This window comes from Ranitomeya imitator, chromosome 4 (genome assembly GCF_032444005.1).
Source record: "Ranitomeya imitator isolate aRanImi1 chromosome 4, aRanImi1.pri, whole genome shotgun sequence".
Lineage (NCBI taxonomy): Eukaryota > Metazoa > Chordata > Amphibia > Anura > Dendrobatidae > Ranitomeya > Ranitomeya imitator.
Window position 1 is genome coordinate 490,859,969 of NC_091285.1, and position 72,089 is coordinate 490,932,057.

The window sequence follows — 72,089 nt, forward strand, 5'->3', positions numbered from 1 at the left end:
AAGCACATGTCCTATAACATCAGCCATGCACTGACCAACGCTGTGACTGGAAAAATCCACTTAATAATCACAGACACCAGGAACCAGGGATGCTACATTTTCCTGATGGCACACTGGGTGGACATTGTAGAAACCGGGACCCAGCCAGACACTAGGATGGAACACATGCTACTGACACTGAGAACTGTGGGGTCTGGTTCAATCAGGATTCCCCCACCTTCTATAGCAGTTCCTTCTCACCCTCCATCTCAGAAATGTCAACATCATTTGCAATCTAGAAGCAGCAGCACTGCTTCTGCCTAGCAGAAAGAAGCCCTGCTGAAACTTATCTGCTTAGGGGACACACCACACACCCCCGAGGAGTTGTTGAAATGTCTAAGAGATCAGACTGATCTGTGGCTAGTGCCCCTTAGCCTACAACCAGGCATGATCATGTGTGACAATAGTCACTACCTGATGGTAGCTCTAAAACATGGCAACCTCACACACATACCATGCCTGGCCCACGTGCTCAACTTAGTGGTTCGGTTGTTTCTCAAACCCTACCCAGATCTGCCTGAGCTACTTGTGAAAGTATGTGTGCCCATTTCCACTAGTTGGCAAGGCTTTGTGAGCAGCAGCGGGCAGTAGTTGAATACCAGCTACACCATGCATGTTGGTATTCTGGGTATTCTCAGGTTAGCATCCTCAATAATCAGAACCTCCCACTCCCGTCTCCAAGACTTTACACGTGCTGCGCCGATTCTTTGGAATGCACTACCTAGGTTAATACGATTAATCCCCAATCCCCACAGTTTTAAGCGTGCCCTAAAAACTCATTTGTTCAGACTGGCCTACCGCCTCAATGCATTAACCTAACGATCCCTGTGTGGCCTATTTATAATAAAAAAAAAAAAAAAAGGTTCCTCGCATCATGTTCTCATACACTTTATGCAGTATTAGCCCTCTGTGTCTGTACTGCTACATACTTAGGCAGGTAACTGGTTCATGCAGCTTTACATGAACACCTGAGCCTTACACTATAGCTGGTCCGAATAACTAAAGCAATTGTTACCATCCACCTCTCGTGTCTCCCCTTTTCCCCATAGTTTGTAAGCTTGCGAGCAGGGCCCTCACTCCTCCTGGTATCTGTTTTGAACTGTATTTCTGTTATGCTGTAATGTCTATTGTCTGTACAAGTCCCCTCTATAATTTGTAAAGCGCTGCGGAATATGTTGGCGCTATATAAATAAAATTATTATTATTATTATTATTATTATAGCCTCCACACATAAGAACGGATGAGTGGACATGGATGTCTGACCTCTGTGCAGTTCTCCAAAAACTTGAGGACTCGACCACAATGGTGAGCGGCGATGATGCTATAATCAGCATCAACATCATGCTTATCTGTCTACTGAAATGCTAACAATTAAAGAGGAGACTTTGCAGGTGTAGCAAGTTGAGATGGAGCAGGAAGCTATACTGGGTGATGCTACATAGCCCTGCCTCATCTCATCTTATCAACACGTATTGGATTCTAATGAGGAGGAGGAGCAGGATGAGGCGCAGGATGAGGAACAGAAGCTTATTACCTGCTCTACAGACGCTAGTACCCACACTACCTTCATCCCGTCTGTTCAGCATTGATGGCCTAAAGATGAGGAGGAAGACAAAGAGGAGAATGAGGAGGACAACATGGATAGTCATAATCTTAGTGGGGACAGGGAAGTCTTGGTTGTTGGCAGTCTGGCACACATGGCCGTCTTTGTTCCTCTGCCTTTCTGGTGACCTATTTTGGCCAACACTAATTACTAGTTGGTCACCCTTCTAGACTTGCGCTACAAGGAGAATTTTATATCTCTCCTTGGAGACGTCTAATAAAATGTTGCAGTACCAGGAGAGCCTAGTTGAAGAATTCTAAAAAAAAATTTCCATCTGACAATGATGGCGGCAGAGGTCACAGTTCCTTGGACAATCAGGGAGTGGAGACTAGAGAGCCACACATCAGATGCAGCAGAGGCAAGGGAATGCTCTCAAGGTCTGGGATAGTTTTCTCCTACCCTCCCAGCACAGATGCCCTAATGCGCGGGGTACTCTGAGAAGGAGGGAAAAGTTTTGGAAGATGCTGAAGGAGTACCTGGCCAACCATACCAGCATCCTCTGTGATTCCTCTGTGCCTTACAATTATTGGGTATCCAAGCTAGACACATAGCATGAACTGTCCTTGGAGGTCCTGCCTTCCCTGCCACTTGCATATTGTCAGAGTGGGTTTTTAGTGCTGCTGAGGGTATTACAACTAATAGGCACATCCGCCTGTCAACTGAAAATGCTGACAGGCTAACTCTTCTCAAAATGAACAAGGGCTGGATTGAGCCACACTTCTATACACCACTGGATAACAGCAGCAGAGCATAAACTCAAATCCAGTGTTTCTGTGCTCAAATCCAGTGTGTTTCTCTGGATTCACCTTCTAGGTGAGGAAAAACTTTTTGAAATCCAAAGAGCCGATGGATTCTCTTAGTATATGATCCAGTGCCTTGTTATGGCCTGTCTGGTAGTCCTCACATAGGGAGTTCTCATACTGCATACAGGATTTCACAGCCAGGACAAGATAGTTTGTAAAATAAATACAGAAGATCCTGTTATTCTCCATATCTGTCTGATTAGATGCAAAATGCTACACTATATTCCCAGCAGGGTTGATAAAATAACAGTCCTTGATGCTGCTACATTAAACTAATCACTTTTTTTCCAGGCTAATTCAAATAGATTCTATTCTGTCATAATAATACCATTCTTATCTGCAGTTCGTGTAGAGTGTGGTGTGACAGTAGGGTTAGTGTATGACAGGCATCTAGTCAGGGATTATTGACTTATAAATTGTAAGCCTTGCTGCTGTTTTTTTCTATGCATGCATTTACCGATTCATGATTTATACGATCATCTGTACTTAGAAATTCATCAAAGCTGACAGTATTACTTGCGTTACTCCACAGTTTGTTGCTGCGATGTACAAGAAAAATAAATTCAGGGACAAGTTAAATCCCTTCTATATTTTACAATAATACCACTGTTATCTGCAAGTCACCAACAGTGAGGTGTGGCAGTAGGAATAGTGTATGTCAGGCATCTAGTCAGGGATTATTGCCTGATTAATTGTAAGCCTTGCTGCTTTTTTTTCCATGCATTCATTGACCAATTCATGTTTTTTATGGTCATCTATACTCAGGAATTCATCACAGCTGGCAGTGTTACTTGCTTTACGCCACAGTTTGTTGCTGCTACCTGCAATTAAAAAAAAATTTCAAGGTTGATTCACATACCATCTATTTTCTACAATATTACTGCTCTTATCTACAATTCGTCTATGGCGAGGTGTGCCAGTAGGAATAGCATGTGACAGGCATCTAGTCAGGGATTATTGCCTTATAAATTGTAAGCCTTGCTGTTTTTTTCCATGCACTCTTTGACCAATTCATGTTTTTTACATTCATCTGTAGTCAGAAAGTCATCAAAGCTGGCAGAATTATTTGCATTACTTCACAGTTTGTTGCTGCCGCGTAAAGGCAAAAAAATTTCAGGGCTGGTTCAAATCCTTTTTATAGTCTACAATAATACCGCTCTTATTTGCAATTCATCAACAGTGAGGTGTGGCAGTAGAAATAGTGTATGACAGGCATCTAGTCAGGGATTTTTGTTTTACACATTCTAAGCCTTGTTGATGTTTTTTCTCCATGCACTTATTGATGGATTCATGTTCTTTACGGTGTTCTGTACTCAGAGAATCATGAAAGCAGGCAAAATTAATTGATTTATTGTGTCCATTCACAGTTTCCTTGTAGCATCTGTATGTTAGAGGAGGTGGTGGGAGACTTTACGGTATTGGAGCTGGAATTACCACTTCTAAACTCTCCAGTGCTTTGTCTCCATCTATTTCTGAGTGGTTCTTTAAGTATGTTTGGGGTCATTGTCCAGCTGGAAGACCCATGTCCTACCATGATGCAAACCCAGCTGTCTGGCCCCGGGCACTACATTGCGACCCAAAATCCTTTCAGAATCTTCACATTTCAAGGCACCCAGGGCCACAGGCAGCAAAACAACCCCAAAATATATTTGAACCTCCACCATATTGGACTGTAACTACTGTGTTCTTTTATTTGTAGGCCTCATTCCATTTACACTAAACAGTAGAATTATATACTTTACCAAAAAACACTATCTTGGTTTCATCTGTCCACAAGATACCTGCTAGCCCTATAACAAAAGAAAGTGTCGCCTGATAGCCCTCTACAAATAGTGATGGCCGGCTGATGGCCCTGTAAAAAAAATTGTCACTTTCAATGTGTCTAATACATCACATGGCCAGATAAGGTATTAACATGATAAAATTACATTTCTTTTGGAATGTTTTTTTCACCATTGAAAGCATTGCAAACGTGCAAAAATGCAGCAAAACACAGCGTGTGAACTTAGCCCGAGGTGTGAAGAGCAGTTTTTTTACTTAATTATTTTGCCTCATATACAATTCATTACCCTGGGAAGAATGTGTCTAACATCTTTTCCAATCAAATCAATTTTAAGTGCGTTGTTGTATGTTTTAATGTCAGTGCGTTACAGTGGCATAATACTCTGACAACATTTTTCTCAGCATCGACCTGGGATTCAGAGATGCTTCCAGGGGTCTTCCCTATGCTGTTCCCATGCCATTTCAGCTCTTTTAAATCATTTTCAGCAACTTTTAGACCCCCTCCAGACCTCCTGCGAGAGCACCAGAAAAATGCTCGAGTTTATCATTGACATCCATTATTTTCATTACTCGAGTCGAGCAACCAAGTATTACAGTTTGCTAGACTTGAGTAATGAGTACCTGAGCATTTTAGTACTACCTTGGTGAGACAACATACTGTACTGCAGTAGCAGCTGTGGAGGGTTGGGGGATCCCACTCTCCATGCCAGCATTCCACAACCCAGAAATTCTAGGAAAGTCAGGCCTTCTAGGGGACTTTTGTTACTACATAAGATTTAGAAAAATCATCAGTGTGGGACTGCCTTTTATTTTGTTAAATAAAAAAGGCAAACCCAGAGTGGTGATAGTTCTGTTTAAGGCAGTTCCCATAGACAGCAAATAGAGCATAGGTTGAGCCTGTGCATCGCAACTCCATTCAAGACTAAGTCTCAGCTGCGATCAGGCCCTCCGTGATAAGTAAAAGAAAAACTCAAGGCAAGGGATACGAAAATTCCTAATACTCTCAGTATAATGGTAGGTATAAACTATGCAATTTGCATGTATGATATTATGTATATCCCATGATGGACAAAATAAAGGACAAATCGGAAGGAAACATATACGAAAGAAAAAGAACACAAAAAACCGAACTAATGCCCAAATGATAAATATAAGTAAATTTATTTTGGAATAAGTACACCAAATGGTAAGGGGGAAGGAAACCAAAAAGAAGGCACAATACCAAGAAGACGGGGCGATAAATAATCCTACTGTAATAATGGACACATAGTACAATTATGTTTATATATATCCCTGCAGCACTAAAAAAAATATGTACACACAAAAAAAAAAATAGGAATAAATTGCACAAAATACAAAGAAGCAAGTTATAATATATTATGCATGGCCGTGCACCTTTAAAAATGGCCTGGGATACTAAATAGGCTAAGGTGCATTATAAAGGAATAACAAATGCCATAAAAAAAATATATATATATATATATGTGTGATTTTACACTGGCATAAAGTGCAACTAGTGCTTATCAGGTGCAGCCAAGATATAAATATATATGAATATAAAGTGCTGGTGTGCGGCCACCGATAATTGTGTTGATAACATAGATAACATAGATAGAGACAGGTACCTGCTGAGTAAGCACAGGCCACTAGAATTACCATATAATTATAATAATCTCTATGAGAAAATAGTAATGGGCCGGGAGCAGGTATTACCTGTGGTGCTGCCGCCTCTTGGATGTGCCCCTCCCCGGCACGCGTTTCGGCATAAGCCTTCGTCAGGAGGCGAAGGCTTACGCCGAAACGCGCGTCGGGGAGCGGCACATCCAAGAGACGGCAGCACCACAGGTAATACCTGCTCCCGGCCCATTACTATTTTCTCATAGAGATTGTTATAATTATATGTTAATTCTAGTGGCCTGTGCTTACTCAGCAGGTACCTGTCTATCTATGTTATCTATGTTATCAACACAATTATCGGTGGCCGCACACCAGCACTTTATATTCATATATATTTATATCTTGGCTGCACCTGTTAAGCACTAGTTGCACTTTATGCCAGTGTAAAATCACACATATATATATATATATATATATATATATATATATATATATATATATATATATATATTTTATGGCATTTGTTATTCCTTTATAATGCACCTTAGCCTATTTAGTATCCCAGGCCATTTTTAAAGGTGCACGGCCATGCATGATATATTATAACTTGCTTCTTTGTATTTTGTGCAATTTATTCCTTCTTTTTTTTTTTTGTGTATGTGACGCCCAAGAGACCGGGGTACCCAGCACCGGACCAATGGGGTCTGTCTCTTGAGGGGGTGTCACGGGTGGCTTGACCCGGTGCTGTGGCCTCAGGCAATGCACAGTGTAAAGGGTATCGTGAGGGAACAGGCACTTACTTGATCAGCAGCAGGTTCTCCCAGCGGTGATGATCCCAATCCTGGATAGATGGCTATTGTCCAAATGAAAGACTGAGGCACTGAAACGTTTAACCAGTTTACTTTAACAAAAAAGGATTTACAACCAGTCCTGTCACCGGAGTCTGTATGGGAACTCTGAGTTACTTTGACCCTGCCGGGGTCTTCGCCTCTTATTGTACGCAATATCTGTGTGGCCCTGCTGCTGTATGTGAACTGGCTGCCGGCCCAATCTGTCCCCTCCGGGTCCTGGTTCGACGGGCAACCCGAGTCCTTTTATCGGCTTACCCCCTCCAGGAGTACCGCTGAACTCTGTGTCTGTTGCTGCGTCCGACCCTAGTGAAGCTGATATCACCTCACGTTTTTCCGGTTGCTGTATTATATGTAATGAATACAGCCACGGATCCGGTATCCGTCTTTGCGCCTGTTCTGGGTAGTGATTAATGCTACCCGGTTCTCACAATGTCCTTTTTCTCTATCCCTCTTCTCCTCAGGCCGGTGATTTAGGCCTGGTAACAGTCACAGGGCTGTTAGAGATTCAACTGTATGACCTCTCACTATCAGCTCCTTGGCCCAACTGCCATTTCTTCTCTCAGACCAGAATGGATCAAGGGGAGTCTCTGGAGCTCCCCCTTCTGGCCGGAGGTGGTAGTGCAGTCTTGCTATTTTAGTATTTGTACTTACTGTCAGTAACTATTTTTGTGGCAAATACCCCTAGGGGTGCCACATTCCCCCTTAGTTAAGAACAGTACTCCGGGACTGTGGGACAATAACATTTTGAAATAACAATTAATATGTACAAAGTCTTAAAAATGAAAAGTTACAAAAACCACTCAAGGAAACAAAAATAGAGTTCTGTAAAAAGTCACTTCAAATACATAGTAACATAGTAACATAGTTAGTAAGGCCGAAAAAAGACATTTGTCCATCCAGTTCAGCCTATATTCCATCATAATAAATCCCCAGATCTACGTCCTTCTACAGAACCTAATAATTGTATGATACAATATTGTTCTGCTCCAGGAAGACATCCAGGCCTCTCTTGAACCCCTCGACTGAGTTCGCCATCACCACCTCCTCAGGCAAGCGTCCATTAATACAGTTCTATCCTTAAAGGTATTAGGAACGGCACTGTACTTAGTGTCCAGGAATTTAGTTCCATTTTTCCAACGGAGTTATCAATATAAAGTCTAAAGAAAGTTCAAAAAGAGCAAAAAGGAAAGTTCAAAAAGCAGTCTTTCCGGAGCTTTGATTTAGTGCCTCCGGGCTGATAAAAAGTTCAAGAATATGCAATAAGTTCATACAGACAAGTCTCTGTAGGCACTGGGCTTAAACGTTGCAGACTGATAGCAATGACTATACTACATTTTCTGTTTAACTATATACGGCATAACATATATACAATTCACATTATGAGCTTTATAGTTGGTAATCTGCATACCTGGCCGGTAATTGACCCTGGGTACTACGCTGTGATCTACGTAATAGCGGTGTCTCTTCATGTGGTGTACTACTGTCTACTGCGGATGTAGTATCTGCCCGCTCTGCTAAAGATAATTCCACGACTATGGAGTTGGCAAGTCCACCGTGAATGGGATTACTCTGACCAGGAATCTGTTCTTCCTGGCCTGGAACCTCCTGTAGTACGGGGTCAGCCTCTTCCTGTCTTGGGACTTCTGGTATTGGGTTCGGTGTTGGGTAAAAGGCCACCATGGGAACCACTACTGCACCATGGTATGTTAGTAGGGTTTTGGGAAAGTCTCCTATACAGGTGTGATACACTTCCTCTTCTTTTTCCTTTACTGGTTGAACCTGTATGGGTTGAATAACTTCTGGTTCTGGCTGGACAACGTCTGGCTCTTTCAATGCTTCCGGACATAATTTAAGATTGTCTCTTGACACTAGTACAGATGTTAAGCCTCCGTTTTTGCTAATGAGACACATTTTAGGATTATCCACTCTTGTTGGTAAAACTGTGTAGGGTACGGCTTCCCACTGATTGTCCAGTTTATTGGTTCGACGATTTCTCTTGAGCACTTGGTCACCTGGTCTTAATGGGGTCGCTAGAGCATTCTGGTTGAAAGTTCGCTCTTGTCTTTCTCTAGTTTGCTGAAGGCTTCTTTCCACACTCTCTTGCACTTGGCGATACTGCTTTTGCCGTATGATATCCCAATTGGAGTCTTGGACTTCTGCGTCTGGTTTCAGAATTCCCATTTCTAGATCGATTGGTAATTGGCCGGGTCTTGCACGCATAAGGTAAGCTGGGGTGCAATTGGTGGAACTCACCGGGACATGATTATACAGATCCACCAAGTCAGGCAATTTCTCTGGCCATTGATTCCTTTCTGCCTCAGGTAAAGTCTTTCGTAGTTCTATTACAATATGGTTCATCTTCTCGCATAAGCCGTTTGTTTGTGGATGATAGGCCGTCGTCCGGATCTTTTTGCAACCATACATATTACAGAATTCTCTGAAGATCTCTGATTCAAAGGCTGTACCTTGGTCGGTGAGAACCTGTTCCGGATATCCATGGGGTCTACAAAAGTACGTTTGGAACGCTTTGGCTGCTGTTTTTGCTGTCAGATCTTTTACGGGTACTACTACCAAGAAGCGTGAATAATGGTCCACGATGGTCAAGGCATAGACATAGCCAGACCGGCTTGGTGTCAACTTCACGTGGTCCATGGCTACAAGTTCAAGTGGTTGTTTGGTGATTATGGGCTGCAGTGGTGCTCTTTGGTTCTTTTGATCGTTTCTTCTGAGGTTGCACGGGCCACAATTTCTGCACCACTGTTCGATTGATTTTCTCATCCCGACCCAATAAAATCTTTCTCTTAGAAGTACTTCTAACTTTTTCCAACCGAAGTGACCAGCACCATTATGGTAAGCTTCGAGGACCATCTTGACATCTTGTTTAGGCACGATAATCTGCCAAACCAATTCATGTGTTTTCGGATTGGTGTACCTTCTACAGAGCTTCCCTTGATACAGGAACATTTTGCCTCTCTCTTTCCAGAGTTGATGCGTCTCTTCTGGGGCATCCTCATCGGGATATGCACTTTGCTCAGTTAACAGTTCCTTCACCAACTTCACAGCCGGATTGCTGTCTTGGGTGTCAGCCCATCTATGGTGTGCTAACGGATTTAAATTCACCTATTGTTGTTTCTGATAGGTACTTGACTGATGATGTTTTGCCTTGGGATGATGGAAGGCTGGTAGTTCAATTTCTTCAAGCTCCCCCATTTCTTCTTCTACATCTCTCAAGTGTGGCATCCGGGATAGGGCATCGGCATTTCCATTCTTGCGACCTGCTCGATACTTGATCTTGAAGTTGTAATTAGATAACCGGGCTATCCATCGCTGTTCTAACGCACCTAATTTGGCTGTGTCCAGGTGGGTCAACGGATTGTTGTCAGTATAGACAATAAATTCTGCAGCGGCCAGATAGTGTTTGAAACGTTCAGTCACAGCCCAAACTACTGCCAGTAGTTCCAATTTGAAGGAGCTGTAATTTTCTGAATTTCTTTCAGTAGGCCGGAGCTTTCTACTTGCAAAGGCGATGACTTTCTCCCGACCTTCTTGCTTTTGTGACAGCACCGCTCCTAGTCCCACATTACTGGCATCGGTGTAGAGGATGAAAGGTTGATGGTAATCTGGGTATGCCAGAACCTCTTCTCCGGTTAGTGCCTTCTTTAGTTGTTCAAAGGAGTCTTCCCTTTCGTCGTTCCACTGAAAAGGAGGGTTTCGGTTTGAAGGTTTCTTCGTCTGCCCTACCAAGGTGTCTTGCAAGGGTGCTGCCAACTTGGTAAATCCTTTTATAAATCTGCGATAGTAACCCACCAATCCCAGGAATTGTCTCACTTCTTTTGCGCTGGTAGGTCTTGGCCAATCCCTTATGGCGCTTATTTTCTCGGGATCTGGTGCTACTCCCTCCGAACTCACGATGTGTCCCAGGTACTGTACCTTTGGCTTGAGAAGGTGACATTTGGATGGCTTGACTTTCATGCCATACCTGGATAAGGCTTCGAACACTTCTGCCAGGTCTATTAAGTGTTGTTCGTAAGTCTTTGAGTAGACGATCACATCATCTAGGTACAGGAGGACGGTCTCGAAGTTCTTGTGTCCGAGGCAGCATTCCATCAGCCGCTGGAAGGTACCGGATGCGTTGCAGAGTCCAAACGGCATGCGATTAAATTCACGTAGACCCATTGGTGTGGTGAATGCCGTCTTTTCCTTATCTCTCTCAGCCACAGGGACTTGCCAATACCCGCTTGTTAAGTCTAAGGTGGAAAAATAATTAGCAGATTTCAAAGCAGTTAAGGACTCTTCTATCCTAGGCAAGGGGTAGGCGTCTTTATGGGTGATGTTATTAATCTTCCGGTAGTCTACGCACATTCTCATGGTTCCGTCCTTTTTTTTGACAATCACTAGAGGGGCCGCCCAGGGGCTACAGCTGTCTCTTATTACCCCGGCCTGTTTCATCTCCCTCAGCATATCTTTTGCACATTGATAGTGAGCGGGCGGTATGGGTCTATATCTTTCTTTTATTGGGGGATGGTCACTGGTGGGGATTGTGTGTTCTACCCCTTCTATCCGTCCGAAGTCCAATGGGTGTTTACTGAAGACTTGTTCATATTCCGTCACTAGCCTATACACCCCTTGTTTTTGATGGGTAGGTGTTGAATTTATGCCCACGTGTAGCTGTTGGCACCAATCCTCCATTTCTCCATCTGAGCCATTGCCTTCCACCTGACAGGTTGGTTCTAAGGGCTCAATGGTTGTGATGGCATTGTTGTCAACAGTATATAGCTTTGCCATTGTAGCATACCTTGGCAAAGTGACCTCTTCCTCTCCACAGTTCAAAAGTCGTACCGGCACTCGTCCCCGGTGTACCTCGACTATCCCTCGTGCTGTAAGTATAGTGGGCCTGCTGTCGGTGTACACTGGTTCTATTAAGGCTTGATAATCTCGTCCCTTAGTACCAATGGCTGCTCTACACCATACCAGCATTTCTGTTTTTGGTGGGATTACAATAGATGTTGGATCACTTACCCTCACACTGCCGATTTCTCCACCTGCAACTTCTACCTGTTGCCTTAACATCAATACTTTTATTTCCCTCCGGAGAACTCTCTGCTGGCAGGATTGGGCAGTTTCAGCAATTTGCTGTAAGACAGAAATGACTTCGGAAAAGCAGTTCTCTAACACATTCATTCCTATCAATACAGTTGGTTCACAGTTCCGCCGGTCAACATCAACAACAATTATACCCTGTTTCTTCAATTCTACTTTACCAATCTTTATGGTCATCTCCCTGAATCCTAGTTTCGGTACCAACTTACCATTACTGGCCCATATATCTAGTTCAACATCAGAGGGCCCTTTATCAATATCTGCATCAGCCCAGGACCTCTTATAAAGGATATACGGTATAGATGAAATCTGGGAACCTGTGTCCAGCAAAGCGTTGAGGGGCATTCCGTCCAGCACGATAGGGATAATGGGTCGTCCTCCGATGTACCTGTCGTGCCAGGGTGTTGGGCCTTGAAAGTTCATTCCTGCGAAGCGGCCCGCATTCCCAGGGGATTCCCGTTTAAATCACAATCTCGTGCAAAGTGGCCTGGCTGCTGGCAACGGCGGCAAATGGGCTGTCCATCCGGTTGGTAGCGGTCGCGGGGTCGTCCTCTCCATGTCGGGTATCTCCGGGGTCTCATCCATGGAACACCTTCTCTACGGTTTGACAACTCCATCTTGGGTCCTCTCATCTCCTGCATGGTTTTAGCCATTGAAGCAACAACATCAGTTAAAGAGTCAAGCTTTTGTTGAAGAGCCTCATTAGTACTGGGCCCCAGGGGCTTAGCAATGGCCCCGGACATAGCTGATGTCACTGGTACTCCATGTTGTTGAGGAGCCTCTGCCATGAGTTGCGCAGGATCCTGATCCCGAGGTGCCTCTGCCAGCTGGAGACGTATAACGCTCTCCTTTAATTGGGCAAATGTCAATTCAGGGTTCTTAAAAACAAGCATGCTCACATGCCCCCGGTGAGAAGGGGTGTAGAGTCCCTCAATAAATTGATCTCTTAGCAGTTTATCCGCTCCGGTGTTAAAAATGGGTTCAGCCAGTGTAAGTGATTTAAGGGTTTCCTGCAGGTTTAAGGCAAAGTCTCTCACGCCCTCATTAACTTTTTGTTTGCAATTAAAGAATCGTACTTTAGCTTTGCTGTTGGCAGTGGTTTCAAATGTAGCTTTTAATCCAGCAAATATGCGTTCAACAGTGCCTTTTAGATCAGCTGCCCATGCTGTGACTTCTCGCTTAGCATGGCCACTTAACTGCATCATCAGGAGACTAACACGCTGAACTTCACCCACAGGGAACATGTCAAAATGGGCCAGCATCTTTTCTCTGAAATCGTCAAGGGTATTAGGCTCACCTTCATACATTGGAAGCCATGGGCCACCCGGGGTATATGGCATCAGCACCGGCATGATGGGCGCCACTCCTTGCACCGCTGCGCTACCGGACTCTCTATCGACACTCTGTCTTTCAGCTGCATTAGCGTCGCCGGGTGCTGCGGCACCTCCTTGCTGCGACATACTGTGCCCCCTTAGTTAATCCGGACCCTTCCGGTCCTCCGCTTCCGTCGGGATAGTGTAGATTCGTTCCGCTGTGCAGCAGGATCGATTTTCCCCTTGCTCTGATGTCAGAGCGCTCAGCTTGGTGCCGCCCACAATGACACGCCCCCTGCTGCTCCCACCCACCGCGCTCTGTAATGGCGGATTCTGAAGTTTTTCAGTTAGACTGGGGCTCAGGTGATGGCGTAGCTCAATTAACAGTCTCGTGCCTAACGGTTATGAAGTGATTACCTCAGGGGATGGCGGCCATCTTTACTCCATTATAACCAATGGAGAAAAGTCACTTTCAATAGTTTCAATGGAGAATGGATTTTTCTTTAATAAAGTCAATTTTCAAGATTTTTCATCCAAGTTTTCACAGTTTTGGGCTCCAATCACGGCACACAATACCCGGTATACGGGCTGGCTAGATCCTGTTCGTGACGCCAATTGTGACGCCCAAGAGACCGGGGTACCCAGCACCGGACCAATGGGGTCTGTCTCTTGAGGGGGGTGTCACGGGTGGCTTGACCCGGTGCTGTGGCCTCAGGCAATGCACAGTGTAAAGGGTATCGTGAGGGAACAGGCACTTACTTGATCAGCAGCAGGTTCTCCCAGCGGTGATGATCCCAATCCTGGATAGATGGCTATTGTCCAAATGAAAGACTGAGGCACTGAAACGTTTAACCAGTTTACTTTAACAAAAAAGGATTTACAACCAGTCCTGTCACCGGAGTCTGTATGGGAACTCTGAGTTACTTTGACCCTGCCGGGGTCTTCGCCTCTTATTGTACGCAATATCTGTGTGGCCCTGCTGCTGTATGTGAACTGGCTGCCGGCCCAATCTGTCCCCTCCGGGTCCTGGTTCGACGGGCAACCCGAGTCCTTTTATCGGCTTACCCCCTCCAGGAGTACCGCTGAACTCTGTGTCTGTTGCTGCGTCCGACCCTAGTGAAGCTGATATCACCTCACGTTTTTCCGGTTGCTGTATTATATGTAATGAATACAGCCACGGATCCGGTATCCGTCTTTGCGCCTGTTCTGGGTAGTGATTAATGCTACCCGGTTCTCACAATGTCCTTTTTCTCTATCCCTCTTCTCCTCAGGCCGGTGATTTAGGCCTGGTAACAGTCACAGGGCTGTTAGAGATTCAACTGTATGACCTCTCACTATCAGCTCCTTGGCCCAACTGCCATTTCTTCTCTCAGACCAGAATGGATCAAGGGGAGTCTCTGGAGCTCCCCCTTCTGGCCGGAGGTGGTAGTGCAGTCTTGCTATTTTAGTATTTGTACTTACTGTCAGTAACTATTTTTGTGGCAAATACCCCTAGGGGTGCCACATGTACATATTTTTTTAGTGCTGCAGGGCTATATATAAACATAATTGTACTATGTGTCCATTATTACAGTAGGATTATTTATCGCCCCGTCTTCTTGGTATTGTGCCTTCTTTTTGGTTTCCTTCCCCCCTACCATTTGGTGTACTTATTCCAAAATAAATGTACTTATATTTATCATTTGGGCATTAGTTCGTTTTTTTGTGTTCTTTTTCTTTCGCCTCCGTGATAAGTAGGTTACCCCCTATCCTATGTACATACCTCCAATCCTTTATAGTTATATTTAGAATTTTTCCCACACTTCCATTTCCTGGTAAACTCTCAATGAGGTTTGCCATTTCTTAGCTACTTAGCTGCTCACCATATAAATATAGGATTAAACTATATATTTATATGGTGAGCAGCTAAGTATGTAATAATGGCATAAAACGTTAGTCTGCATCTATTTCCATTCTATAGTTCATGGATGCAAACATGATGTAATGGGAGATTGACAGCACAGGTAAGTCTAACATTTCTCATCTAAATTTTGTCTCATTCACCTCTGACAAGATGCAGGTCATATCACCACCTCTCCAAAGTTCCTTTGTGGAAGACGGTAAATCATACTTGAGCTCCCAATTCTCGCTTGATCACCCTGTGTGATAAGTGACCAGAAGAACACATTCCTCAGAAATGTGCTCTCATGACTTCACCATTTGTAAGGATGTTCATTACAATGATGGGTGAGTTTGTCAAAAAACACCCAGCATCAATTATTTAAGGTTCACATCAGCAATCGCTACTTGCAAATATTGTAAGCATTGGATGGGAGGTTCATGTTACTGGAAATGCTTTTAACATTGTCAGTAATGAGAATGGATCTCAGGGCTTGCATTAATTCCCAAACAAGTAAAATGTGCAAAATTATTTAAATTTTGACAGTTGTATGCGGGTGTAATGGGATTTCTCTTCTAGCTTTGCGCTGTTAATATTATTGGTTGGATCTTGGCTATATGAAGCCTTGTATGGTTTTGACTATAGTTTATGGTAAGTCAATTCATAATAGATTGTGGATAGACTGATGTTGAGTTTTGTACTCAGTCCCATTGGATATGTTAATGCTAGGGTTGAGCGACCTTGACCTTTTTAGAGTCGAGCCGTGTTTTGCGAAACCCGACTATCTTAGAAGTCGAGTCGAGTGGAATCTGCCGATTATCGCGAAAAGTCGGGTATCGCCCGAAACACGAAACCCAATGCAAGTCAATGAGGGAGCATAGTCGGCAGTGAGTGGAGGCCAGGAAAACACCTACACTGCCCATTTTAATGGCAAAAACATCCATTCTTGTTAAAGAAGCTTGTCAATCGTAATTTACCTTATAATAATTGGAAGGCATTTGAAATTGGGGGTCATTTGGCTAAAGTTGTGGGGGGTAGGGCTGGTTCAAGTAATTAGTGGGCCCAGTAAATCTGGACCACGTCACGGCAGTGGAGCAGGGAGAGGTAAGTATTTCAACTTTGCAAGTGCTGTGATCCTGAGCAAGCAGGGGGGGCCCACTCGTTGGCATTGGCACTGGCACAGGGCCCCTCAAAGTACAGCGGTGTGTTTGCATGGCGGGGGCGCCTCCCACCGGCAGCAACACTTTTGCGTACTATGAGAGGCCCTGTGCCAGTGACGTCGCCAACTAGTATTCCTCCCCCCACCTGATGAAGGAACCTGCACTTTCATCTGCACCTTCCTCTTTGTCCCCGTGTAAGGTGGTATGGTATGCGGGAAGAGGAACCTGACTTTCAGCAGGGTCACAATCTTGCTGTGTAGCGCGCACGGGGAATTTTGCGTTATGGGTCAATGTACCAGCAGACTCATCTATCACTGGCTGGGCAATGGGCAGGATGAGGAGGAAACACAGATATAGGCCCAAAGAATAAAGTTGGCTAAATGCAGTTCAAAATTGGTAACACAGGACTAACCAGGGGGCATTGCAGTGGAGGACAACTGGAATGAGAGGCTGACACAGAGAGTAGGCCCAAATCAGTAAGTAGTCGAAATGCAGTTCAAAATTGGCAACCGTAGTAAACAGGCGGCACAGCTTTGTTCAGTGGAGGAGAACAGCAAGGAGTGGCAGACACCGATAGTAGGCCCCAACCCAACTAGTAGGCCAAATGCAGTCTAACATTAACAACTACTTAACGAGAGCCTGAAAATGGAATTTCAGGACAGGAAACCAGGAGAACAGCAAGGAGTGGCAGACACCGATAGTAGGCCCCAAACCAACTAGTACGCCAAATGCAGTTGTTCCGTTTAACCACAATTTAATGAGAGCCTGAAGATAGAAGTTCAGGAAAGGCAACCTGGAGAACACCTTGGAGTGTAACACACCATCTCTCTACACCCCATACCCAATTTGTAGGCCTAATGCAGCGTAGTTTCCAACAACTACTAAACGAGAGCCGGAAGATCGAAGCTCAGGAAAGGCAACCTGGAGAACACCTTGGAGTGGAACACACCATCTCTCTACACCCCATACCCAATTTGTAGGCCTAATGCAGTGTAGTTTCCAACAACTACTAAACGAGAGCATGAAGATCGAAGCATTGGCGAGGAAACCTGGGGAACACCTTGGAGTGGAACACACCATCTCTCTACACCCCATACCCAATTTGTAGGCCTAATGCAGCGTAGTTTCCAACAACTACTAAACGAGAGCTGGAAGATCGAAGCTCAGGAAAGGCAACCTGGAGAACACCTTGGAGTGGAACACACCATCTCTCTACACCCCATACCCAATTTGTAGGCCTAATGCAGTGTAGTTTCCAAGAACTACTAAACGAGAGCCGGAAGATCGAAGCTCAGAAAAGGCAACCTGGAGAACACCTTGGAGTGGAACACACCATCTCTCTACACCCCATACCCAATTTGTAGGCCTAATGCAGTGTAGTTTCCAAGAACTACTAAACGAGAGCCGGAAGATCGAAGCTCAGGAAAGGCAACCTGGAGAACACCTTGGAGTGGAACACACCATCTCTCTACACCCCATACCCAATTTGTAGGCCTAATGCAGTGTAGTTTCCAACAACTACTAAACGAGAGCATGAAGATCAAAGCATTGGCGAGGAAACCTGGGGAACACCTTGGAGTGGAACACACCATCTCTCTACACCCCATACCCAATTTGTAGGCCTAATGCAGCGTAGTTTCCAACAACTACTAAACGAGAGCCGGAAGATCGAAGCTCAGGAAAGGCAACCTGGAGAACACCTTGGAGTGGAACACACCATCTCTCTACACCCCATACCCAATTTGAAGGCCTAATGCAGTGTAGTTTCCAACAACTACTAAACGAGAGCCGGAAGATCGAAGCTCAGGAAAGGCAACCTGGAGAACACCTTGGAGTGGAACACACCATCTCTCTACACCCCATACCCAATTTGTAGGCCTAATGCAGTGTAGTTTCCAAGAACTACTAAACGAGAGCCGGAAGATCGAAGCTCAGGAAAGGCAACCTGGAGAACACCTTGGAGTGGAACACACCATCTCTCTACACCCCATACCCAATCTGTAGGCCTAATGCAGCGTAGTTTCCAACAACTACTAAACGAGACCTGGAAGATCGAAGCTCAGGAAAGGCAACCTGGAGAACACCTTGGAGTGGAACACACCATCTCTCTACACCCCATACCCAATTTGTAGGCCTAATGCAGTGTAGTTTCCAACAACTACTAAACGAGAGCATGAAGATCGAAGCATTGGCGAGGAAACCTGGGGAACACCTTGGAGTGGAACACACCATCTCTCTACACCCCATACCCAATTTGTAGGCCTAATGCAGCGTAGTTTCCAACAACTACTAAACAAGAGCCGGAAGATCGAAGCTCAGGAAAGGCAACCTGGAGAACACCTTGGAGTGGAACACACCATCTCTCTACACCCCATACCCAATTTGTAGGCCTAATGCAGTGTAGTTTCCAAGAACTACTAAACGAGAGCCGGAAGATCGAAGCTCAGGAAAGGCAACCTGGAGAACACCTTGGAGTGGAACACACCATCTCTCTACACCCCATACCCAATTTGTAGGCCTAATGCAGTGTAGTTTCCAAGAACTACTAAACGAGAGCCGGAAGATCGGAGCTCAGGAAAGGTAACCTGGAGAACACCTTGGAGTGGAACACACCATCTCTCTACACCCCATACCCAATTTGTAGGCCTAATGCAGCGTAGTTTCCAACAACTACTAAACGAGAGCCGGAAGATCGAAGCTCAGGAAAGGCAACCTGGAGAACACCTTGGAGTGGAACACACCATCTCTCTACACCCCATACCCAATTTGTAGGCCTAATGCAGTGTAGTTTCCAACAACTACTAAACGAGAGCATTAAGATCGAAGCAATGGCGAGGAAACCTGGGGCACACCTTGGGGAGGCAGACACCGTTAGTAGGCCCTACCAAAGTTGTACCCCCAATGCAGTTTTAAAATTCCTAGAGGCTGAAAACAAGACTATTGACGCTCAGCTTTTTTCAAAGGAACACAGCTGAATTGAGTGGCGCAGACAGACACAGGTAGTAGGACTTAACCCAAAAATGTGGCTCACTGCAGCTTAAAAAAGTTACAGGGGTACACAAGCAGCAGTGCTCTGGGCAGTGGAGGACAATTTCAATAGTGGACCGCAGACAGACTTTGTACGCCTACTATTAAAAAAAGGATGCTCTATGCAATTAAAAATAGGTTCCAGGGGTCCACGGGCAGCAGTGGTGTGGTCAGTGGACGAGTATTGGAAGGAGGGACAGCAGACAGGCGTAGTAGGCCTAACATAACAAAATTAGGCTGTAGACACTGTAAAATTGGTTCCAGGGGTACACGGGCAGCAGTGGTGTGGTCAGCGGAGGAAAATTGGAATTAGGGACTGCAGACAGACTTTGTAGGCTGTCCCCTGTGGACCATGCATCCAACACATTAACCCAGTGCACCGTAATGGACACGTAACTTTTTGTGGACATGCCTACTGGTCCATGCGTCTCTTGTCAGGTGCACCTTTCTACTGTTTGATTGCCTGAGTGCTATGACAATGCAGACTTTTTCATGCCGGTGGAGGGCTGGGATGGCATTTCTCGCAAAAGAAATGTCGACTGGGTAGCTTGAACCGTTGCACAGCGTAGTTCATCTGGGCTTTCTAAATATAAAACAAAGAAAAAAAGGAGGCTACATGCACTTTCAGCTGGGTTCCAGGGGTACACGGCCAGCATTGGTCTGGTCAGTGGAGAACTATTGGAAGGAGTGACCGCAAACAGGCATCGAAGGCCTAACATAATAACACATTGCTGTTGGCAATTTTAAATTGGTTCCAGGGGAACACAGGCAGCAGTGGCCTGGTCAGTGTAGTAGTAGTAGAAAGAACGGACTGCAGACAGGCATCGAAGGCCTAAAATAAAAAAATTGGGCTGGCTGTAGGCAATTTTAAATTGGTTCCAGGGGTATACGGGCAGCAGTGGTGTGGTCAGTGGAGGCCTAGTGGAAGGAGTGACCGCAGACAGGCATCGAAGGCCTAACAATAATAACACATTGCTGTTGGCAATTTTAAATTGGTTCCAGGGGAACACGGGCAGCAGTGGCCTGGTCAGTGTAGTAGTAGTAGAAAGAACGGACCGCAGACAGGCATCGAAGGCCTAAAATAATAACACATGGCTGTAGGCAATTTTAAATTGGTTCCAGGGGTACACGGGCAGCAGTGGTGTGGTCAGTGGAGGCCTAGTGGAAGGAGTGACCGCAGACAGGCATCGAAGGCCTAAAATAAAAAAATTGGGCTGGCTGTAGGCAATTTTAAATTGGTTCCAGGGGTACACGGGCAGCAGTGGTGTGGTCAGTGGAGGCCTAGTGGAAGGAGTGACCGCAGACAGGTATCGAAGGCCTAAAATAATAACACATGGCTGTAGGCAATTTTAAATTGGTTCCAGGGGTACACGGGCAGCAGTGGCCTGGTCAGTGTAGTAGTAGTAGAAAGAACGGACCGCAGACAGGCATCGAAGGCCTAAAATAAAAAAATTGGGCTGGCTGTAGGCAATTTTAAATTGGTTCCAGGGGTACACGGGCAGCAGTGGTGTGGTCAGTGGAGGCATATTGTAAGGAGTGACCGCAGACAGGCATCGAAGGCCTAAAATAATAACACATGGCTGTAGGCAATTTTAAATTGGTTCCAGGGGTACACGGGCAGCAGTGGTGTGGTCAGTGGAGGCCTAGTGGAAGGAGTGACCGCAGACAGGCATCGAAGGCCTAAAATAAAAAAATTGGGCTGGCTGTAGGCAATTTTAAATTGGTTCCAGGGGTACACGGGCAGCAGTGGTGTGGTCAGTGGAGGCATATTGTAAGGAGTGACCGCAGACAGGCATCGAAGGCCTAAAATAATAACACATGGCTGTAGGCAATTTTAAATTGGTTCCAGGGGTACACGGGCAGCAGTGGTGTGGTCAGTGGAGGCCTAGTGGAAGGAGTGACCGCAGACAGGCATCGAAGGCCTAAAATAATAACACATGGCTGTAGGCAATTTTAAATTGGTTCCAGGGGTACACGGGCAGCAGTGGTGTGGTCAGTGGAGGCATATTGTAAGGAGTGACCGCAGACAGGCATCGAAGGCCTAAAATAATAACACATGGCTGTGGGCAATTTTAAATTGGTTCCAGGGGTACACGGGCAGCAGTGGCCTGGTCAGTGTAGTAGTAGTAGAAAGAACGGACCGCAGACAGGCATCGAAGGCCTAAAATAAAAAAATTGGGCTGGCTGTAGGCAATTTTAAATTGGTTCCAGGGGTACACGGGCAGCAGTGGTGTGGTCAGTGGAGGCATATTGTAAGGAGTGACCGCAGACAGGCATCGAAGGCCTAAAATAATAACACATGGCTGTAGGCAATTTTAAATTGGTTCCAGGGGTACACGGGCAGCAGTGGCCTGGTCAGTGTAGTAGTAGTAGAAAGAACGGACCGCAGACAGGCATCGAAGGCCTAAAATAAAAAAATTGGGCTGGCTGTAGGCAATTTTAAATTGGTTCCAGGGGTACACGGGCAGCAGTGGTGTGGTCAGTGGAGGCATATTGTAAGGAGTGACCGCAGACAGGCATCGAAGGCCTAAAATAATAACACATGGCTGTAGGCAATTTTAAATTGGTTCCAGGGGTACACGGGCAGCAGTGGTGTGGTCAGTGGAGGCATATTGTAAGGAGTGACCGCAGACAGGCATCGAAGGCCTAAAATAATAACACATGGCTGTAGGCAATTTTAAATTGGTTCCAGGGGTACACGGGCAACAGTGGTGTGGTCAGTGGAGGCCTAGTGGAAGGAGTGACCGCAGACAGGCATCGAAGGTCTAAAATAATAACACATGGCGGTAGGCAATTTTAAATTGGTTCCAGGAGTACACGGGCAGCAGTGGTGTGGTCAGTGGAGGCATAGTGGAAGGAGTGACCGCAGACAGGCTTCGAAGGCCTAACATAACAAAAATGTCAATACAATGGTATTGTCAGTGGCAGGCATTGAAGGATGTCAGCGCATAGACTAATCATTGGTGGAGCTGTGAGATAATTTTGCAAGTGGTAGAGCACTGTTTGAGCTGGGGGGGGAACTGTCTTGTGGCCGGCGGTACAGGCCCAGGGCCCCTCATATTACAACGGTGTGTCTGACGTTGGGTGCGCACCACCACCGCCAGAGACACTTTATTGTACTAGGAGGGACCCAGTGGCAGTGCCGTCGACCAAAAGCGGGCACACCCACCTATTCAGACAAACAGCACTCTCACGGGTGCTGTCGCCAAGTGTCGATACCACGGCCCCGTGTGGGGAGTTTGGCCATTTAGTGAGGTGTAAACATGTCGTATGCTGGACAATCAGGTGCAGAAAATTACGAGATTGGAAAAGGCATTCAGAATAGTCCACAGGCAAGACCTTTTCATAGGAAAGCTAGGTGTCAGCCGGGCAAGGTGGGGCAAAAGATTTCGAAATCCAGTTGTGGTTCATTTTAATGAAGGTTAGATCATCTACATTTTGGGTAGCCAGACGAGTCCTTTTTTCTGTTAGTATTGAACCTGCAGCACTGAATACTCTTTCTGATAGGACACTAGCTGCCGGGCAAGCAAGCTCCTGCAATGCATATTCTGCCAATTCTGGCCAGGTGTCTAATTTGGATGCCCAGTAATCAAATGGGAATGACGGTTGAGGGAGAACATCGATAAGGGATGAAAAATAGTTTGTAACCATACTGGACAAATGTTGTCTCCTGTCACTTTGAATTGATGCTGCAGTACCTGTCCTGTCTGCGGTCATAGCAAAATCACTCCACAACCTGGTCAGAAAACCCCTCTGGCCAACGCCACTTCTGATTTCTGCCCCTCTAACTCCTCTGGTCTGCTGGCCCCTGCAGCTCGTGTGAGAACGATCACGGGCGCTGTGTGCAGGGAATGCCAGAAGCAAACGGTCAACAAGAGTTAATTGTTTGGTTGCTAATATTAGTTCCAAGTTCTCATGTGGCATTATATTTTGCAATTTGCCTTTATAGCGAGGATCAAGGAGGCAGGCCAACCAGTAATCGTCATCGTTCATCATTTTAGTTATGCGTGTGTCCCTTTTGAGGATACGTAAGGCATAATCCGCCATGTGGGCCAAAGTTCCAGTTCTCAAATCTGCGGTTGTGCTTGGTTGAGGGGCAGTTTCAGGCAAATCCACGTCACTTGTGTCCCTCCAAAAACCAGAACCCGGCCTTGCCGCTCCACCAATTTCCAGTGGCCCCGGAAAAGCTTCCTCATTAAAAATATAATCATCCCCATCATCCTCCTCGTCCTCCTCCTCCTCTTCGCCCGCTAACTCGTCCTGTACACTGCCCTGGCCAGACAATGGCTGACTGTCATCAAGGCTTTCCTCTTCCTCAGCTGCAGACGCCTGATCCTTTATGTGCGTCAAACTTTGCATCAGCAGACGCATTAGGGGGATGCTCATGCTTATTATGGCGTTGTCTGCACTAACCAGCCATGTGCATTCCTCAAAACACTGAAGGACTTGACACATGTCTTGAATCTTCGACCACTGCACACCTGACAACTCCATGTCTGCCATCCTACTGCCTGCCCGTGTATGTGTATCCTCCCACAAAAACATAACAGCCCACCTCTGTTCGCACAGTCTCTGAAGCATGTGCAGTGTTGAGTTCCACCTTGTTGCAACGTCTATGATTAGGCGATGCTGGGGAAGGTTCAAAGAACGCTGATAGGTCTGCATACGGCTGGAGTGTACGGGCGAACGGCGGATATGTGAGCAAAGTCCACGCACTTTGAGGAGCAGGTCGGATAACCCCGGATAACTTTTCAGGAAGCACTGCACCACCAGGTTTAAGGTGTGAGCCAGGCAAGGAATGTGTTTCAGTTGGGAAAGGGAGATGGCAGTCATGAAATTCCTTCCGTTATCACTCACTACCTTGCCTGCCTCAAGATCTACAGTGCCCAGCCATGACTGCGTTTCTTTCTGCAAGAACTCGGACAGAACTTCCGCGGTGTGTCTGTTGTCGCCCAAACACTTCATAGCCAATACAGCCTGCTGACATTTGCCAGTAGCTGCCCCATAATGGGAGACCTGGTGTGCAACAGTGGCAGCTGCGGATGGAGTGGTTGTGCGACTGCGGTCTGTGGACGAGCTCTCGCTTCTGCAGGAGGACGAAGAGGAGGAGGAGGGGGTGCGAACGGCTACAGCCAACTGTTTCCTAGACCGTGGGCTAGGCAGAACTGTCCCAAACTTGCTGTCCCCTGTGGACCCTGCATCCACAACATTCACCCAGTGTGCCGTGATGGACACGTAACGTCCCTGGCCATGCCTACTGGTCCATGCATCTGTTGTCAGGTGCACCTTTGTGCTCACAGATTGCCTGAGTGCATGGACGATGCGCTCTTTAACATGCTGGTGGAGGGCTGGGATGGCTTTTCTGGAAAAAAAGTGTCGACTGGGTAGCTCGTAGCGTGGTACAGCGTAGTCCATCAGGGCTTTGAAAGCTTCGCTTTCAACTAACCGGTAGGGCATCATCTCTAACGAGATTAGTCTAGCTATGTGGGCGTTCAAACCCTGTGTACGCGGATGCGAGGCTAAGTACTTCCTTTTTCTAACCATAGTCTCATGTAGGGTGAGCTGGAGTGGAGAGCTGGAGATCGTGGAACTAGCGGGGGTGCCGGTGGACATGGCAGACTGAGAGACGGTGGGAGATGGTATTGTTGCCGCCGGTGCCCTAGATGCAGTGTTTCCTACTACGAAACTGGTGATTCCCTGACCCTGACTGCTTTGGCCTGGCAAAGAAACCTACACAGATACTGCAGGTGGTGCGGAAAATGGTGGCCCTACACTGTCGGAAGGGATGTTGCGTTGCTGACTAGCTTCATTGGCCGAGGGTGCTACAACCTTAAGGGACGTTTGGTAGTTAGTCCAGGCTTGCAAATGCATGGTGGTTAAATGTCTATACATGCAACTTGTATTGAGACTTTTCAGATTCTGTCCTCTGCTTAAGGTAGTTGAACATTTTTGACAGATGACTTTGCGCTGATCAATTGGATGTTGTTTAAAAAAATGCCAGACTGCACTCTTTCTAGCATCGGATACCTTTTCAGGCATTGCAGACTGAGCTTTAACCGGATGGCCACGCTGTCCTCCAACAGGTTTTGGCTTTGCCACGCGTTTTGGGCAAGATACGGGCCCGGCAGATGGAACCTGTTGCGATGTTGATGCCTGCTGCGGCCCCTCCTCCTCCGCTTCAGAACTGCTGCCGCCTGCACCCTGTTCCCCCAATGGCTGCCAATCGGGTCAAGAACTGGGTCATCTATTACCTCTTCTTGTAGCTCGTGTGCAACTTCGTCTGTGTCACCGTGTCGGTCGGTGGTATAGCGTTCGTGATGGGGCAACATAGTCTCATCAGGGTCTGATTCTTGATCATTACCCTGCGAGGGCAATGTTGTGGTCTGAGTCAAAGGACCAGCATAGTAGTCTGGCTGTGGCTGTGCATCAGTGCACTCCATGTCAGATTCAACTTGTAATGGGCATGGACTGTTAACTGCTTCACTTTCTAAGCCAGGGACGGTATGTGTAAAGAGCTCCATGGAGTAACCCGTTGTGTCGCCTGCTGCATTCTTCTCTGTTGTTGTTTTTGCTGAAGAGGACAAGGAAGCGACTTGTCCCTGACCGTGAACATCCACTAACGACGCGCTGCTTTGACATTTACCAGTTTCACGAGAGGAGGCAAAAGAGCTAGAGGCTGAGTCAGCAAGATAAGCCAAAACTTGCTCTTGCTGCTCCGGCTTTAAAAGCGGTTTTCCTACTCCCAGAAAAGGGAGCGTTCGAGGCCTTGTGTAGCCAGACGACGAACCTGGCTCCACAGCTCCAGACTTAGGTGCAATATTTTTTTTCCCACGACCAGCTGATGCTCCACCACTACCACTACCCTCATTACCAGCTGACAGTGAACGCCCCCGGCCACGACCTCTTCCACCAGACTTCCTCATTGTTTTAAAAACGTAAACAAACTAACGGTATTTGTTGCTGTCACACAACTTACACGGTGAGCTATAACTTCAGTATGATTTAGCTACCCCTTTACAGGTGAGTGAGACCACAACGAAAATCAGGCACAATGTTACACACTCTGTTGTTGGTGGCAACAAATGAGAGAGATGCCACACACGCAGGACTGTCACTGAAGCACAAATGTAAATATTAATCTCCCACTGATTTGATTTTTTTTTTTTTTTCAGGGAGACTTTAGGAAAAAAAAATAATAGAATAAAATGATTTTTTCAGGAAGAATTTAGAAACCAAATAAAATAAAATGATTTTTTCAGGGAGAATTTAGAAAACAAATAAAACAAAAAAAGGCTTTCTATGGCCCACTGAGTGAGAGATGACGCACACAGGAGTCAGGAGTGGCACACAAGCCCAGAGGCCAATATTTATCTCCCACTGAGTGATGTAGTGATTTTTTCAGGTAGATTTTGGAACCCAAATCAAGCTAAAAAAATAATAGGCTTTCTATGGCCCACAATTGGAGAGAGAGAGAGAGATGGCACACCCAGGAGTCAAGACTGGCACACAAGCAGAAAGGGCAATATTAATCTCCCACTGGTTTTTTTTTTTTTCAGGGAGACTTTAGGAAAAAAAAATAATAGAATAAAATGATTTTTTCAGGAAGAATTTAGAAACCAAATAAAATAAAATGATTTTTTCAGGGAGAATTTAGAAAACAAATAAAACAAAAAAAGGCTTTCTATGGCCCACTGAGTGAAAGATGACGCACACAGGAGTCAGGAGTGGCACACAAGCCCAGAGGCCAATATTTATCTCCCACTGATTGATGTAGTGATTTTTTCAGGTAGATTTTGGAACCCAAATCAAGCTAAAAAAATAATAGGCTCTCTATGGCCCACAATTGGACACACAAGCCCAGAGGCCAATATTTATCTCCCACTGCTTGATTAATTGATTTTTTCAGGTAGAATTTAGAACCCAAATCAACCAAAAACATAAATAGGCTTTCTATGGCCCACTATTTGTGAGAGAGATGGCACGCTCAGGACTGGCACACAAGCCCAGAGGCCAATATTAATCTCCCACTTTTTATTTTTTTTCAGGGAAAATTTATAAACCCAATAAAAAAATAAATAAATAGGCTTTCTATGGCCCACTATCTGAGAGAGAGAGATGGCACGCTTAGGACTGGCACACAAGCCCAAAGGCCAATATTAATCTCCCTTTTTTTTTTCAGGGAGAATTTATAAAACCAAAAAAAATAAAAATAAATAGGCTTTCTATGGCCCACTATTTGTGAGAGAGATGGCACGCTCAGGACTGGCACACAAGCCCAGAGGCCAATATTAATCTCCCACTTTTTTTTTTTTGTTCCAGGGAAAATTTATAAACCCAATAAAAAAAATAATAAATAGGCTTTCTATGGCCCACTATCTGAGAGAGAGAGATGGCACGCTTAGGACTGACACACAAGCCCAAAGGCCAATATTAATCTCCCACTGATTGATTTATTGATTTTTTTCAGGTAGAATTTAGAACCCAAAAAAAGCAAAAAAAAAAAAAAATGGGCTTTCTATGGCCCACTGACTGAGAGATGGCACACACAGGAGTCAACAATGGCACACAAGCCCTGAGGCCAATATTTTTCTCCCACTGATTGATGTAGTGATTTTTTCAGGTAGATTTTATAACCCAAATCAAGCAAAAAAATAAATAGGCTTTCTATGGCCCACTGAGTGAGAGATGGCACACACAGGGATGGCACTCTAGCAGAAATGTCAATCTTAATCTCCCACAAAAAAAAAAAAAACAGGGAGTGTCCAACAATTACTATCTCCCTGCAGTAATCTCAGCCAGGTATGGCAGGCAGCAATAAGGAGTGGACTGATGCACAAATTAAATAAAAAGTGTGGACAAACAAAAAAGATAGCTGTGCAGAAAGGAAGGAACAAGAGGATTTGTGCTTTGAAAAAAGCAGTTGGTTTGCACAGCGGCGTACACACAGCAATGCAGCTATCAGGGAGCCTTCTAGGGCAGCCCAATGAGCTACAGCGCTGAGGGGAAAAAAAAAAATGTAGCTTCCACTGTCCCTGCACACCGAAAGTGGTGTTGGGCAGTGGAAATCGCTACAGCACAAGCGGTTTGGTGGTTAATGGACCCTGCCTAACGCTATCCCTGCTTCTGACGAAGCGGCAGCAACCTCTCCCTAAGCTCAGATCAGCAGCAGTAACATGGCGGTCGGCGGGAACGCCCCTTTATAGCCCCTGTGACGCCACAGACAGCAAGCCAATCACTGCAATGCCTTTCTCTAAGATGGTGGGGACCAGGACCTATGTCATCACGCTGCCCACACTCTGCGTTTACCTTCATTGGCTGAGAAATGGCGCTTTTCGCGTCATTGAAACGCGACTTTGGCGCGAAAGTCGCGTACCGCATGGCCGACCCCGCACAGGGGTCAGATCGGGTTTCATGAAACCCGACTTTGCCAAAAGTCGGCGACTTTTGAAAATGAACGACCCGTTTCGCTCAACCCTAGTTAATGCTACTTGTTATTTTTTCTCCTAATTGATCATTCTTCTCCCTGCCCAAAGCATGTATCACCTATACACCTTTTAAATAATAAATGCTAGACAGGTGGGTCTGTGCCAATCCATTCACATTCAGTGCTTTTTATGTTTATGTTTCTATTTGCTTCCATGCCTGCTGGGTTCACCTCATCAGACTTGCGGCTGCTGAGATTTCTGAGAGAACCTAGCCATTTCTCCACACGTATCTTACTGCATCAACGTCAGAGGTCCGTCTGCCAACCCGGAACTGAGGCTTAGAGGATCCATCTCCCCTGGTAAGCCTTAACCTGCTGTAGTTCTGAGTTTAAGTTTAATAGCATACATGGCAAGTTCTTACTTTTGTTCTACCCATTGTCTGAACCTAGGTAGGTTCCAATACATAGCACCCACTGATCAGCCGCTACCAGCTCCAGTAGAGGAGACTAGTGTATATGGCTATCTGAATTCCACTGGTGCTGCAGCTGTGCACCTTCATCATGAATCATCTTTAGTTTTGAGCGATACCTTCAGATATCGGAAAGTATCGGTATCGGATTGGATCGACCGATATTCAAAAAATATCGGATATCGCCGATACCGATACCAATGCAAGTCAATGGGACGAAAATATCGGAATTAAAATAAACCCTTTCTTTCCTTGTAGGTTGTATTGGGGGAGGTGGCGGAGACATTAAAGGCATAAAGGTTTAGCCCAATCAAATAGAATAGTAGGAATTATTTTTTTTTACGACATTCGGAGTTACAAAGATATTGACTATGTTAAGATTTTTTTTATTTTGTCAGATATTGATGTTTCACTACTTCCACGCCCTTCACCTTTTTTTTTAATTCTCCCACACTTTCTTCTTCATCATCATCAGCATCTTTGACATCAACTTCTTCTTCACCTTATTCATCTTCTTCATCTTCTACCTATTATTTTTTTTTGTTACATTCTTCATATTCTTTTTATTCAACTATACTTCTTCATCATATTCTCATTTGTGACAGGCATTCCCGTAGTGTTTATCTATAAAAGTTTGAAGATTACACCTTCCGTTCTGCCTGTCACTAAAGAGTTACATTTGTCCGCATTCAGTTTGGCCTGCAGCATCAGGCTTTATCCAGGGGCACCACAAGGAGGAACGGACTCATCCCCATACACTGCTTAGTCTTCTTCTGCTTATAATTTAGATAATATATTTTGCTCTGATATTAAGTGTTATGCTTAATGTTCTTCTGCTCTTTGTTCTGCAGCCTCTTGTTCTTCTGCTTCTCGGTCTTCCATGTCGTCGTCTCCAGGGTCGTCGTCTCCGGAGTCGTCGTCGTCATCATTGGGGTGGTCTTCAGGGTCATCGTCTCCAGGGTCGTCGTCATCTCAGTGGTTGTCGTCTCTGGTGTCGTCGTCATCTTAGGGGTGGTCTTCCGGGTCGTCGTCTTTAGGGTCTTGAACTTGGAAATGTAGCAGAATGTACAAGAAGGCTGAGAAAATGCCGAGAACCAGCTAATGGAACTGGAACTCAGATGGCTACCCGAAGGTCCAAGAGCCAATGGAACTACCGAGGACCAGCTGACGTTACTGGAACCCGGTTACTAAGCAGGAGGTACCCGTGCCAGAAAGCACTACCAAGGACCACCTGACGTTGATGGAACTCGGATACCCAGAAGGAGGCACCTAAGCCAAAGGCTCTGCCCGGAATCAGCTGATGGTACTGGACCCAGGATGGGGAGCAGAAGGTACAAGAGCAAAAGACACTGCCGAGAACCAGCTGACGGTACTGGAACCCGGATGGCTACCCGAAGGTAGAAGAGCCAATGGCATGACCGAGGACCAGCTGACGGTGCTGGAACCCGGTTACTAAGCAGGAGGTACCCGTGCTACAAAGCACTACCAAGGACCGCCTGACGTTGGTGGAACTCGGATACCCAGAAGGAGGCACCTAAGCCAAAGGCTCTGCCCGGAACCAGCTGACGGTGCTGGAACCAGGATGTGGAGCAGAAGGTCCACAGGAGAAGAGAGAACAGCTAGGCCGCGAGGCTGCCGCAGTTACCGAACACCAACAGTCCTACAGGGGGAGCTTGGCCTACTGGCACTACAGAACCAGCCTTGATTGCTACTTCCCGCAGCCCACATAGGAAGCTCCTAAACTGGAGGCACCATTGAGTTGGCTAACCCGACCACAACATGACGGGACAACGTATAGGCGTGTAAGTGACCTTGACACTACCCGGAACCAGCTGACAGTGCTGGAACAAGGCTGGGCAGGAGGGAGTACCCGTGACAAAGACACTGCTGAGAACCAGCTGACGGTACTGGAACCCGGATACGTTGCCCAAGTGTGCAAGAGCCAATGGCACGACCGAGGACCAGTGACGGTGCTGGAACCCGGTTACTAAGCAGGAGGTACCCTGTTATGATGAGGTGGCCTTGGAGCAGCATGAACTGACCTTCGCTGGAGCAGTGGTAACTTTACTGACCACAAACCCTGATCCTATCACCGCAACTAGAAGTAGCCGTGGGGTGTGCCTAACCAGACCTAGACACCTCGACACAGCCTAAGGACTAAATATCCCTAAAGATGGAAATAGGAAAACTCTCTTGCCTCAGAGTAGATCCCAAAGGATAGGTAGCCCCCCACAAATAATGACTGTGAGCAGGAGAGGAAAAGACACACGCAGACAGAAAACAGGGATAAGCAAAGGAGGCCACTTCTACCTAGATAGGAAAGGATAGTACAGGATACTATGCGGTCAGCATAAAACACTACAAAATATCCACAGCAGAAAAATACAAAAACTCCACCACCTACCTAAAGATGTGGAGAGTATATCTGCGACGCCAGCGAGTCCAACTAGACTGAGAAAAACATCAGGCATAGTCTAGCAGGAACAAAATAGAAACAAGATAAGCACAGAAAATAAACACACAGCAGTGTGTCTAAAAAAATGAAGAAAACACTTATCTTAGCTGAATTGGCAGCAAGCAGGAGGGGCCAGGCAGAGGACCAACACTTCCAAAGGAACATTGACTACTGGCAAGGACTAATGAGTCCTGCACAGCTAAATACCCCAGTCAGATTTGCAATTAGCAGAAACACCTGTCCAAGACTGCTGCTCAGGAATTACTGCATTACCTTCAACAACCACTGGAGGGAGCCCAAGAGCAGACGCCAGCGAGTCCAACTAGACTGAGAAAAACATCAGGCATAGTCTAGCAGGAACAAAATAGAAACAAGATAAGCACAGAAAATAAACACATAGCAGTGTGTCTAAAAAAATGAAGAAAACACTTATCTTAGCTGAATTGGCAGCAAGCAGGAGGGGCCAGGCAGAGGACCAACACTTCCAAAGGAACATTGACTACTGGCAAGGACTAATGAGTCCTGCACAGCTAAATACCCCAGTCAGATTTGCAATTAGCAGAAGCACCTGTCCAAGACTACTGCTCAGGAATTACTGCATTACCATCAACAACCACTGGAGGGAGCCCAAGAGCAGAATTCACAACAGTACACCCCCCTTCAGGAGGGGTCTCCGAACCCTCACCAGAGCCCCCAGGCCGGTCAGGACGAGCAAGATGAAATGCACGAACCAAATCAGTGGCATGGATATCAGAGGCCGAAACCCAAGAATTATCCCCCTGGCCATAACCCTTCCATTTGACAAGGTACTGAAGCTTCCGCCTCGAAAAACGAGAATCCAAAATCTTCTCAACCACATATTCCAAATCCCCATCGACCAACACAGGGGCTGGAGGATCAACAGAGGGAACAACGGGCTCCACATATTTCCGTAACAAAGATCAATGGAAGACATTATGGATAGCAAAAGAGGCCGGAAGCGCCAGACGAAAAGACACCGGATTAATGATCTCAGAAATCCTATAAGGATCAATAAACCGAGGCTTAAACTTAGGAGAAGAAACCTTCATAGGAATATGACGGGAAGATAACCAAACCAGATCCCCAACTCGAAGCTGGGAACCAACACAGCGACGTCGGTTAGCAAAACGTTGAGCCTCCTCATGAGACAACACCAAATTGTCCACCACCTGAGCCCAAATCTGCTGCAACCTGTCAACCACAGAATCCACACCAGGAATGTCAGAAGACTCAACCTGCCCAGAAGAAAAATGAGGGTGAAAACCAAAATTACAAAAAAAAGGCGAAACCAAAGTAGCCGAACTAGCCCGATTATTAAGGGCAAATTCGGCCAATGGCAAAAAAGCCACCCAATCATCCTGATCAGCAGACACAAAGCATCTCAAATAAGTTTCCAAAGACCTTCGCTGGAGCAGTGGTAACTTTACTGACCGCAAACCCTGAACCTATCATCGCAACTAGAAGTAGCCGTGGGGTGTGCCTAACCAGACCTAGACACCTCGACACAGCCTAAGGACTAAATATCCCTAAAGATGGAAATAGGAAAACTCTCTTGCCTCAGAGTAGATCCCAAAGGATAGGTAGCCCCCCACAAATAATGACTGTGAGCAGGAGAGGAAAAGACACACGCAGACAGAAAACAGGGATAAGCAAAGGAGGCCACTTCTACCTAGATAGGAAAGGAAAGTACAGGATACTATGCGGTCAGCATAAAACACTACAAAATATCCACAGCAGAAAAATACAAAAACTCCACCACCTAACTAAAGATGTGGAGAGTATATCTGCGACTCCAGTGAGTCCAACTAGACTGAGAAAAACATCAGGCACAGTCTAGCAGGAACAAAATAGAAACAAGATAAGCACCGAAAATAAACACACAGCAGTGTGTCTAAAAAATAAAGCAAACACTTATCTTAGCTGAATTGGCAGCAAGCAGGAGAGGCCAAGCAGAGGACCAACACTTCCAAAGGAACATTGACTACTGGCAAGGACTAATGAGTCCTGCACAGCTAAATACCCCAGTCAGAATTGCAATTAGCAGAACCACGTGTCCAAGACTGCTGCTCAGGAATAACTGCATTACCATCAACAACCACCGGAGGGAGCCCAAGAGCAGAATTCACAACACTCGGCCTACACTCTGCTCATCCTGGATTCCCTGGGCTCCCATACCGCCAGTTGGTGCTCGGAAGTGTTGGCTGCACAGAGAAAAGCACTCGTTCATGTGTCAGTGGGGTTCAGTAACGCCAGCTGTTCCCCTGCTGTGTAGCCAGCAACGTGTCCTGCGACCGCCACGCAGACACAACAACAGACATTAAAGTGCCTCCAGTGCAGGCCTCGGCCTACACGCTGCTCTTCCTAGATTCCGTGGGCTCCAATACCGCCAGTTGTTGCTCAGAAGTGCTGGCTGCACAGAGAACAACACTCGCCACTGTGTCAGTGGGGTTCAGTACTGTCAGCTGTTCCCCTGCTGTGTAGCCGGCAATGTGTCCTGCGACCGCCACACAGACACAACAAATATTAAACTGCCTCCAGTGGAGCCCTCGGCCTGCACTCTGCTCCTCCTAGATTCCCTGGGCTCCAATACTGCCAGTTGGTGCTCAGAAGTGCTGGCTAGGGTTGAGCGACCTTTACATTTTCAGGATCGAGTCGGGTTTTGCGAAAACCGACTTTGTCAAAAGTCGGGTCGGGTGAAATCGGCCGATCATTGCGAAAAGTCGGGGGGCCGACTGAAACACGAAACCCAATGCAAGTCAATGGGGAATAAAAGTCGGCAGTGAGTGGAGGACAGAAAAACACCTACAGAGCCCATTTTAATGTCAAAATCATAAATTCTTGTTTCTTAAGCTTGTCAATCTTAATTAACCTTATAATAATAGTTAGGTATTGAAAATTGGGGGTCATTTGGTTAAAGGTGTGGGGGGGAGGGCTGGCTCAATTTTTTCTTGGGCCCAGGAAATGTGGAGTACGTCACGGCGGTGGAGCAGGGAGAGGTAAGTATTTCAACTTTGCAAGTGCTGTGATCCTGAGCAAGCAGGGGGGCCACACTCGTTCGCATTGCCACTGGCACTGGGCCCCTCACAGTACGGCGTTGTGATTGACGGCGGGGGCGCCTCCCACCGGCAGAGACACTTTTGCGTACTATGAGGGGCCCTGTGCCAGTGACGTCACCAACGAGTATGCCCCCCCCACCTGTTGAAGGAACCTGCACTTTCATCTGCACCTTCCTCTTTGTCCCCATGTAAGGTGGTATAGTATGCGGGAAGGGGAACCTGAGTTTCAGCAGGGTCAGATTCAGGCTGTGTAGAGTGCAAGGGGAATGTAGTGGTCTGTGTCAATGTACCAGCAGACTCATCTAGCAGTGGCTGGGCAATGGGCAGGAATGAGGAGGAAACACAGACATAGGCCCAAAATAAAAAAAAAGTAGGCTAAAAGCTGTTAAAAATTGGTAACAGGAGTAAACAGGCGGCATTGGTTTGTTCAGTGGAGGAGAACAACAATCAGCGGCAGACACCGTTAGTAGGCCCAACCAAACAAGTAGGCCAAATGCAGTTTCATATTCTAAATATAGGCCGAAAGCCTGAAGATTGAAGCTCAGCTTTGTGTAGTAGAGGAAAACAAGAGGCAGCAGCAGACAATGTTACTAGGCCCAAACCAAGAACTAGGCCAAATGTAGTTTCATATTGTTGTTACAGGCCAAAAGCCTGAAGCTTCAAGCTCAGCTTTGTTTAGTAGAGGAAAACAAGAGACGGCAGCAGACAACGTTACTAGGCCCAACCCAACAAGTAGGCCAAATGCAGTTTAATATAAAAAATATTTAAACGAAAGCCTGAAGATTGAAGCGCAAGAAAAATAAACCAGGAGAACACCAAGGAGCGGCAGACACCGTTAGTAGACCCCAACCCAACAAGTAGGGCAAATGCAGTTTAATATTTGAAACGGGACAACAGTTGAAGTTCAGCTTTGTTCAGTGAAGGAAAAAAAAGATGCAGCGGCAGACACCGTTATTACGCCCAAATAATAAAGACAGTGGTAGTAGGCGCAAAGTATTAAATGGAGTCCAGGGCCCCTGTATATTTTAACTATCATCTATCATTTCAAATAATTCGTATTGGCTGTGCCATTTCAGGTTTTACCCGCACAGACTACACAGTGGTGGAGCTAGGAGAGGTAGTATTTCAAGTGGTAGAGCCCAGTTCAATCTGGGGGGGGAACACTCTCTCGTGGGCAGTGGTACTGGCACAGGGCCCCTCATATTACGACGGTGTAATATGAGTTGTGGTTCAGTGTCTCCCGCCCAAAAATGAGGAAGTCTGGTTGAAGAGGCCGTGGGCGACGGTTGCCAGCTGGTACTGATGGTGCTGGTGGTGTTGCATCTCGAGGACAGAAAAACACCTACAGAGCCCATTTTAATGTCAAAATCATCAATTCTTGTTACTTAAGCTTGTCAATCTTAATTAACCTTATAATAATAGTTAGGTATTGAAAATTGGGGGTCATTTGGTTAAAGGTGTGGGGGGGAGGGCTGGCTCAATTTTTTCTTGGGCCCAGGAAATGTGGAGTACGTCAGGGCGGTGGAGCAGGGAGAGGTAAGTATTTCAACTTTGCAAGTGCTGTGATCCTGAGCAAGCAGGGGGGCCACACTCGTTCGCATTGCCACTGGCACTGGGCCCCTCACAGTATGGCGTTGTGATTGACGGCGGGGGCGCCTCCCACCAGCAGAGACACTTTTGCGTACTATGAGGGGCCCTGTGCCAGTGACGTCACCAACGAGTATGCCCCCCCCCACCTGTTTAAGGAACCTGCACTTTCATCTGCACCTTCCTCTTTGTCCCCATGTAAGGTGGTATAGTATGCGGGAAGGGGAACCTGAGTTTCAGCAGGGTCAGATTCAGGCTGTGTAGAGTGCAAGGGGAATGTAGTGGTCTGTGTCAATGTACCAGCAGACTCATCTAGCAGTGGCTGGGCAATGGGCAGGAATGAGGAGGAAACACAGATATAGGCCCAAAATAAAAAAAAGTAGGCTAAAAGCTGTTAAAAATTGGTAACAGGAGTAAACAGGCGGCATTGGTTTGTTCAGTGGAGGAGAACAACAATCAGCGGCAGACACCGTTAGTAGGCCCAACCAAACAAGTAGGCCAAATGCAGTTTCATATTCTAAATATAGGCCGAAAGCCTGAAGATTGAAGCTGAGCTTTGTGTAGTAGAGGAAAACAAGAGGCAGCAGCAGACAATGTTACTAGGCCCAAACCAAGAACTAGGCCAAATGTAGTTTCATATTGTTGTTACAGGCCGAAAGCCTGAAGCTTCAAGCTCAGCTTTGTTTAGTAGAGGAAAACAAGAGACGGCAGCAGACAACGTTACTAGGCCCAACCCAACAAGTAGGCCAAATGCAGTTTAATATAAAAAATATTTAAACGAAAGCCTGAAGATTGAAGCGCAAGAAAATAAACCAGGAGAACACCAAGGAGCGGCAGACACCGTTAGTAGACCCCAACCCAACAAGTAGGGCAAATGCAGTTTAATATTTGAAACGGGACAACAGTTGAAGTTCAGCTTTGTTCAGTGAAGGAAAAAAAAGATGCAGCAGCAGACACCGTTATTACGCCCAAATAATAAAGACAGTGGTAGTAGGCGCAAAGTATTAAATGGAGTCCAGGGCCCCTGTATATTTTAACTATCATCTATCATTTCAAATAATTCGTATTGGCTGTGCCATTTCAGGTTTTACCCGCACAGACTACACAGTGGTGGAGCTAGGAGAGGTAGTATTGCAAGTGGTAGAGCCCAGTTCAATCTGGGGGGGAACACTCTCTCGTGGGCAGTGGTACTGGCACAGGGCCCCTCATATTACGACGGTGTAATATGAGTTGTGGTTCAGTGTCTCCCCCCCAAAAATGAGGAAGTCTGGTTGAAGAGGCCGTGGGCGACGGTTGCCAGCTGGTACTGATGGTGCTGGTGGTGTTGCATCTCGAGGACAGAAAAACACCTACAGAGCCCATTTTAATGTCAAAATCATCAATTCTTGTTACTTAAGCTTGTCAATCTTAATTAACCTTATAATAATAGTTAGGTATTGAAAATTGGGGGTCATTTGGTTAAAGGTGTGGGGGGGGAGGGCTGGCTCAATTTTTTCTTGGGCCCAGGAAATGTGGAGTACGTCACGGCGGTGGAGCAGGGAGAGGTAAGTATTTCAACTTTGCAAGTGCTGTGATCCTGAGCAAGCAGGGGGGCCACACTCGTTCGCATTGCCACTGGCACTGGGCCCCTCACAGTACGGCGTTGTGATTGACGGTGGGGGCGCCTCCCACCGGCAGAGACACTTTTGCGTACTATGATGGGCCCTGTGCCAGTGACGTCACCAACGAGTATGCCCCCCCCACCTGTTGAAGGAACCTGCACTTTCATCTGCACCTTCCTCTTTGTCCCCATGTAAGGTGGTATAGTATGCGGGAAGGGGAACCTGAGTTTCAGCAGGGTCAGATTCAGGCTGTGTAGAGTGCAAGGGGAATGTAGTGGTCTGTGTCAATGTACCAGCAGACTCATCTAGCAGTGGCTGGGCAATGGGCAGGAATGAGGAGGAAACACAGATATAGGCCCAAAATAAAAAAAGTAGGCTAAAAGCTGTTAAAAATTGGTAACAGGAGTAAACAGGCGGCATTGGTTTGTTCAGTGGAGGAGAACAACAATCAGCGGCAGACACCGTTAGTAGGCCCAACCAAACAAGTAGGCCAAATGCAGTTTCATATTCTAAATATAGGCCGAAAGCCTGAAGATTGAAGCTCAGCTTTGTGTAGTAGAGGAAAACAAGAGGCAGCAGCAGACAATGTTACTAGGCCCAAACCAAGAACTAGGCCAAATGTAGTTTCATATTGTTGTTACAGGCCGAAAGCCTGAAGCTTCAAGCTCAGCTTTGTTTAGTAGAGGAAAACAAGAGACGGCAGCAGACAACGTTACTAGGCCCAACCCAACAAGTAGGCCAAATGCAGTTTAATATAAAAAATATTTAAACGAAAGCCTGAAGATTGAAGCGCAAGAAAAATAAACCAGGAGAACACCAAGGAGCGGCAGACACCGTTAGTAGACCCCAACCCAACAAGTAGGGCAAATGCAGTTTAATATTTGAAACGGGACAACAGTTGAAGTTCAGCTTTGTTCAGTGAAGGAAAAAAAAGATGCAGCGGCAGACACCGTTATTACGCCCAAATAATAAAGACAGTGGTAATAGGCGCAAAGTATTAAATGGAGTCCAGGGCCCCTGTATATTTTAACTATCATCTATCATTTCAAATAATTCGTATTGGCTGTGCCATTTCAGGTTTTACCCGCACAGACTACACAGTGGTGGAGCTAGGAGAGGTAGTATTGCAAGTGGTAGAGCCCAGTTCAATCTGGGGGGGGAACACTCTCTCGTGGGCAGTGGTACTGGCACAGGGCCCCTCATATTACGACGGTGTAATATGAGTTGTGGTTCAGTGTCTCCCCCCCAAAAATGAGGAAGTCTGGTTGAAGAGGCCGTGGGCGACGGTTGCCAGCTGGTACTGATGGTGCTGGTGGTGTTGCATCTCGAGGACAGAAAAACACCTACAGAGCCCATTTTAATGTCAAAATCATCAATTCTTGTTACTTAAGCTTGTCAATCTTAATTAACCTTATAATAATAGTTAGGTATTGAAAATTGGGGGTCATTTGGTTAAAGGTGTGGGGGGGGAGGGCTGGCTCAATTTTTTCTTGGGCCCAGGAAATGTGGAGTACGTCAGGGCGGTGGAGCAGGGAGAGGTAAGTATTTCAACTTTGCAAGTGCTGTGATCCTGAGCAAGCAGGGGGGCCACACTCGTTTGCATTGCCACTGGCACTGGGCCCCTCACAGTACGGCGTTGTGATTGACGGCGGGGGCGCCTCCCACCAGCAGAGACACTTTTGCGTACTATGAGGGGCCCTGTGCCAGTGACGTCACCAACGAGTATGCCCCCCCCCCCACCTGTTGAAGGAACCTGCACTTTCATCTGCACCTTCCTCTTTGTCCCCATGTAAGGTGGTATAGTATGCGGGAAGGGGAACCTGAGTTTCAGCAGGGTCAGATTCAGGCTGTGTAGAGTGCAAGGGGAATGTAGTGGTCTGTGTCAATGTACCAGCAGACTCATCTAGCAGTGGCTGGGCAATGGGCAGGAATGAGGAGGAAACACAGATATAGGCCCAAAATAAAAAAAAGTAGGCTAAAAGCTGTTAAAAATTGGTAACAGGAGTAAACAGGCGGCATTGGTTTGTTCAGTGGAGGAGAACAACAATCAGCGGCAGACACCGTTAGTAGGCCCAACCAAACAAGTAGGCCAAATGCAGTTTCATATTCTAAATATAGGCCGAAAGCCTGAAGATTGAAGCTGAGCTTTGTGTAGTAGAGGAAAACAAGAGGCAGCAGCAGACAATGTTACTAGGCCCAAACCAAGAACTAGGCCAAATGTAGTTTCATATTGTTGTTACAGGCCGAAAGCCTGAAGCTTCAAGCTCAGCTTTGTTTAGTAGAGGAAAACAAGAGACGGCAGCAGACAACGTTACTAGGCCCAACCCAACAAGTAGGCCAAATGCAGTTTAATATAAAAAATATTTAAACGAAAGCCTGAAGATTGAAGCGCAAGAAAAATAAACCAGGAGAACACCAAGGAGCGGCAGACACCGTTAGTAGACCCCAACCCAACAAGTAGGGCAAATGCAGTTTAATATTTGAAACGGGACAACAGTTGAAGTTCAGCTTTGTTCAGTGAAGGAAAAAAAAGATGCAGCGGCAGACACCGTTATTACGCCCAAATAATAAAGACAGTGGTAATAGGCGCAAAGTATTAAATGGAGTCCAGGGCCCCTGTATATTTTAACTATCATCTATCATTTCAAATAATTCGTATTGGCTGTGCCATTTCAGGTTTTACCCGCACAGACTACACAGTGGTGGAGCTAGGAGAGGTAGTATTGCAAGTGGTAGAGCCCAGTTCAATCTGGGGGGGGAACACTCTCTCGTGGGCAGTGGTACTGGCACAGGGCCCCTCATATTACGACGGTGTAATATGAGTTGTGGTTCAGTGTCTCCCCCCCAAAAATGAGGAAGTCTGGTTGAAGAGGCCGTGGGCGACGGTTGCCAGCTGGTACTGATGGTGCTGGTGGTGTTGCATCTCGAGGACAGAAAAACACCTACAGAGCCCATTTTAATGTCAAAATCATCAATTCTTGTTACTTAAGCTTGTCAATCTTAATTAACCTTATAATAATAGTTAGGTATTGAAAATTGGGGGTCATTTGGTTAAAGGTGTGGGGGGGGAGGGCTGGCTCAATTTTTTCTTGGGCCCAGGAAATGTGGAGTACGTCATGGCGGTGGAGCAGGGAGAGGTAAGTATTTCAACTTTGCAAGTGCTGTGATCCTGAGCAAGCAGGGGGGCCACACTCGTTCGCATTGCCACTGGCACTGGGCCCCTCACAGTACGGCGTTGTGATTGACGGCGGGGGCGCCTCCCACCGGCAGAGACACTTTTGCGTACTATGAGGGGCCCTGTGCCAGTGACGTCACCAACGAGTATGCCCCCCCCCACCTGTTGAAGGAACCTGCACTTTCATCTGCACCTTCCTCTTTGTCCCCATGTAAGGTGGTATAGTATGCGGGAAGGGGAACCTGAGTTTCAGCAGGGTCAGATTCAGGCTGTGTAGAGTGCAGGGGGAATGTAGTGGTCTGTGTCAATGTACCAGCAGACTCATCTAGCAGTGGCTGGGCAATGGGCAGGAATGAGGAGGAAACACAGATATAGGCCCAAAATAAAAAAAAAGTAGGCTAAAAGCTGTTAAAAATTGGTAACAGGAGTAAACAGGCGGCATTGGTTTGTTCAGTGGAGGAGAACAACAATCAGCGGCAGACACCGTTAGTAGGCCCAACCAAACAAGTAGGCCAAATGCAGTTTCATATTCTAAATATAGGCCGAAAGCCTGAAGATTGAAGCTCAGCTTTGTGTAGTAGAGGAAAACAAGAGGCAGCAGCAGACAATGTTACTAGGCCCAAACCAAGAACTAGGCCAAATGTAGTTTCATATTGTTGTTACAGGCCGAAAGCCTGAAGCTTCAAGCTCAGCTTTGTTTAGTAGAGGAAAACAAGAGACGGCAGCAGACAACGTTACTAGGCCCAACCCAACAAGTAGGCCAAATGCAGTTTAATATAAAAAATATTTAAACGAAAGCCTGAAGATTGAAGCGCAAGAAAAATAAACCAGGAGAACACCAAGGAGCGGCAGACACCGTTAGTAGACCCCAACCCAACAAGTAGGGCAAATGCAGTTTAATATTTGAAACGGGACAACAGTTGAAGTTCAGCTTTGTTCAGTGAAGGAAAAAAAAGATGCAGCGGCAGACACCGTTATTACGCCCAAATAATAAAGACAGTGGTAGTAGGCGCAAAGTATTAAATGGAGTCCAGGGCCCCTGTATATTTTAACTATCATCTATCATTTCAAATAATTCGTATTGGCTGTGCCATTTCAGGTTTTACCCGCACAGACTACACAGTGGTGGAGCTAGGAGAGGTAGTATTGCAAGTGGTAGAGCCCAGTTCAATCTGGGGGGGAACTCTCTCGTGGGCAGTGGTACTGGCACAGGGCCCCTCATATGACGACGGTGTAATATGAGTTGTGGTTCAGTGTCTCCCCCCCAAAAATGAGGAAGTCTGGTTGAAGATGCCGTGGGCGACGGTTGCCAGCTGGTACTGATGGTGCTGGTGGTGTTGCATCTCGTGGTAGTGGCAAAAGCACAGTAGCACCTAAGGCTGGAGGTGTTCAGCCTGCGTCATCGTCTGGCTACACAAGGCCTGGAAGGCTCCCTTACTTGGGAGTAGGAAAACAGCTTTTAAAGCCGGAGAAGCAGTAAAAAGTGTTGTCTTTCATTGCTGACTCACCCTCTAGCTCTTTCGCCTCCTCTTCCCAAAGTTCTAAATGTAAGAGCAGCCAGTCGACAGTGGATGCTCCCGGTCAGGAAAAAGACGTTTCCTTGTGTCCTTCTCCCAAACCAAAAGTGAAGGATGCAGCAGGCGACACTACAGGTTACTCCATGAAGTTCTTTACACATACCGTGCCTGGGTTCGAAAGGGAAATTGTACACTGCCAATTACAAGAAGAATAGGACATGGAGTGCACTGATGCACAGCCACAGCTAGATTGTGATGCTGTTCCATTGACTGTGATCACTAGATTGCCCTCAAAGTTTACTGAGCCAGAATGTGACCTTGATGAGACTATGGTGCCCTGTCCCGAACACTAGAGCACCTTACACTGTGACACTGAGGAAGGTGCACATGACATTGAGGAGGAGGAGGTGATAGATGACCCAGTTGTTGACCCAGATTGGCAGCCATTGGGGAAAGAGGGTGCCGCTGCCACTAGCTCAGAAGCGGAGGAGGATGATCCGCATCAGCCATCTACATTGCAACAGCTGTCATCTGGCAGGCCAGTATCAGACCTAAAATGTTTGCGAAAAACAAAAACAGTGTTAGGAGAGCGTGGTCATTCGGTGAAAGTAGCACAGCGCACAATGCCTGAAAAGGTTTTCGATAGTAGAAAGAGTGTAGCGTAGCAATTTTTTCACCAAGATCAGAATGATCAGTCAAAAGTTATCTGTAAGAAATGCTCCAAGACCTTTAGCAGAGAGAAGAAACTTCAAAATTTAAATACAATGTGCATGCTTAGGCATTTAACCACCGTGCACTTGCAAGCCTGGACTAACTACGAAATGTCCCGTACCGTTGGTTCACCTGCTCGGAGTGAAGGTAGTCAGCAATGATACATTGCTTCCCTCACTGTAAGCCCACCGGTTAGGACACCACCAGCAGCAAATGTGGATGTATCGTCGTAAGGCCAAAGCAGTCAGGGAATCACAAGGTTATTGGTAGGAAAGGCTCTATGTTGGGCAACAACAAGAATACCATAACAAACTCTCTTAATTCACCATGTCGTCCACCACCACCACCGCTAGTTCCGCCATATGCAGCTCTCCAGTCCAGCTCACCCTACAAGAGACTCTCGTTAGGAAAAGAAAGTACTCATCCTCTCATCCGCATACACAGGATTTGAATGCCCACATTGCTATACTAATCTCATTACAGATGATGCCCTACCGTTTGGTTGAAAGCGAAGCTTTCAAAGACCTGATGGCACACGCAGTACCACGCTATGACCTACCCAGTCGACATTTCTTGGCGAGAAAAGCCATCCCAGCCCTCCACCAGCATGTCAAAGACCGCATTGTCTATGCCTTGACTTGAGGCAATCAGTCAGTGGAAAGGTGCACCTCACAACAGATGCATGGACCTGTAGGCATGGCCGGGGACGTTACGTGTCCATCACGGCGCACTGGGTTAATGTGTAGGATGCAGGGTCCACAGGGGGCAGCCATAGTGTGACAGTTCAGCCTATCCCACAGTCTCAGGAAAAAGTTGGCATACGGCGTTCGCAACTCCTCCTTCTCCTCCAGAAGCGAAAGCTCGTGCACATAGCACAGTCGCCCTACCACTCCATCCGCAGCTGCCAGTATTGCACATGGGGTGTCCCATTATCGAACAGCTAGTGGTAAGCGTCAGCAGGCTGTGTTGCAAATGAAGTGTTTGGGCGACAACAGACACACCGCAGAAGTACTGGTGGAGTACTTGCAGCAACAAACTCAGTCATGGCTGGGCAGTGTACATCTTGAGGCAGGCAAGGTATTCAGTGATAACGGAAGAAATTTTATGGCTGCCATAGCCCTTTCAGAACTGAAACACATACCTTGCCTGGCTCACACCTTTAACCTGGTGGTGCAGGGCTTCCTCAAAAATTATCCAAAGTTACCAGCCCTGCTCCTGAAGGTTCGAAGACTTTGCTCGCACATCCGCCGGGTGCCCATACACTCCAGCCGTATGCTGAACCATCAGCGATCGCTGAATCTTCCCCAGCACCGCCTAATAATCGACGTTGCAACAAGGTGGAACTCCACACTGCACATGATTCAGAGGCTGTGCGAACAGAGGCGTGCTGTTATAAATTTGTGGGAGGATACACGGGCAGGCACTTGGATGGCAGACATGGAGTTGTCTGGTGTGCAGTGGTCGACGCCATCATAAGCATAAACATCCCACTTATGCGTCTGCTGATGCAAAGTTTTACCCACATTAAGGAACAGGCGTCTGCAGCCGAGGAGGAGGGAAGCCTTGATGACAGTCAGCCATTGTCTGCTCAGGGAACTGTACAGGACGAATTGGTGGACGAAGAGGATGAGGAGGAGGATGATGGGGATGAATATGTATGGGAGGAGGATGATTCTCAGGTGGCAATAGAAACTGGTGGCATTGCAAGGTCCGGTACAGGTTTATTGCGGGACACTTGTGATGTTGATTTGCAAGAAAGTGGGCCTCAACCCAGCAGAAACAGTTAATTCACACCTGGAACATTGGCCCACATGGCTGAGTATGCCTTGCGCTTCCTAAAATGGGAACCCCGCATTTTTAAAATGATGACTGATGACGACAACCGGTTGGCCTGCCTCCTAGATACAAGATATAAGGGAAAACTGCAAAATATCATGCCACATGAGAACCTAGGTCAAATATTGGCTACCAAACAAGCAACTCTTGTAGACCGTTTGGTTCAGGCATTCCCAGCACACAGCGCCGGTGATGGTTCTCACACGAGCTGCAGGGGGCAACATGGCAGAGGTGCTAGAGGTGCAGAAATCCGAAGTGGCGTTGGACAGAGGGGTTTTACGACAAGGTTGTGGAATGATTTCGCAATGACCGCTGACACGACAGGGACAGCTGCATCGATTCAAAGTGACAGGAGACAGCATTTGTGCAGTATGGTTACAAACTACTTTTCCACCCTTATCGATGTTCTCCCTCTCAGGTCATTCCCCTGTGATTACTGGGCATCTAAACTAGACACCTGGCCTGAATTGCCAGAATATGGATTACAGAACCTAGATTGCCCTGCTGTCAGTGTGCTTTCAGAAAGAGTGTTCAGTGCTGCTGGTTCAATACTGACCGAAAAAAGGACACATCTGGCTACCAAAAATGTTGATGATCTAACCTTCATTTAAATTAACCAATCATGGATTTCACATTCTTTTGCCCCACCTTCCCCTGCTGACACGTAGCTTGCCTGAAAGATGACTTGCTTTTGGGGGGAGACACAGAACCCCAACTCTGGCCCTGTGGTATAACACAACACTATGAACGTGGAAGAAAGTGTCTGCCTGATATACGACGCACTAGCCGTACAGCTGAATATACACTGTGTGAGAATTTGAATCTCCATTTTTGGGGGGGAGACACTGAACCCTAACTCTGGCCCTGTGGGATAACACAACACTATGAACGTGGAAGAAAGTGTCTGCCTGATATATGACGCACTAGCAGTACAGCTGAATATACACTGTGTGAGAATTTGAATCTTCATTTTTTGGGGGGAGACACAGAACTACAACTCTGGCCCAGTGGTATAACAGTAAACTATGAACGTGGCAGAAAGTGGCTGCCTGATATATACGACACACTAGCAGCACAGCAGAATATACACTATGTGCGAATTTTAATCTCCCTTTTTTTTGGGGGGGAGACACAGAACCACAACTCTGGCCCAGTGGTATAACAGTAAACTATGAACGTGGCAGAAAGTGGCTGCCTGATAAATACGACACACTAGCAGTACAGCAGAATATACACTGTGTGCGAATTTTAATCTCCCTTTTTTGAGGGGGGGGGGGACACACAGAAGCACAACTCTGGCCCAGTGGTATAACAGTAAACTATGAACGTGGCAGAAAGTGGCTGCCTGATATATACGACACACTAGCAGTACAGCAGAATATACACTGTGTGCGAATTTTAATCTCCCTTTTTTTGAGGGGGAGACACAGAACCACAACTTTGGCCCAGTGGTATAACAGTAAACTATGAAAGTGCCAGAAAGTGGCTGCCTGATATATATGACACACTAGCAGTACAGCAGAATATACACTGTGTGAGAATTTGAATCTCCATTTTTGGGGGGAGACACTGAACCCTAACTCTGACCCTGAGGGATAACACAACACTATGAACGTGGAAGAAAGTGTCTGCCTGATATACGACGCACTAGCAGTACAGCTGAATATACACTGTGTGAGAATTTGAATCTCCATTTTTGGGGGGGAGACACAGAACCACAACTCTGGCCCAGTGGTATAACAGTAAACTATGAACGTGCCAGAAAGTGGCTGCCTGATATATACGACACACTAGCAGTACAGCAGAATATACACTGTGTGCAAATTTTAATCTCCCTTTTTTTTTGGGGGGAGACACAGAACCACAACTCTGGCCCAGTGGTATAACAGTAAACTATGAACGTGGCAGAAAGTGGCTGCCTGATATATACGACACACTAGCAGTACAGCAGAATATACACTGTGTGCGAATTTTAATCTTCCTTTTTTGGGGGGGAGACACAGAACCACAACTCTGGCCCAGTGGTATAACAGTAAACTATGAACGTGGCAGAAAGTGGCTGCCTGATATATATGACACACTAGCAGTACAGCAGAATATACACTGTGTGCGAATTTTAATCTCACTTTTTTTTTGGGGGGAGGAGACACAGAACCACAACTCTGGCCCAGTGGTATAACAGTATACTATGAACGTGGCAGAAAGTGGCTGCCTGATATATACGACACACTAGCAGTACAGCAGAATATACACAGTGTGCGAATTTTAATCTCCTTTTTTTTGGGGGGGAGACACAGAAGCACAACTCTGGCCCAGTGGTATAACAGTAAACTATGAACGTGGCAGAAAGTGGCTGCCTGATATATACGACACACTAGCAGTACAGCAGAATATACACTGTGTGCGAATTTTAATCTCCCTTTTTTTTGGGGGGGAGACACAGAACCACAACTCTGGCCCAGTGGTATAACAGTAAACTATGAACGTGCCAGAAAGTGTCTGCCTGATATACGACGCACTAGCAGTACAGCTGAATATACACTGTGTGAGAATTTGAATCTCCATTTTTGGGGGGGAGACACTGAACCCTAACTCTGGCCCTGTGGGATAACACAACACTATGAACATGGAAAAAAGTGTCTGCCTGATATACGACGCACTAGCAGTACAGCTGAATATACACTGTGTGAGAATTTGAATCTCCATTTTTGGGGGGGGAGACACAGAACCACAAGTCTGGTCCAGTGGTATAACAGTAAACTATGAACGTGCCAGAAAGTGGCTGCCTGATATATACGACACACTAGCAGTACAGCAGAATATACACTGTGTGCGAATTTTAATCTCCCTTTTTTTTGGGGGGGAGACACAGAACCACAACTCTGGCCCAGTGGTATAACAGTAAACTATGAACGTGGCAGAAAGTGGCTGCCTGATATATACGACACACTAGCAGTACAGCAGAATATACACTGTGTGCGAATTTTAATCTCCCTTTTTTGGGGGGGAGACACAGAAGCACAACTCTGGCCCAGTGGTATAACAGTAAACTATGAACGTGGCAGAAAGTGGCTGCCTGATATATACGACACACTAGCAGTACAGCAGAGTATACACTGTGCGAATTTTAATCTCCCTTTTTTTTGGGGGGGGAGACACAGAAGCACAACTCTGGCCCAGTGGTATAACAGTAAACTATGAACGTGCCAGAAAGTGGCTGCCTGATATATACGACACACTAGCAGTACAGCAGAATATACACTGTGTGCGAATTTTAACCCCTTAAGCCCCGAGGGTGGTTTGCACGTTAATGACCGGGCCAATTTTTACAATTCTGACCACTGTCCCTTTATGAGGTTATAACTCTGGAAGGCTTTAACGGATCTTGGCGATTCTGACACTATTTTCTCGAGACTTATTGTACTTCATGGTAGTGGTAAAATTTATTCGATATAACTTGCGTTTATTTGTGTAAAAAACGGAAATTTGGCGAAAATTTTGAAATTTTCGCAATTTTCCAACCTTAAATTTTTATGCCCTTAAATCACAGAGATATGTCACGCAAAATACTTAATAAGTAACATTTCCCACATGTCTACTTTACATCAGCACAATTTTGGAACCAAAATTTATTTTGTTAGGGAGTTATAAGGGTTAAATTTGACCAGCAATTTCTCATTTTTACAACACCATTTTTTTTTAGGGACTACATCTCATTTGAAGTCATTTTGAGGGGTCTATATGATAGAAAATACCCAAGTGTGACACCATTCTAAAAACTGCACCACTAAAGGTGCTCAAAACCACATTCAAGAAGTTTATTAACCCTTCAGGGGTTTCACAGAAATTTTTGGAATGTTTAAATAAAAATGAATATTTAACTTTTTTTCACACAAAATTTATTTCAGCTCCAATTTGTTTTATTTTACCAAGGGTAAGAGAAGAAATTAGACCACTAAAGTTGTTGAGCAATTTGTCCTGAGTGCGACGATATCCCACATGTGGGGGTAAACCACTGTTTGGGCGCATGGCAGAGCTCGGAAGGAAAGGAGCGCCATTTGACTTTTCAATGCAAAATTGACTGGAATTGAGATGGGACGCCATGTTGCGTTTGGAGAGCCCCTGATGTGCCTAAACATTGGAACCCCTCACAAGTGACACCATTTTGGAAAGTAGACCCCTTAAAGAAATTATCTAGATGTGTGGTGAGCACTTTGACCCAACAAGTGCTTCACAGAAGTTTATAATGCAGAGCCGTAAAAATAAAAAAATCATATTTTTTCACAAAAATGATCTTTTCGCCCCCAATTTTTTATTTTCCCAAGAGTAAGAGAAGAAATTAGACCACTAAAGTTGTTGTGCAATTTGTCCTGAGTGCGACGATACCCCATATGTGGGGGTAAACCACTTTTTGGGCGCATAGCAGAGCTCGGAAGGGAAGGAGCGCCCTTTGACTTTTCAATGCAAAATTGACTGGAATTGAGATGGGACGCCATGTTGCGTTTGGAGAGCCCCTGATGTGCCTAAACATTGGAACCCCCTCACAAGTGACACCATTTTGGAAAGTAGACCCCTTAAGGAACTTATCTAGATGTGTGTTGAGCACTTTGACCCAACAAGTGCTTCACAGAAGTTTATAATGCAGAGCCGTAAAAATAAAAAAATCATATTTTTTCACAAAAATGATCTTTTTGCCCCCAATTTTTTATTTTCCCAAGGGTAAGAGAAGAAATTAGACCACAAAAGTTGTTGTGCAATTTGTCCTGAGTGCGACGATACCCCATATGTGGGGGTAAACCACTTTTTGGGCGCATAGCAGAGCTCGGAAGGGAAGGAGCGCCATTTGACTTTTCAATGCAAAATTGACTGGAATTGAGATGGGACGCCATGTTGGTTTGGAGAGCCCCTGATGTGCCTAAACATTAAAAACCCCCACAAGTGACACCATTTTGGAAACTAGACCCCCTAAGGAACTTACCTAGATGTGTTTTGAGAGCTTTGAACCCCCAAGTGTTTCACTACAGTTTATAACGCAGAGCCATGAAAATAATTTTTTTTTTTCGCAAAAATTGTTTTTTAGCCCCCAGTTTTGTATTTTAACAAGGGTAACAGAAAAAATTGGACCCCAAAAGTTGTTGACCAATTTGTCCTGAGTACGCTGATACCCACTATGTGGGGGGAAACCACTGTTTGGGCGCATGGCAGAGCTCGGAAGCGAAGGAGCGCCATTTGGAATGCAGGCTTAAATGGATTGGTCTGCAGGTGTCACATTGCATTTGCAGAGCCCCTGATGTACCCAAACAGTACAAACCCCCCACAAGTGACCCCATATTAGAAACTAGACCTCCCAAGGAACTTATCTAGATGTGTTGAGAGAACTTTGAATCCCTAAGTGTTTCACTACAGTTTAAAACGCAGAGCCGTGAAAATATAAATTCTTTTTTTCACAAAAATTATTTTTAGCCCCCTGTTTTGTATTTTCACAAGAGTATCAGGATAAATTGGACCCCAAAAGTTGTTGTCCAATTTGTCCTGAGTACGCTGATACCCCATATGTGGGGAGGAACCACTGTTTGGGCCCATGGCAGAGCTCGGAAGGGAAGGAGCGCCATTTGGAATGCAGACTTAGATGGATTGGTCTGCAGGCGTCACGTTGCATTTGCAGAGCCCCTGATGTACCCAAACAGTACAAACTCCCCACAAGTGACCTCATATTGGAAACTAGACCTCCAAGGAACTTATCTAGATGTGTTGTGAAAAGTTTGAACCCCCAAGTGTTTCACTACAGTTTACAACGCAGAGCCGTGAAAATAAAAAATCCTTTTTTTCCCACAAAAATGATTTTTAGCCCCCCAAATTTTTATTTTCCCAAGGATAACAAGAGAACTTGGACCCAAAACGTTGCTGTACAATTTGTCTCGAGTACGCTGATACCCCATATGTTGGGGTAAACCCCTGTTTGGGCGCACGGGAGAGCTCGGAAATGAAGGAGCACTGTTTTACTTTTTCAATGCAGAATTGGCTGGAATTGAGATCGGACGCCATGTCGCGTTTGGAGAGCCCCTGATGTGCCTAAACAGTGGAAACCGCCAATTCTACCTGAAACCCTAATCCAAACGCAACCCCAAACCCTAATCCCAACGGTAACCCTAACCACACAACTAACCCTGACACACCCCTAATTCTAATCCCAACCGTAAATGTAATCCAAACCCTAACCCTAGCCCTAACCCTAGCCCTAACCCTAACCCTAGCCCTAACCCTAATGGGAAAATGGAAATACATTTTTTTAAATTTTATTATTTTTCCCTAAGGCTAGGTTCACATTGCGTTAGGGCAATCCGTTTATCGCTAGCGCTAGCGGATTGCGCTAACGCAATGTCTTTTTAGGTGTCACGTTTAGTGGTCGTGTTAACGTCCCCGCTCTGGAAGCAGCGTCCGAGGCGCGCCACAAAAGAACGGAACCCTTGCTAGCGCGAGCCGAAAATGGCACGCTCTAGCGATGCGCTATACCCGAAAATCACATTGCTGTCAATGGCTGCGCTAACGGACCCTTTGCACGGCGATAATTGCGACATTTTCGCCGTGCAATGCTGTCCGTTAGCGTTAACCCATTAACGCAATGTGAACCTTGCCTAACTAAGGGGGTGATGAAGGGGGGTTTGATTTACTTTTATAGCGTTTTTTATATCGGATTTTTATGATTGGCAGCCATCACACACTAAAAGATGCTTTTTATAGCAAAAAAGTTTTTGCATCTCCACATTTTGAGACCTATAATTTTTCCATATTTTGGTCCACGGAGTCATGTGAGGTCTTGTTTTTTGCGAGACGAGTTGACGTTTTTATTAGTAACATTTTCGGACACGTGACAGTTTTTGATCGCTTTTTATTCCGATTTTTTGTGAGGCAGAATGACCAAAAACCAGCTATTCATGAATTTCTTTTGGGGAAGGCGTTTATACCGTTCTACGTTTGGTAAAATTGATAAAGCAGTTTTATTCTTCGGGTCAGTACGATTACAGCGATATCTCATTGATATCATTTTTTTATGTTTTGGCGCTTTTATACGATAAAAGCTATTTTATAGAAAAAATAATTATTTTGGCATTGCTTTATTCTGAGGACTATAACTTTTTTATTTTTTTGGTTATTATGCTATATGGCGGCTCGTTTTTTTGCGGGATAAGATGATGTTTTCAGCAATACCATGGTTATTTATATCGGTCTTTTTGATCGCGTGTTATTCCACTTTTTGTTCAACGGTATGATAATAAAGCATTGTTTTTTGGCTCGTTTTTTTTTTTTCTTACGGTGTTCACTGAAGGGGTTAACTAGTTGGACAGTTTTATAGGTTGGGTCGTTACGGACGCGGCGATACTAAATATGTGTACTTTTATTGTTTTTTTTTTTTTTAGATAAAGAAATGTATGGGAATAATATTTTCTTTTTTCTTCTTTATTTAGGAATTTTTTATTTTTTTTTACACGTGTGGAAATTTTTTTTTTTACTTTTTCACTTTGTCCCAGAGGGGGACATCACAGATCACTGATCTGACAGTGTGCACAGCACTCTGTCAGATCGGTGATCTGACAAACAGCCGGGCAGGATTAGAGCTGCAGCTGCAGCCTGCTCCTGAGCCGGAAGTGCTCCCTGCAGGACCCGGATGCAGCCCCGCGACCATTTTGGATCCGGAGACTGCAAGGAGAAGACGCTCGGTACACGGTGTTAAGGACCGGCGGAACGCACCAAGTATAGATAATATGAAACTAGGTGCGTTCGCAGTCCGAGGTCCACCGTGCAGGTAAAAGACCCTGCTGCTAGTAAGACGGACTATATGGCGGTACTAAGTATACACACATGGGTTAACTTCACCCTGCGTGAAGGAAGCGATCCTGTTGCGTCACAGGACCGCAGTACCGCACATAGAGCGCGAGCAAGAAGTCAGCGAACTCAACCCCTACACAGGATTGAAGTCCGATTAGACACTTGCTGGCACAACGCCGCAACTGGGTGTGTAAGGAAACTTATAAAATAGAATCTATAGGCACGAGAGTGCGTGCGGTGCCGCACTGACAGACGCCACTAACTACCCAGGCTTGGGTAAGGAAAGCGCAGAGGAAGCGCACGGCGCCGTACTGGCGGGCACAGCAACAGGACGCTGTGATGTGTGTTACATGCAGATGGCTAGTCGGGCGCTAGATAGCTACCATCATCCGCGAGCAGTCAACAACTCTAGGGAGGGATACTTAGGAGCTTTCATCCATCGACATACATCCATCTACACACACACATAATATCGAGACAATACTAGCGCATGGCCGTGCGGTCATGCGCAGTTTATATAGCTGCAGCACAGGAAACAGCTACAGAAGTTTTGCCCTTTCAGGACCTGCCAAAAGGACCAATGGGATGTGCTGCAGTACCTGAGCATGTGACCCTCGATCTCCAACGGGTGATCTTGCCCTGGGCATGCTCAGTGTGTGCAAATAAGGACTTAGTCCCAGAGAAGCCAGCTCGCCGCAGATCAGTGCAGGGTACAACAGGAGAGACAGAAAAGGCAGCAGTAACCCTTTGCACAGAATCAGTCCCAGCAAGCCGCTGGGAGCGACGCCTCCGCTGAGCAGAGCCCACTGCGGCCGAAGCAGAATGGGAGACCGCAGCAGACACGGACCGAGATTCCCCCTGTGCAGCAGAGGAAACTCGACTCCTAACATTACCCCCCCTCCTAGGGCCCCCCCTCCTTGGGCCTCGCTACGTTCGAAGGCAGCAATAAGCTGCGGAGCCCGAATGTGCTCAGCAGGCTCCCAGGACCTATCCTCAGGACCGTAACCCTTCCAGTCCACCCAAAAAATTTTTTTGCCACGTACCACCTTGCACCCCAAGATAGCGTTCACCTCGAAATCGTCCGTAGACGAACCCGATGTCTCGGCAGATGACTCAGAAAACCGGGACATGTATACGGGCTTAAGGAGGGACACATGAAAGGTGTCGGTGATACCAAGGCGTGGAGGAAGGGCCAGACGGTAGACCACAGGATTAACCTGTTCGAAGACCTTGAAGGGGCCCAAGTAGCGAGGAGCAAACTTAGTGGACTCAACTCGCAGCCTGATGTTACGGGCGGAGAGCCACACCAAGTCGCCAGGAGCAAAGGTCGGAGCGGGGTGCCGATGAGCATCGGCGGAGGACCTCATTCTCTCCTTAGAGGCCTGAATGGCATCCTGAGTGCGGTCCCAAATATCCCGTGCCTCCACAGCCCAGTCTGCCACCCTGGAGTTTGCGGAAGACACGGGCATAGGCACAGGTACCTGTGGATGCTGACCATAGTTGAGAAGGAATGGGGTTTGTCCAGTGGAGTCGGCTACAGCGTTGTTCAGCGCAAACTCTGCCCATGATAGCAAGGATGCCCAGTCATCCTGCCTGGCTGAAACAAAATGTCGCAGGTATGTGACCAAGGTCTGGTTGGCCCTCTCTACCAACCCATTCATCTCGGGATGATAAGCGGAAGAGAGATTCAACTCAATACTGAGAAGATGACAAAGCTCTCTCCAGAACCGAGACGCAAACTGGGGACCCCGGTCACTAACAATTTTGTCAGGCATGCCATGTAGGCGGAAGATGTGTTTAATGAACAACGCTGCCAAGGCCCGTGCAGAAGGTAACCGTGGTAGCGGCACCAAATGCACCATTTTTGAGAAATGATCGGTGATGACCCAAATGATGGTACAGCCACGAGACTTGGGTAAACCCACGACAAAGTCCATCCCGACCATCTCCCAGGGTCTATCTGCCACCGGCAAGGGATAGAGCAACCCAGCTGGCCTTTGACGCGGAGATTTATTTTTGGCACAGGAGACACACGCCAGAATATAATCCCTGACATCCCGGACCATATGCGGCCACCAGTACGTCCTCGCCAGTAGCTCAGATGTCCTTTTTGTCCCAAAGTGTCCACCCACCCTGGACGAATGAGCCCATGAGAGAACCTCCGGTCGCAAATTAATGGGCACAAAAGTCTTGCCCGGAGGCACAGACTCTAGCAAAACCGGCGCAACGGTTCTCAGGCTCTCAGAAGGGACAATAGGCCGAGGCTCCTCTTCCTCCTCCTCCTCAGTTGACATAAGGGAGCGAGAGAGAGCGTCGGCACGTATATTCTTCTCCCCGGCGAGATAATGCAGAGTAAAATGGAACCGGGAGAAAAATAAGGACCATCTGGCCTGACGAGAATTCAGCCGCTGGGCTATGTGTAAATACACCAAATTTTTGTGGTCCGTGAAAACCTGGAAGGGAAACCGTGCACCTTCCAGAAGATGTCTCCACTCTGAAAAGGCCAACTTCATTGCTAGCAACTCCCTATCCCCGATGGAGTAATTTCTCTCCGCTGATGTGAAGGTCTTAGAGAAGAAGAAGCATGGATGCTTCCGACCTTGAGCGTCCTTTTGATAGAGGACTGCTCCAGCACCAACGGGTGAGGCATCCACCTCCATTAGGAATGGCTTATCCACATCGGGGCGATGTAAGATGGGAGCGCTAGCAAAATGAGACTTAACAGAAGTGAAGGCCTTGGAGACCTCTTCCGACCACAATTTGGGATTCGCTCCCTTCTTGGTGAGGGCCACCAAGGGAGCTACCAGAGTTGAGAAGTGGGGAATGAACTGGCGGTAATAATTAATGAACCCCATAAAGCGCTGCACCGCATTAAGAGAATGGGGCTCTTGCCAGTCCATCACAGCCTGTAGTTTGGCAGGATCCATAGCCAATCCCTGGGCGGAGATGATATAGCCCAGGAACGGTAAAGACTCCTGCTCAAACATACACTTCTCCAACTTTGCATAGAGAGAGTTTGCCCGTAAGAGGTCGAAGACTCTGCCAACATCTCTCCGGTGGGAGTCAATATCTGGAGAAAAGATGAGAATATCATCCAGATAGACTACAACCGAGGTGGAAAGCATATCCCGGAAGATGTCGTTGACAAAGTCTTGGAAAACGGCTGGGGCATTACAGAGCCCGAAGGGCATCACCAGATACTCATAATGCCCATCTCTGGTGTTAAACGCCGTTTTCCATTCGTCCCCCTCATGGATGCGAATCAGGTTGTAAGCACCCCGCAGATCTAATTTAGTAAACACTCTAGCTCCCCGAAGCCTATCAAAGAGCTCGGATATCAAGGGCAAAGGATACTTGTTCTTAATGGTGATAGCGTTAAGACCCCTGTAGTCTATGCATGGACGTAGTTCCCCATTCTTCTTCTGCACGAAGAAGAACCCTGCCCCAGCAGGTGACACTGACTTCCTGATGAACCCTCTTGCCAGATTCTCTTGAATGTACTGAGACATGGCCTCCGTCTCCGGAAGAGATAATGGATAAACTCGACCCCGGGGAGGCTCTGCACCAGGCAAGAGATCGATAGGACAGTCATAAGGGCGATGGGGCGGAAGGGTCTCCGCCGCCTTTTTGGAGAACACATCTGCATAAGACCAGTATTGCTTGGGGAGAGAGGAAAGATCTGCGGGTACCTCAGTAGTAGCAACCTGAACACACTCTCGGTAACACCTACCCCCACATGATTCACCCCATCCCAGAATTCTGCCTGAGGACCACTCGATGTGAGGAGAGTGGAACCGTAACCAAGGTATCCCCAACAGGACCTCATCAATCCCCTCGGGAATGATGAGCAGAGATATAATCTCCTGATGGGATGGTGACATGGACAGAGTAAAAGGGATGGTCTGATGTGTTATCTGTGCGGGGAGTGTCGACCCATTCACCACTCGTACCGTTACTGGTTGAGATAGCTTAACCAGGGGTATTGCGTGACACTGGGCGAAGGCAGAAGACATGAAATTGCCTTCCGCCCCAGAATCCACGCAGAGCTCTACCGAGTGGGAGGATGAGCCAAAAGTTATTGTCCCCTTAAAGGACAATTTGGAGGCAAACGTCGCCGTGTCTAGTGCACCTCCACCTACTACCACTAGACGCTGACGTTTCCTCGACCGCTGGTGACATCTGGTGGCAAGATGTCCTGACTGTTGGCAAACATGGCAAACCTGGAGTGCACGAGCGGTCCGGGACTTAGATCCCGCTCGAGACACTACCTTAGGTTCATGGGACTCAGGAGCCTGGACTGGAGATTCCAAAGGTTTGGCGAAGGTGGGAGCCAGCCGAAACCTCTGCCTACACTGGGCTCGCTCTAACCTCCGCTCGTGAAAACGGAGGTCAATACGAGTAGACACTGTTATTAATTCTTCCAGTGTGGCGGGAATCTCCCTAGTTGCCAGGGCGTCCTTAACGTGGTCAGCCAGCCCCCTCCAAAATATAGGAATAAGAGGTTTATCCGACCACTCCAGCTCAGATGCTAGAGTGCGGAAGCGGACGGCAAAATGGCTGACCAAGGACGAGCCCTGAGTCAATGCCAACAGTTGGAGCGCCGTATCATGGGTGACACGAGGTCCTAAAAAGACCTGTTTCAGAGTGCTCAGGAATAACGGAGCACTCTGCACCACATGATCGCCACGCTCCCACAGCGGCGTAGCCCACTGCAACGCCCTGTCCGACAGTAAAGATACGATAAAGCCCACCTTAGCCCGCTCTGTAGGGAAACGAGAGGCCAGAAGCTCGAGATGTATTGAGCACTGACTCACGAAACTCCTACAGGACTTACTGTCACCAGAAAATTTCTCTGGTAGCGGGAGGCGAGATAGCGTCGGTACAGGGGCGGCAGTGGACAAGGCAGCTGCAGCCACACTTGCAGCCTGAACAGCGACAGCAGTAACATCCACAGCTGAGGTTGAACGCTCAAGAGCCGCCAACCTTCCCTCCAGCTGCTGGATGTACCGCTGTAAACGCTTGTCGTCCGTCATTACTAACCAGACCTTGGCGCTAGTATTATGTTAAGGACCGGCGTAACGCACCAAGTATAGATAACATGAAACTAGGTGCGTTCGCAGTCCGAGGTCCACCGTGCAGGTAAAAGACCCTGCTGCTAGTAAGACGGACTATATGGCGGTACTAAGTATACACACATGGGTTAACTTCACCCTGCGTGAAGGAAGCGATCCTGTTGCGTCACAGGACCGCAGTACCGCACATAGAGCGTGAGCAAGAAGTCAGCGAACTCAACCCCTACACAGGATTGAAGTCCGATTAGACACTTGCTGGCACAACACCGCAACTGGGTGTGTAAGGAAACTTATAAAATAGAATCTATAGTGTTGTGAATTCTGTGGCAGAGCTCCCTCCTGTGGTCACAAGTGGTACTTCGGCTGATTCTCTCTGTGAGCTTCTGTTGGTGGAGGGAAGTGGTACTGCGGCTTCTGAGTTTCCTCCCTCAGGTGATCTGGTGAGGTCGTTAGGTGCTTCTCTACTTAACTCCACCTAATGCTTTGATCCTGGCTTCCTGTCAATGTTCCAGTGTTGGACTTGCTTTTCCCTGGATCATTCCTGTGGCCTGCTGCTCTGCATAGCTAAATTCTTCTTTGCTATTTGTTTGCTATTTTTTCTGTCCAGCTTGTCTAATTTTTTGCTGGAAGCTCTGGGACGCAAAGGGTGTACCTCCGTGCCGTTAGTTCGGTACAGAGGGTCTTTTTGCCCCCTTTGCGTGGTTTTCTTTAGGGTTTTGTGTAGACCGCAAAGTTACCTTTTCTATCCTCGCTCTGTTAAGAAAGTCGGACCTCACTTTGCTGAATCTATTTCATCTCTACGTTTGTCTTTTCATCTTAACTCACAGTCATTATATGTGGGGGGCTGCCTTTTCCTTTGGGGTATTTCTCTGAGGCAAGGTAGGCTTATTTTCTATCTTCAGGCTAGTTAGTTTCTCAGGCTGTGCCGAGTTGCATAGGCAGAGTTAGGCACAATCCACGGCTGCCTCTAGTGTTGTTTGGAGAGGATTAGGGATTGCGGTCTGCAGAGTTCCCACGTCTCAGAGCTCGTTCTATGATTTTGGGTTATTGTCAGATCACTGTATGTGCTCTGACCGCTATGTCCATTGTGGTACTGAATTGCCTTTCATAACAGTACAGGAAGCCAAAAGTACTAATGATTCTCAATAGAGGGAAAAAAGAAGTTCTGAGACCATTTTTTTTTCTTTGCACTGTGTTTTGCCTTTTTTTTCCCCTAGACATTTGGGTGGTTCAGTACACAGGTGTAGCGATGGACATTAGAAGTCTGTCTTCATTTATGGATCAGCTCTCGGCAAGAGTACAAAAGATTCAAGACACTATTGATCAGAAATCTATGTTAGAACCAAGAATTCCTATTCCTGATTTGTTTTTTAGAGATAGAACTAAGTTTCTGAGTTTCAAAAATAATTGTAAATTATTTCTGGCCTTGAAACCTCGCTCTTCTGGTGATCCAGTTCAACAGGTTTTGATTGTTATTTCTTTTTTGCGCGGCGATCCTCAGGACTGGGCATTTTCTCTTGCGCCAGGAGATCCTGCATTGAGTAATATCGATGCATTTTTCCTGGCGCTCGGATTGCTGTACGATGAACCTAATTCAGTGGATCAGGCAGAGAAAAATTTGCTGGCTCTTTGTCAGGGTCAGGATGAGATAGAGGTATATTGTCAGAAATTTAGAAAGTGGTCCGTGCTCACTCAATGGAATGAATCTGCGCTGGCAGCTATGTTCAGAAAGGGTCTCTCTGAAGCCCTTAAGGATGTCATGGTGGGATTTCCTATGCCTGCTGGTTTGAATCAGTCTATGTCTTTGGCCATTCAGATCGGTCGACGCTTGCGTGAGCGTAAATCTGTGCACCATTTGGCGGTATTACCTGAACTTAAACCTGAGCCTATGCAGTGCGATAGGACTTTGACCAGAGTTGAACGGCAAGAACACAGACGTCTGAATGGGCTGTGTTTCTACTGTGGTGATTCCACTCATGCTATCTCTGATTGTCCTAAGCGCACTAAGTGGTTCGCTAGGTCTGCCACCATTGGTACGGTACAGTCAAAATTTCTTCTGTCTGTTACCTTGATCTGCTCTTTGTCATCGTATTCTGTCATGGCATTTGTGGATTCAGGCGCTGCCCTGAATTTGATGGACTTGGAGTATGCTAAGCGTTGTGGGTTTCTCTTAGAGCCCTTGCAGTGTCCTATTCCATTGAGAGGAATTGATGCCACGCCTTTGGCCAAGAATAAGCCTCAATACTGGACCCAGCTGACCATGTGCACGGCTCCTGCACATCAGTAGGTTATTCGCTTTCTGGTGTTGCATAATCTGCATGATGTGGTCGTGTTGGGGTTGCCATGGCTACAAGCCCATAATCCAGTATTAGATTGGAAATCCATGTCGGTGTCCAGCTGGGGTTGTCAGGGGGTACATGGTGATGTTCCATTTCTGTCAATTTCGTCATCCACCCCTTCTGAGGTTCCAGAGTTCTTGTCTGATTACCCGGATGTATTTGATGAGCCCAAGTCCGATGCCCTACCTCCGCATAGGGATTGTGATTGTGCTATCAATTTGATTCCTGGTCGTAAATTCCCAAAAGGTCGACTGTTTAATTTATCCGTGCCTGAGCACGCCGCTATGCGCAGTTATGTGAAGGAATCCCTGGAGAAGGGGCATATTCGCCCGTCATCGTCACCATTAGGAGCAGGGTTCTTTTTTGTAGCCAAGCAGGATGGTTTGCTGAGACCTTGTATAGATTACCGCTGTAACATCTCTGCTGGCATCACAGCATGGCCTCACATCTCTCACACAATCTTACCCACTGCTCCAGGTCATGATGTGGTTTCTGTTTCTGGCCAGCTCCATAGTCTGTTCCTCTGCTCTGTGCATGCCTCATGACTATGTGTATAGGAGGCCGGCGCCTGAACTCTCTGGTTCTTATAGGAATCAGGTGCACCTGTCCAATCAGTTCCTGACCAATTACCGAGCGGCCTCCTGTATATAGTGCAGCTCCACCCTGTGGTCTGGGCCTGTGCAATGTGTTTGCTCAGTTAGTGTTTTGCTTCTGAGTTTGCCAGGTCTAGCTCTGTGTTGCTCCCTCTCTGGAGGCTTTTCTCTGTGCATTTGCCTTTATCTTTGTCCGCCCTCCAGGAGGCAGAATATCCTGGTCCCTGTGTCTTTGTCCTTGTGTCTTGTTCCATTGCCTTGTCTGTACTTAGTCTTGTCTCGGTCTCCTTGTGTGTGCCTTCCTTCCCTGCTGTGTCTTTCCTTGTGTTCTCGGTCTGCTTGCACTCCGCACTCTTGCGGCTCTGCCTGCTCTGCATCTTGGTGGCTTTGCCGCTGCTCTGCACTTCTGCGGTTCTGCTCCGTCTTGCTCTGCTCCGCTCCCGTTGCTGCAGAAACCTCTTGCTGCAGTTCCCCTCTGCAATCCTTGCGGTTCCACTTTGCTTAGCTTCTGCAGTATCTCTTGCTGCAGCTTCTCTCCACATTCTTTGTGGCTCTGCTCAGCTTTTGTCGCTACGCTACCGCTTGCTGCTTTTCCATTCCTATCTGCAGTCTTTCACTCCTCTCCTGTGTGAACAGGTCCCTACCTGTTCCTCCAAACTATATATCCCTACCTGTTCCTTAATCTCACTCACAATTGGACTGCACTCGGGTGTCATCTGAGTGCAGCCTGATTCTAATATCTCATCAGCTAGTCCTGTGTTTCCTGCCGTCCTAGCCAGTCCTGTCTCCTGCCGTCCTAAGTCAGTTCTGTGTCTCCTGCCGTCCTAGCAAGCCCTGTGTTCTCTGCCGTGTCTCTGCCAGCCCTGTGTTCCAAACTACAAATCTGTACCTGCACGTCCAGTGTGAACAGGCCCTTACCTGTTCCTTCATATACCACATCAACCAGTCCTGTGTTCTCTGCCGTGCCTCCCAATCCTGTGTTCTGCCAGTCCTGCCGTTCCTGCCCTGCCTTCCAGTCCTGTGTTCCTGTTGTCCTAGCCAGTCCTGTTTCCTGCCGTGTCTCTGCCAGCCCTGTGTTCTCTGCCGTGTCTCTGCCAGCCCTGTCTCAGCTGTGCCAGCCTACTCGTCTGTGTTCCAGCCGTGCTCTTCTGCCAGTCCTGCCTAATGCCCGCACCAATCCTGGTGTTCCTGTCTCCCAAGTGGGATCAGCAGCCACAGCCAGACACCACCCTGGAGTAGCACCTGGCAGCTGCCTGCTGCACAAGCCTGTCCTCACCATCAGAGGCTCCAGTGAAAACCCAGGCAGCTGTTATAGTCACGCCCCTTCCAGGGTAGTCTGGTTTGTGGCACAGTGGGGCCACAAAACCCCCGAGCTCACGCCCACCAGTCAGGGCGCGAGCGTAACAACCGCCTTCTAAATAAGATCACGGTTAAATTTCAGTACCCCTTGCCATTGTTATCTGATTTGTTTGCTCGGATTAAGGGGGCTAGTTGGTTCACCAAGATAGATCTTCGTGGTGCGTATAATCTGGTGCGAATCAGGCGAGGAGATGAATGGAAAACTGCATTTAATACGCCCGAGGGTCATTTTGAGTATCTAGTGATGCCATTCGGACTTGCCAATGCTCCATCAGTGTTTCAGTCCTTTATGCATGACATCTTCCGAGAGTACCTGGATAAATTCCTGATTGTGTACTTGGATGACATTTTGATCTTCTCGGATGATTGGGAGTCTCATGTGAAGCAGGTCAGAACAGTTTTTCAGGTCCTGCGTGCTAATTCTTTGTTTATGAAGGGATCAAAGTGTCTCTTTGGTGTGCAGAAGGTTTCATTTTTGGGGTTCATCTTTTCCCCTTCTACTATCGAGATGGATCCTGTTAAGGTCCAAGCCATCCATGATTGGACTCAGCCGACATCTCTGAAAAGTCTGCAAAAGTTCCTGGGCTTTGCTAATTTTTATCGTCGCTTCATCTGCAATTTTTCTAGTATTGCCAAACCATTGACCGATTTGACCAAGAAGGGTGCTGATTTGGTCAATTGGTCTTCTGCTGCTGTGGAAGCTTTTCAAGAGTTGAAGCGTCGTTTTTCTTCTGCCCCTGTGTTGTGTCAACCAGATGTTTCTCTTCCGTTCCAGGTCGAGGTTGATGCTTCTGAGATTGGAGCAGGGGCTGTTTTGTCGCAGAGAGGTTCTGATTGCTCAGTGATGAAACCATGCGCTTTTTTTTCCAGGAATTTTTCGCCTGCTGAGCGAAATTATGATGTGGGCAACCGAGAGTTGCTGGCCATGAAGTGGGCATTCGAGGAGTGGCGTCATTGGCTTGAAGGAGCTAAGCATCGCGTGGTGTTATTGACTGATCATAAGAACTTGACTTATCTTGAGTCTGCTAAGCGGTTGAATCCTAGACAGGCTCGTTGGTCGCTGTTTTTTGCCCATTTTGACTTTGTGATTTCGTACCTTCCGGGCTCTAAAAATGTGAAGGCGGATGCTCTGTCTAGGAGTTTTGTGCCCGACTCTCCGGGTTTGTCTGAGCCGGCGGGTATCCTCAAGGAAGGAGTAATTGTGTCTGCCATCTCCCCTGATTTGCGGCGGGTGCTGCAAAAATTTCAGGCTAATAAACCTGATCGTTGTCCAGCGGAGAGACTGTTTGTCCCTGATAGGTGGACCAATAAAGTTATCTCTGAGGTTCATTGTTCGGTGTTGGCTGGTCATCCTGGAATCTTTGGTACCAGAGAGTTAGTGGCTAGATCCTTTTGGTGGCCGTCTCTGTCGCGGGATGTGTGTACTTTTGTGCAGTCCTGTGGGATTTGTGCTCAGGCTAAGCCCTGCTGTTCTCGTGCCAGTGGGTTGCTTTTGCCCTTGCCGGTCCCGAAGAGGCCTTGGACACATATCTCTATGGATTTTATTTCTGATCTTCCCGCTTCTCAAAAGATGTCAGTCATTTGGGTGGTCTGTGATCGCTTTTCTAAGATGGTCCATCTGGTACCCGTGTCTAAATTGCCTTCCTCCTCTGATTTGGTGCCATTATTCTTCCAGCATGTGGTTCGTTTACATGGCATTCCAGAGAACATCATTTCTGACAGAGGTTCCCAGTTTGTTTCAAGGTTTTGGAGAGCCTTTTGTGGTAGGATGGGCATTGACTTGTCTTTTTCCTCGGCTTTCCATCCTCAGACTAATGGCCAGACCGAACGAACCAATCAGACCTTGGAAACATATCTGAGATGCTTTGTTTCTGCCGATCAGGATGACTGGGTGTCCTTTTTGCCTTTGGCTGAGTTCGCCCTTAATAATCGGGCCAGCTCGGCTACCTTGGTTTCACCATTTTTCTGCAATTCTGGTTCCATCCTCGTTTCTCTTCAGGACAGGTTGAGTCTTCGGACTGTCCTGGTGTGGATACTGTGGTGGACAGGTTGCAGAAGATTTGGACTCATGTAGTGGACAATTTGACCTTGTCCCAGGAGAAGGCTCAACGTTTCGCTAATCGCAGACGCCGTGTGGGTCCCCGACTTCGTGTTGGGGATCTGGTTTGGTTATCTTCTCGTCATATTCCTATGAAGGTTTCCTCTCCTAAGTTTAAACCTCGTTTCATTGGTCCGTATAGGATTTCTGAGGTTCTTAATCCTGTGTCTTTTCGTCTGACCCTTCCAGATTCGTTTTCCATACGTAACGTATTCCATAGGTCATTGTTGCGGAGATACGTGGCACCTACGGTTCCATCTGTTGATCCTCCTGCCCCGGTTTTGGTGGAGGGGGAATTGGAGTATATTGTGGAGAAGATTTTGGATTCTCGTGTTTCTAGACGGAAACTCCATTATCTGGTTAAATGGAAGGGTTATGCTCAGGAAGATAATTCCTGGGTTTTTACCTCTGATGTCCATGCTCCCAATCTTGTTCGTGCCTTTCATGTGGCTCATCCTGGTCGGCCTGGGGGCTCTGGTGAGGGTTTGGTGACCCCTCTTCAAGGGGGGGTACTGTTGTGAATTCTGTGGCAGAGCTCCCTCCTGTGGTCACAAGTGGTACTTCGGCTGATTCTCTCTGTGAGCTTCTGTTGGTGGAGGGAAGTGGTACTGCGGCTTCTGAGTTTCCTCCCTCAGGTGATCTGGTGAGGTCGTTAGGTGCTTCTCTACTTAACTCCACCTAATGCTTTGATCCTGGCTTCCTGTCAATGTTCCAGTGTTGGACTTGCTTTTCCCTGGATCATTCCTGTGGCCTGCTGCTCTGCATAGCTAAGTTCTTCTTTGCTATTTGTTTGCTATTTTTTCTGTCCAGCTTGTCTAATTTTTTGCTGGAAGCTCTGGGACGCAAAGGGTGTACCTCCGTGCCGTTAGTTCGGTACAGAGGGTCTTTTTGCCCCCTTTGCGTGGTTTTCTTTAGGGTTTTGTGTAGACCGCAAAGTTACCTTTTCTATCCTCGCTCTGTTAAGAAAGTCGGGCCTCACTTTGCTGAATCTATTTCATCTCTACGTTTGTCTTTTCATCTTAACTCACAGTCATTATATGTGGGGGGCTGCCTTTTCCTTTGGGGTATTTCTCTGAGGCAAGGTAGGCTTATTTTTTATCTTCAGGCTAGTTAGTTTCTCAGGCTGTGCCGAGTTGCATAGGCAGAGTTAGGCGCAATCCACGGCTGCCTCTAGTGTTGTTTGGAGAGGATTAGGGATTGCGGTCTGCAGAGTTCCCACGTCTCAGAGCTCGTTCTATGATTTTGGGTTATTGTCAGATCACTGTATATGCTCTGACCGCTATGTCCATTGTGGTACTGAATTGCCTTTCATAACACTATAGGCACGAGAGTGCGTGCGGTGCCGCACTGACGGACGCCACTAACCACCCAGGCTTGGGTAAGGAAAGCGCAGAGGAAGCGCACGGCGCCGTACTGGCGGGCACAGCAACAGGACGCTGTGATGTGTGTTACATGCAGATGGCTAGTCGGGAGCTAGATAGCTACCATCATCCGCGAGCAGTCAACAACTCTAGGGAGGGATACTTAGGAGCTTTCATCCATCGACATACATCCATCTACACACACACATAATATCGAGACAATACTAGCGCATGGCCGTGCGGTCATGCGCAGTTTATATAGCTGCAGCACAGGAAACAGCTACAGAAGTTTTGCCCTTTCAGGACCTGCCAAAAGGACCAATGGGATGTGCTGCAGTACCTGAGCATGTGACCCTCGATCTCCAACGGGAGATCTTGACCTGGGCATGCTCAGTGTGTGCAAGTAAGGACTTAGTCCCAGAGAAGCCCGCTCGCCGCAGATCAGTGCAGGGTACAACAGGAGAGCCAGAAAAGGCAGCAGTAACCCTTTGCACAGAATCAGTCCCAGCAAGCCGCTGGGAGCGACGCCTCCGCTGAGCAGAGCCCACTGCGGCCGAAGCAGAATGGGAGACCGCAGCAGACACGGACCGAGATTCCCCCTGTGCAGCAGAGGAAACTCGACTCCTAACACACGGTGAGTACATCATTATGTACCGATCGTCTCAGGGAAGCCCACAGGGAGCCCCCTCCCTGCGCGATGCTTCCCTGCACCGCCGGCACACAGCGATCATCTTTGATCGCGGTGTGCCGGGGGTTAATGTGCCAGGAGCGGTCCGTGACCGCTCCTGGCACGTAGTGCCGGATGTCAGCTGCGATAGGCAGCTGACACCCGGCCGCGATCGGCCGCGCTCCCCCCGTGAGCGCGGCCGATCGCTATGACGTACTATCCCGTCAGTGGGAATTAAGGCCCACCCCACCTCGACGGGATAGTACGTCATATGGGATTAAGGGGTTAATCTCCCTTTTTTTTGGGGGGGGAGACACAGAACCACAACTCTGGCCCAGTGGTATAACACAACACTATGAACGTGCCAGAAAGTGGCTGGAATTATTATTTAAAAAAAGAAAAAAAAAAAAAAACAAGCTCCCTACTATGAGGAGCAGGCGTGTACTACGGAGGACAGAGAATGAACTTCAATCCAATATTGCAGCCAGCATGCAGCCAGCAGGTAAGGAAAGGGTGGATCAAACACCCAAAAACCCCGCCTCCATGGCTGAAGATTGTTCCCTCCAAATTCAGGTGACAGTGTCCCTTTAAAGCGGACTAGTCGCTAATAACTATAGAGCGAAAAATGGTCCAAAGGGACCAAAGAAAACGACCACAGAGTCCATATATAAAAAAATATGCAAAAAACAATCTTTATTAATTTAAGAAAAGTATAAATGGACAACACAGAGCAAAGCAAATGGGACAGAGTACCACATGGTGTGCACATACGCCTCACCAGTATGTAAACCACCACAGGCACACGGAGTCGGGGAAGGAAAGCACCTGCATATAAATATGTGACAGTTCACAAAAAATCCAAGGCAGGCCGCAAAATAGATCACCAACCGGCTTCATATAAGTGGCGATGCCAATCACTAGCTGTGCCTGTGGTGGTTTACACACTGGTGAGGCGTATGTGCACACCATGTGGTACTCTGTCCCATTTGCTTTGCTCTGTGTTGTCCATTTATACTGTTCTTAAATTAATAAAGATTGTTTTTTGCATATTTTTTCATATATGGACTCTGTGGTCGTTTTATTTGGTCCCTTTGGACCATTTTTCGCTCTTTAACACAAAAATGTGGACAAATAAACAAGATAGGTAACTGTGCAGAAAGGAGCAACAGGAATTTTGCTTTAAAAAAAGCAGTTGGTTTGCACAGCACCGTGCACACAGCTATGCAGCTGCTGCACTAAAATACGACCTCCAATGTCCCTGCACAAAAAGGTGGTGTGGGACAGTGAAAATCGCTCCAGCACAAGCGGTTTGGGGGTTTATATTTCCTCCCTAACTCTGTCCCTGCTTCTGACTAACTGCAGCAACACCTCTCCCTATGCTCAGATCGGCAGAAGTAAGATGGCGGTCGGCGTGCACGCCCCTTTATACCCCTTTGACGCCACAGACAGCAAGCCAATCACTGCCATGCCCTTCTCAAAGATGGTGGGGACCGAGACCTATGTCATCACGCTGCCCACACTTTGCGTCCTCCTTCATTGGATGAAAAACGGCGGTGAGAGCGTCATATGAAACGCGACTTTGGCGCTCTGATCGTGTACCGCATGGCCAATCCCACTGGAGGATCGGTTCGGGTTTCATGACATCCGACTTTGCCTAAAAGTCGCCGATTTATGAAAATGACCGATCCGTTTCGCTCAACCCTAGTGCTGGCTGCACAGAGAAAAACACTCGCTCATGTGTCAGTGGGGTTCAGTAATGCCAGCTGTTTCCCTGCTGTGTAGCCGGCAATGTGTCTTGCGACCGCCACGCAGACACAACAACAGATATTAAAGGGAACCTGTCCCCCCCCCAAGGCGTTTATAACTAAAAGAGCCACCTTGTGCAGCACTAATGCTGCACAAGAAAATGGTGCCTCTTTTCATTATGCTCCTTGCACACGCTGAAGTTAACACTTATAAATTGTGTCCCCTCATACCCTGAAACCAGAGGCGTAGCTAGGGGTTCAGCTCAGGGAGGTGAAACATGTGAGTGGGCCCCTAACAGGCGGACATATCATTAGTGCAAACTATGCGGCAGCACATGGGCCCAAGAGTTAAGGGGGCCCCTTTCTACCTCTAAATAAGATGCAATTTTGTATTTTTAGAAGTTCTTGGCTGCAAAGGGCCCATACAGGTCCTTCTCAAAAAATTAGCATATAGTGTTAAATTTCATTATTTACCATAATGTAATGATTACAATTAAACTTTCATATATTATAGATTCATTATCCACCAACTGAAATTTGTCACGTCTTTTATTGTTTTAATACTGATGATTTTGGCATACAACTCCTGATAACCCAAAAAACCTGTCTCAATAAATTAGCATATCAAGAAAAGGTTCTCTAAACGACCTATTACCCTAATCTTCTGAATCAACTAATTAACTCTAAACACATGCAAAAGATACCTGAGGCTTTTATAAACTCCCTGCCTGGTTCATTACTCAAAACCCCCATCATGGGTAAGACTAGCGACCTGACAGATGTCAAGAAGGCCATCATTGACACCCTCAAGCAAGAGGGTAAGACCCAGAAAGAAATTTCTCAACAAATAGGCTGTTCCCAGAGTGCTGTATCAAGGCACCTCAATGGTAAGTCTGTTGGAAGGAAACAATGTGGCAGAAAACGCTGTACAACGAGAAGAGGAGACCGGACCCTGAGGAAGATTGTGGAGAAGGACCGATTCCAGACCTTGGGGAACCTGAGGAAGCAGTGGACTGAGTCTGGTGTGGAAACATCCAGAGCCACCGTGCACAGGCGTGTGCAGGAAATGGGCTACAGGTGCCGAAATGGGCTACAGAGAAGCAGCACTGGACTGTTGCTAAGTGGTCCCAAGTACTTTTTTCTGATGAAAGCAAATTTTGCATGTCATTCGGAAATCAAGGTGCCAGAGTCTGGAGGAAGACTGGGGAGAAGGAAATGCCAAAATGCCTGAAGTCCAGTGTCAAGTACCCACAGTCAGTGATGGTGTGGGGTGCCATGTCAGCTGCTGGTGTTGGTCCACTGTGTTTCATCAAGGGCAGGGTCAATGCAGCTAGCTATCAGGAGATTTTGGAGCACTTCATGCTTCCATCGGCTGAAATGCTTTATGGAGATGAAGATTTCATTTTTCAGCACAACCTGGCACCTGCTCACAGTGCCAAAACCACTGGTAAATGGTTTACTGACCATGGTATTACTGTGCTCAATTGGCCTGCCAACTCTCCTGACCTGAACCCCATAGAGAATCTGTGGGATATTGTGAAGAGAAAGTTGAGATACGCAAGACCCAACACTCTGGATGAGCTTAAGGCCGCTATTGAAGCATCCTGGGCCTCCATAACATCTCAGCAGTGTCACAGGCTGATTGCCTCCATGCCACGCCGCATTGAAGCAGTCATTTCTGCCAAAGGATTCCCGACCAAGTATTGAGTGCATAACTGAACATTATTATTTGATGGTTTTTTGTTTGTTATTAAAAAACACTTTTATTTGATTGGATGGGTGAAATATGCTAATTTATTGAGACAGGTTTTTTGGGTTATCAGGAGTTGTATGCCAAAATCATCAGTATTAAAACAATAAAAGGCGTGACAAATTTCAGTTGGTGGATAATGAATCTATAATATATGAAAGTTTAATTGTAATCATTACATTATGGTAAATAATGAAATTTAACACTATATGCTAATTTTTTGAGAAGGACCTGTATATTGTTCTTGCACATGGGCCCTTTTCTGTCTGTGTCCACCTGTGGCCCTTAACCAAGTAACCATGATTGTAACTACGGTGGGTATAGGGGAACCTAAGGATATGACTGCACTGTTATTGAAAATAAATCTCTATACAATAACCAGCACTGATATTACCACCATACGTAATACCATATAATGGTAGATACCAGTCTGGCCTGACACAGAGAGATCACAGTACACTTATAGATGGTGACTTGCAGAGGACGTTCTTTCCGGTGGAGCCATTCACTTTTCCCATCTGTGTATACTATTACTTCAACATTTTTCAGTCACCACTCTGCGTATAGAGAGTGGCGGTTGTAACTGATGCCCCGGGACTGACTGACAGCCAGTACAGCACTATCTGCCACCCAGTAGTTAGGCTTCAATGCTTCGTAAGTGCTTACTTAATATTTAGGAGTCCCCCTATGTTCAGTAATAATGGCCCCAGCATCGCTGATGAGAGCAGGAGGTCATGTGACGATTTTCTTCTATTGAGAGAAGTCAAACTTGTTTAGTCAACACGTGCAAATAGCAAATGTGGTTGCATGAGCGCCAGATCACACCAGTGGTCTTGGGGTCTCATTATGGCAGGTGCACGACATCATGATTTGGCAGTCTGTAGAGTGACTGCACACAATTATCCCAAGCCTTTAATAACTTAAAGGGAACCTGTCACCCCCCCAGGGCCTTTTAAGGTAAAAGAGCCACCTTCTTCAGCACTAAGGCTGCATTCTGCGAAGGTGGCTCTTATGTTTTTTATCCCTTATAATATCGCTGAAATATTCACTTTTATAAATTGTGCGCCTTACCTGTATTGAGCCCGGGGGTACGTTTTCTCCCCCTGACTCAGCCTCCTCGTAGTCGTTCATCATCCCACCGAGCACCACCTCCTTTCTGTCTTGTGCTGTCACCAGCGCTCTGCAATTATTTCTCAGTCATGCGCAGTGTGCGCTGCCCTGGAACTTATATCAAGTGATGTAAGTAGATCGCACCTGCGCATAGCGCCAGATTCCCGGCCCGGCAGTGTGAATAAATCATAACACACTGAGGGGCAGGATCTCGGACCTCTGCTACACGCAAGCGCAATATCAGTACATCAGCTGATGTGAGTTCCAGGGCAGCGCACATGGCGCATGCCCGAAAAATGAGAGCCCAGCGCAGGCATCGGCGCCCGGTGGGATGATGGACGGCTGGGAGGCGGTTGTGTCCGGGGACAAAAGACGTACCCCCCAGACTCAATAGTTATGGCACGCAATTTATAAAAGTGAATATTTCAGCGTTATTAGGGATCAAAAACAAAAGAGCCACCTTCACAGAATGCAGCCTTAGTGCTGCTGTTGGCGGCTGGCTCTATTACCTTAATAGGCCCTGGGGAGGTGACAGGTTCCCTTTAATAATTTAACTATAAACAATTTTTTCTTATAACATAGAATGCAGCCCGTGGTTACTGTATTGTTATACTTGTTAGGGGGCAGACAGACGGACGTATTTCTCATGTGAGGATCGCATCGCAATCCTCGGACTGACCGTCGGCTCTCCTGACCTGAGGCTGACAGTTACATAGTAATTTATCACGTTGTCAAGCTTATGTCAGAAGAGGTGTCAGGGCCAGTCCAAGGATTGCACTGCGATCATCGCATGAGTTATACAGTGTCTGTCTGCGCCCTTATGTTAACCCCTTTACCCCCAAGGGTGGTTTGCACGTTAATGACCAGGCCAATTTTTACAATTCTGACCACTGTCCCTTTATGAGATTATAACTCTGGAACGCTTCAACGGATCTTGGCGATTCTGACACTGTTTTCTCGTGACATATTGTACTTCATGATATTGGTAAAATTTCTTTGATATATCTTGTGTTTATTTGGGAAAAAAATGCAAATTTGGCGGAAATTTAGAAAATTTTGCAATTTTCCAACTTTGAATTTTTATGCCCTTAAATCACAGAGATATGTCATGTAAAATAATTAATAAGTAACATTTCCCAC